General features: G+C 44.6%; 2 protein-coding genes across 5 annotated transcripts; both read left to right on the forward strand.

The window, feature by feature from the left end:
- The first annotated feature begins 11,525 nt into the window (after positions 1-11,525).
- Positions 11,526-36,677, forward strand: VDAC1 (voltage dependent anion channel 1). 4 transcript variants are annotated; one of them, XM_032627404.1, is made up of 10 exons: positions 11,580-11,666; positions 19,421-19,530; positions 21,904-21,976; positions 22,491-22,540; positions 23,218-23,370; positions 23,465-23,517; positions 28,792-29,019; positions 32,890-33,040; positions 34,718-34,775; positions 35,724-36,677. In XM_032627404.1, exons 3-10 carry the CDS (start codon positions 21,910-21,912, stop codon positions 35,813-35,815), a joined length of 852 nt encoding a protein of 283 aa, XP_032483295.1. In that variant the 5' UTR covers positions 11,580-11,666; positions 19,421-19,530; positions 21,904-21,909; the 3' UTR covers positions 35,816-36,677. The 4 variants fall into 4 exon arrangements, with proteins under 4 accessions (XP_032483292.1, XP_032483295.1, XP_032483294.1 ...); XM_032627401.1 differs by lacking the exon at positions 19,421-19,530 and having other exon boundaries at positions 11,526-11,666; XM_032627403.1 differs by lacking the exon at positions 19,421-19,530 and having other exon boundaries at positions 11,590-11,666; positions 21,907-21,976.
- A 3,549-nt stretch (positions 36,678-40,226) lies between these two features.
- On the forward strand, positions 40,227-53,254 carry C3H5orf15 (chromosome 3 C5orf15 homolog). Its single transcript, XM_032628360.1, has 3 exons — positions 40,227-40,386; positions 49,478-50,001; positions 51,761-53,254. Exons 1-3 carry the CDS (start codon positions 40,260-40,262, stop codon positions 51,890-51,892), a joined length of 783 nt encoding a protein of 260 aa, XP_032484251.1. The 5' UTR covers positions 40,227-40,259; the 3' UTR covers positions 51,893-53,254.
- The last annotated feature ends 17,237 nt before the right edge of the window (positions 53,255-70,491 follow it).

Consider the following 70,491-nt stretch of genomic DNA (forward strand, 5'->3'; position numbering starts at 1 on the left):
CATTGTAATTCATATTTATTTGCTGTCAGTCTTGCCCACTAGACAGTAAGTCCCAAGAGAGGAAGGACTATATCTGCTTATTTTAATGCTGAGTCCCCAACATGTAGAACAGTGGCCGGCCCATTGTAGGAGCTCAATACGTAGTTGTTGAATGAATGAATGAATGTTTCTTTTTTTTTTTTTTTTTTTTGTTTTTGTTTTTTTTTTTTGCGGTACGCGGGCCTCTCACTGTTGTGGCCTCTCTCGTTGCGGAGCACAGGCTCCGGACGCGCAGGCTCAGCGGCCATGGCTCACGGGCCCAGCCGCTCCGCGGCATGTGGGATCTTCCCGGACCGGGGCACGAACCCGTGTCCCCTGCATCGGCAGGCGGACTCTCAACCACTGTGCCACCAGGGAAGCCCCATGAATGTTTCTAAGAATCTTTCTTCCATAGAACTTATGAAAGTTCATCTTTACATGTTTATTTGTATGATGATCTGAGCAAAGTCTATCTTTTCCACAAGGGAAGGGACAGTGTCTGTTTCTACCAACCATTATGTTAGATCCCCAGTTCTTAGGGCAGTGTCTGGAAAACAGCAACCTGCAATGAATACTGGCTGAGTAAATGAGTAGGAGGGACAGGACAATGGCAAAAAGTGAAGCATCTTCCTAGAGAGTCACATCCCTCTCTACAGCACACAGATGTTGCATCTTGAAGAAGAGCAGTGTTAAAAAAAAATCTTCTGAATTTATTTCCTTTAACACCCCAGGGGACTGATGTTCAGAGCAGCCACACCCCGTATTTCTTCCTGTGAGGTTATGTAAGGTCACAGCCATTCTGTGAGCCTGCTGTTCCAGGATCAATTGGGGTGCTTGTGAAAAATGCAGGTGCTGGCCCCACCCTGGAAATAGTAATGGAGAAGCTTGAGAGGTGAGGCCCCGCTCCCTTCATGGTCCACCAGCCCTGCAGGTGACTCTCATGTACACCACATGTTCAGAAGCATCACCTTTCCATTGCTGTGTTCTAAGTTTGGATTTTCTTGGACTGCTTTTTCCTTTAGGCTATCTTGTGTCTCTTAAGACCTTGGTAGCTTTATTTACTTATTTCCCCAGGAAGGCTTTGTAAATAAGCAGCCTGTTCCATAATCCCTGGAAAATAAAGAGTGTTTCCTTACTTTTGCTGCGCCTGATGCTCAGGGTCATGAAGAGGTCATGTGGTCCAGTCCTCTGTGGTTGGGCAGGATGATGCTTACACCACACCAGACAGGGAGGAAGCTAAACTTGGTTCTCTCCTACTTCAGATTTACTGTGTATGGAATAATGAGGTTTGTGTTGTGGCTTAGGGAGAGGAGGGGTGAGGTCCTTGGGGGTAGGGGTGTTTTAGCACACTTAAGGAGAAGCAAGGATTTCCCCAGGCGTTAGGAGGAGCTGGGGAGGAGTGAGGGAGGGAATAAAGGGCCTAATCTTCTTATGTAAGAGTCACGGATGAACTTGTTTTGTAATACCAGGGCAGCAGGGCTGCTAAGTTTATTTTATTTTTAAATTTTATTTATTTATTTATGGCTGCGTTCAGTCTTCATTGCTGCACACAGGCTTTCCCTAGTTGTGGCGAGTGGGGGCTACTCTTCGTTGCAGTGCACGGGCTTCATTGTGGTGGCTACTCTTGTTGAGGAGCATGGGCTCTAGGCGCGCAGGCTTCAGTAGCTGTGGCACGCGGGCTTCAGTAGTTGTGGCACACAGGCTCAGTAGTTGTGGCACACGGGCTTAGTTGCTCCACGGCATGCGGGATCCTCCCAGACCAGGGCTTGAACCCGTGTCCCCTGCATTGGCAGGCGGATTCTTAACCACTGTGCCACCAGGAAAGCCCAGGGCTGCTAAGTTTAGATTTGAACCTGAAACTTCTAAACTTCCGAGAGGCATCCAAAGCTGCTGCTGTCTTGGGCTCTGCTGACTGTGGCTGGAAGTGAAACAGGAGGGAAGGAGGCAGGGCACAACCTCTGAAAGAGTGACATAGCCCGAGGACATGACATAAACTGATTAGAACCAAATGCGTCCAAGATGGCAGACAAGTCGACTTCCACTAGACCTTGAGCCTCAGTATACACTCACTGTAACACATCAGCAAGCTAAATGACGCACCCACAGGCGCTGTGACAGTTCCAAAACAGACCTTAAGGATCAAAAAGTGGTCGGTGGCCCAATTCCTGGAAATCCCCGCCCCTTCCTGAAATAGCTGGAATGCTCCTCCCACTCATTAGCCTATGAAATTACCCACCCCTATAAAAACTGACAACCCCATACCCTGGTGCCTTTTCTCACCTTCTGAGATGGCCCACACTCTGTCTGTGAAGTTGTGTCTCTCTAAACAAATCCACTTCTTACCCGTCACTTTGTCTCTCACTGAATTCTTTCTGCGATGAGACATCAAGAACCTGAGCTCCATTAAGTCCTGAAACCAGGTGTGTGATCTCAGTTGAAAGACTGTGGGTTTTGGCCGGGTTCGAGTCCCAGCTGCATGGGTTCGAGTCCCAATCTGAGTTTAGGCTAGGTTCAAGTCCTGGCATGTGTGTTTAAGTCCCAATCTGAGGTGCACGGTTCCAGAAGGACTTTGTCTGTGGCTCTGCAGTCTCCTCCTGGGCAGCTGGGGGAGCTGGTGGGCAGTAGAGAAAGGAGGGTCCTAACAAGTTTTAGGAAAGCTCCAGCATTTCCAGAGAAAACCCTGTTGGTCAGCCCGCCCTCTACAATCTCTTCTCCAGCACAGACTAGAGTAGGTCACAGAGGAGAGGGCTATGAGAGACTGGGGTGGGGACAATAGCAGGGACACTTGAGTTCCTAGCCAACTTGGTTGCTGGTTTGTTGTCTGTCTACCTGTCACTGCCCACACTGGAAAGAAAGTTCTTCCCAGCAGCCAGGAAAGAGGAGCAGAGGAAGCAACTACTCTCCAGCTCCTGGAGGAGGCCTTGGGGAATAAAAACCAGTAGGCAGTGTGCTCCCAGCCGGGGCAGATGCCTGGTGGTCTGACAGCAGACCTCAGTCAGCCAGGAGAAACCAGGAAAAGCCAGTCCTTGGGCAGTGTGTGTGTGTGTGTGTGTGTGTACACGTGTGTGTGTGTGTGTGTGTGTGTGTGTGTGTGTCAGGGCAGTGCAACATTAGAGGGAGGACAGTCAGCAGGACGACCCCCACTGCTGACACCAGTTGCAAGTTTGGGGTCTCCAAGACCATCCTTACATTCGATAATTCAGTAGAAGGACTTGCAGAACTCACTGAGGGCCGTTATGCTCACACTGATGGTTTGTTACAGGGAAAGAGTACAGATTAAGATCAGCCAAAAGGGCTTCCCTGGTGGCTCAGTGGTTAAGAATCCGCCTGCCAATGCAGGGGACACGGGTTCGAGCCCTGGCCCGGGAAGATCCCACATGCCGCAGAGCAAGTAAGCCCATGCACCACAACTACTGAGCCTGCGCTCTAGAGCTCACGTGCCACAACTACTGAGCCCGCGTGCCACAGCTACTGAAGCCTGCGCGCCTAGAGCCCATGCTCTGCAACAAGAGAAGCCACCGCACCGCAACCAAGAGTAGCCCCCGCTTGCTGTAACCAGAGAAAGCCCGCGCACAGCAGCAAAGACCCAATGCAGCCAAAAATTAAAAAAATAAATTAAAAAAAAAAAAGATCAGCCAAAAGATGAGAAGCGTGGGGCAGAGTCCAGGAGGGCTCCAAATGTGGAGCTTCCAGCCGCCCTCTCCCAGTGGACTCACAGACACTGTTAATTCCTCCAGCAACGATGTGTAACAATACACATGAACTATTGCCCACCAGGGAAGTTCACCCAAGCCTTGGTGTCCAGAGATTCACTGGGGCTCTGTAGTCGACTATCCACATAGCTGACATCAGCCTCCAGTGCCCCTGGAGGTTCAGTTGATACCGTGTGAGTCAAAGCACCTGCCCTAAATCACAGTTAGTTTATCCTGTGTGGCCAGTCCCCACCCTAAATCACACTGTTAGTTTATCCTGTGTGGCCAGCCCTTGCCCTAAGTAAAGATACTCCTATCTGGCATGACATTGCAAGGGCTCAGAGGTTTCTTTCCAGAAGCCTAGGGCAAAGCCCAGACCTTCCTTTGGGTGAGGTTAAATTCTTTACATGGGCAGATTAAACAGTACCACTCCACACCATGGCTGTGAGTCCATTCTTCCTGGAGGATTCACAACGCATGGAGCATGATTCCTAGATGTCTGGCCATTAGGACAGAAAACAGCGTTTGCCAAGGTGTGCAACCTGCAAAGAGGGGCGGTAAGGGACTCCAAGTCAGTCCTCTTTCTTTCTTTTTTTTTTAAACAATATCTTTAAAAAATATATTTATTTTAGGCTCCATTGGGTCTTCTTTGTTGCTCACGGGCTTTCTCTAGTTGCGGCGAGCAGGGACTACTCTTCATTGAGGTGAGTGGGCTACTCATTGTGGTGGCTTCTCTTGTTGCAGAGCACGGGCTCCAGGTGCATGGGCTTCATTAGTTGTGGAGCATGGGCTCAGTAGTTGTGGCTTGCAGGCCCCAGAGCGCAGGCTCAGCGGCCATGGCGCACGGGCTTACTTGCTCCGCAGCATGTGGGATCTTCCCGGACCAGGGCTCGAAACCGTGTCCCCTGAATTGGCAGCCAGATTCCTAACCCCTGCACCACCAGGGAAGCCCCAGTCCCCTTTCTTTATGCTGCGTGTCCCTCGTCATTTATTCAGTCATTTATTTACTTACCATTTACTGAATACCTGCAATGTGATCAGCACTCATTCTAGTTGGGGAGACAGATAACAAAGAGCAAAGCAGCTGTTAAGTCATTTTAAAGTGTGCTGCGTGCTGCGGAGAAAACAGGGCTGAGCTCCGAGTAAGGACGGAGGGGAGAAGGGAACCTGCCTTAGATTGTGGGCGGGGAAAGGCAGCTTTGAGGTCGTCCAACTGAAGCTGAGGCCCAGAGAATGAGAAGGCACCAGCTGTGGGAGAAAACAACAGAAGTCAATGCCTGGCAGAGAGACACATGGGCCTCAGCTGCCAGCTGACGCCTCCAAACAGATTGTGAAAAGGTGCCCAGAAGCAGAAACACAGTCCTTTTCTTGTGGCTGACACAATCTTGTTGGGACCCAAGGCTCCGTGAGCTGTGGCAGAATTTCAGCCCCACGCATCCCCTTGGCCTGTGCTTGTGCAGTGTGTAAACCACTCCACCCTACATGGCGGGCTTGGACAGACAGTGTCTGGAAGCCAGCATCCCTGGGCAGCCCTACAAGGTTGGTACCAGATATTAAACTCCATTTGACTTCACCCACCATTTAAATTAAAAAAAAACCACGTTGTGCCTCTTAGCAGAGTCCATGATGTAGAAATTGGGAAATTCTTCATCAAACCCCAGACCCTTGGGCAGTGAAGGCAAGTCATGGGGAAGAGGCAGCTCCATTTCTGCCTTTAGAGAAAAGCACATGTGTCCACTTACTGATAAGGTCTGGAAAAGGGGTTCCCTGCAATAAAAGGGGATCCCAGTTGAATTTCCGCCCCCCCCCCCACCGTTTTCTTCATCTCTCTCAGGAGCCAGCACATGCTGAGCAAAGGAGAAACTCTTGCTTCTCTTAGCTCAGAAGTCTCTGGTAGGATTCCAGCCCGGGTCAATTCTACTCACCACCCTCACAACCCACACCCATGTGCGCAGGCACACACACTGATGTCCCTTTTAGAGGACCGGACAAGTAACAGAGCCGGGCCTGGACTGAGGCCTGGGTTGGCTACACAACGATAGGAAGGTCCGTGTTCCAAACTGCAGTTGGTTTTATATAGCAGAAATCCCTGCCTCTTTTCATGATTGTTTGATTTTAATACGTTTACCACATTATTTAAAAGTTGGAAGTAGAGAATATAAAAGAAAAAAGCCACTTGGAACCTTGCCATTTATTAGGGACCACGTATTTGTGTTTCCCCACCCCAATTCCATTGTTGAACCACCAACGGGAAGGTCTTAGGATGTGGGGCCTTTGGGAGGGAATTAGAGCTAGATTAGGTTATGAGGGTAGGGCCCTCACCATGGGATTAATGCCCTTATAAAAAGGAGAGGAGACAAGGGATCTCTCTGCCTGCACACATCAAGGAAGACCATGTAACCAGGCAGAGGGCTCTCACCAAGAACCCGATCATGCTGGCACCCTGATCTCAGACTTCCAGCCTTCAGAACTGTGAGGAATAAATAGCTTTAAGCCACCTGGTCTTGTTACACATAGCAGCCCGAGCTGACAGCATTCTAACAAATCATTTTTAATATTGTCTTCCAAAGGTTCACGTATTAGTTTCCTACTGCTGTCATAACAAACTACCACAGATTGAGTGACTTAAAACAATTTAGATTTATTATTTTACATTTCTAGAGGTCAGAAGTCCAAAATCAGTCTCAGAGGTCTAAAGTTAAGGTATCAGCAGGGCTGGTCCTTTCTAAAGGTTCTAAAGGAGTATACATTTCCTTGTCTTTTCCAGCTTCTATAGGCTGCCTGCATTATGTAGCTCACGGCCCCTTCTTACATCTTCAAAGCCAGCCATGTAGCATCTTTTGGCTTCTCTCTCTCTTTCTCTCTGATCTCTTCTGTTGTTACATCACCTTCTCTCACTCTGAGGCTCTTATAAAGATCCTTGTGATTACATTGGGCCCAACTGGGCAATCCAGGTTAATTTTTCCATCTCAAGATCCTTAGCATAATCACACCTGTTAAGTTCCTTTTGAATTGGAAGTCTTGTGTGATGAGGGCAAGGACCTCTTGTGGAGGTCATTATTCTGTCTACTATTTTTAAGGTTTTTTTTTTTTTTTTTTTTAAGGTTTTTAAGCTGTGGTTGCAGTAATACTGAAATATGATTGTGTTCAATGAGCCCTGTAACAGAAATATTTCCCCAGAGGAAGTCTTTGTAACCTTCTTTCCTCAAGGTCATGAGTGCTCCATCGAGGGGATGTGCTTCTGTTTGCTCATGCTGGAAACCAGTCTGTATTGCATTCTGGGCTGCTATCCATCTTTCTGAAGCTAGCATTCCCCATACTTGGGATTGTTGCCTTAGCATAGGTTTTCAGGAACAGGTCAAAGGGAGCAGGTTTATGATTTGTATTACATATTGCCTAATTGCTATCCCGGATTGTATCACTTTACGTGATCTCTCCTAATCAACCTCATTTGGCTTTGTTAAAAATGAAAGAAAGTTCTTTTTATAGGAAATGTATTACATCCTCATTAAAGAATATCTGGGAAATATAGAAAGAGCCAAAGGAATAAAAATACCTCATAGTCCCATAAACTGAAACACAGCTTTCATTAGTATTTAATGCCATTCTTTCTAATATTTCTGTCTTTGAGTGTCTATATAAACACCACCACCACCACCACCATGGTTATGATATTGGAACTTCTTGGAACTATTTTAGTTGTAGGACACCTCATGGTTTTGGATATGGGGGAGAAAAACTTTTATTGTTCTTATCTTGGGATGGTTACCATCTTGTTTTTCAATTGATTTCTGCTCTCTGTGTCACTCAGAACCTGGAGGCCTGGTCAAGTCCTTTCCTGGATAATGAGTGACAGGGCACATTGTAGGGAGTATGGACTGGGATTCTTGACCACAAATCCTCAGTCTTGACTCCTCCTACCCAGTCTCTAGCCTGAAAAATGCTTGGAAAGTTTAAGTTTTATAACAATTCAGCTTTATAATCCAATTCATTGATGCTGGTTACAAGTAGAATATTTTTAAAGAATAATTTATATATATATGTTCCATCTTCCATCTTCCATTTCTATTTTCATGGACCTCATCTTCAAGCTCTGGTTACTTGACAAAGACAGTATTAAGAAATCATATTGGCGACTTCTCTGGCCCCCTTTCTCTCGGACCAGTGAACCTCGCCCGGGAGTGCTCCCTAATAAAGCTCACTTGAAGCCTTAAAAAAAAAAAAAAAAAAAAAAAAAAAGAAATCATATTGAGGAAGTCCTGGCCACAGCAGTCAGATAAGAAAAAGAAATAAAAGGAATCCAAATTGGAAAGGAAGAAGTAAAACTGTCACTGTGTGCAGATGACATGATACTATACATAGAAAATCCTCAAGATGCCACCAAAAAACTACTACAGCTCATCAATGAATTCAGTAAAGTTGCAGGATACAAAATTAATATACAGAAATCTCTTGCATTTCCATATACTAACAATGAACTATCAGAGAAACATCAAAAAGAATACAATACCTAGGAATAAATCTAAGAGGTAAAAGACCTATACTTGGAAAACAATAAGACACTGATTAAAGAAACTGAAGACAACATATACTTACACTGATCACCCATTCCAATATTAAAAATGAAAGTAAAATCTCTTTCCTAGATGTTGTACATTGCTCTGCTTGCACAGAGGAGAGGAACAGAGTTAGGACCTGGAAGAAAACCTAATCCAAACTGGACTAAGCAAAAAGGGAATCTTTCATTTCAGAGAGCTAGAAAGCACAGGGGGTAGTCAGAGGCAGGGCTAGATCCTGGAGCAAGATGTCTCCAGGACCTGGTTTCTGTCTCTTTTGTGGGCTGGCTTCATTTTTAGGGAAAATCTTTATTTCAACAGACCCAGGAAGTCTGGGCGGGTCTCACTGGTCCATCCCTATAACCAGGGGAGTGCAGTACTCTGATTGGTCAGGCTGAGCCAGGGTCACCCCAAGGACAGCCCTGGAGTTAGGGATGGAGTCAGCTCCATTAAAGCTTGTGTACTGAGAGGAGAAAGAGAAGGGTCATTCCCCCAAATGAAAACTTTTAGACTTGACCTGGATTTCTTAGTTTGCAAGAGAGGACCTGATTGGCCACTCTTGGGTCAGGTTTCTATCCCCAGCCCAATCAGCTGTAGCAGAAGGAGTGGAGGCAGGGCTGGCAGTGTGGCTCTTGGTGGTGTGGTAAGCCTGGTAGGACAGGCTGCCTTTGCTCAGCTCTTCCCTCAGGGCTGCGGTCGGGAGGGGTCAGCACTAGGTCCTGAGGCTTCCGTGTCCTACCTGATTTCCTTCACTGTTTTCTGAGTGCTTATTTGTATGTGTCTCATTTTAAAATCACAACAACCCTCTGAAGTTGAAGCTGAGAGGTTGTGCCTCTTGCTCAGGGTCACACAGCCGGTAAGTGACTCAAAGGGCACTCAGGTGATTAATCTGAAAGTGAAACTGTGCACCTCAGATTGGGACTCGAACCCATGCAGCTGGGACTCGAACCCGGCCAAAACCCACAGTCTTTCAACTGAGATCACACACCTGGTTTCAGGACTTAATGGAGCTCAGGTTCTTGATGTCTCATCGCAGAAAGAATTCAGTGAGAGACAAAGTGACGGGTTAGAGAGACACACACTCCACAGACAGAGTGTGGGCCATCTCAGAAGGTGAGAAAAGGCACCAGGGTATGGGGTTGTCAGTTTTTATAGGGGTGGGTAATTTCATAGGCTAATGAGTGGGAGGAGCATTCCAGCTATTTCAGGAAGGGGCGGGGATTTCCAGGAATTGGGCCACCGACCACTTTTTGATCCTTAAGGTCTGTTTTGGAACTGTCACAGCGCCTGTGGGTGTGTCATTTAGCTTGCTGATGTGTTACAGTGAGTGTATACTGAGGCTCAAGGTCTAGTGGAAGTCGACTTGTCTGCCATCTTGGACACATTTGGTTCTAATCAGTTTATGTCATGTCCTCGAGCTACGTCATTCTTTCAGAGGTTGTGCCCTGATCCCTTCCCTCCTGTTTCAAGAGTAGCACCTAGGGGAGCCCCAGAAGGGACCCAGAGAAGGTGGGGCATGGGGAACTCTCCCCAGGCTGAAGGTCAGTGAAAGGGGGGTTGACAGGGAGGTGCTGGAGGGGAGGGAGCACCTTGGACATTTGGTCCAAGTGTCACACCTGGGCTTTACTGACCTTGGGCAGGCATCTGCTCCTAGCTCGTGAGGTTTCTGAAGCTGCATCTTCTAGAAGAGCCACCTGGTCCTACCTACCTCTCTGAGGTCCTGTCCTCCCAAGTTCTTCCTCACTGCATTGGTGGGTAACTCAGTGGCTTTCCAGGAGTGGGCTGGGGCCTTTGTATGGGGGTGGGGATGGCCAGGTTGGGGAGCTCCAAGTCTCCAGTCAGTCATGGAGCAGGTCATGGGCCTGGGGAGAGTTCTGGTATTAGTCTTCTACTCTTCAGGACCTCAAGGCATCCAGGAGCTCCTCCTCACGTTTTCAGTCAGACCAGAGCCCCTACAGGGGCAGGGCACTCTGTTCACACCCGCTCCCCCACCATAAACTCCTTTCTTTCTCAACACCCCTAGGGCACTGGAATACTACTTGCCACTTTCCTCATTGAAGCTGCTGCCTCTTTCCAGCAGCCTGGCCTGATTGCCTCTTTGAACGCCCCAGTTGCTTACTCCTCTAATTCGTGCCACAACTGCTGCGAGCAGGTGTCCTGATTCTGTAGACTGGTGCCTCCTCCGAGGGGCCCTAGACGCCTCAAGCCTTGGAGAACGTTTTTTGGCCAAAGGCGAAGGATGTGCAGAATCTTCATCCAGCCTGGCATTCATTAATTCTCTAAGTCTGCTAGGGGTGGGTTGCGTAGGCCTAGGGGGGAGACTGCGCAGGCTTTAACCGAGCCCCGCGGGCAGGCAGGCCCTGTCTCAACGCGGGTTCCCGAAGGGCCCTAGGCTGGTCCGCGCGCCATAGGACCCAGCAGAGGACGTTCTTGCAAGAGGCAATTTACTTTTCTCACTTCTCAAATGCTCCGAAAATGGCTGCTAGCAGCTTCGCTATAGGGGTAAACTGTCTACTCATCTTGAGGGGTTTTCTCGGCGCGTTCCGTTCCAGGCCCCTGCAGGGATTTGCGAGCCTGGAGCTGCAAGACGGAGGGTCGGAGGCGCCGGAAACATTGTGTCTGGAGCCGGGAGCCGGTAGACGGGAGACGAGGGCCAAGGAGCAGCATTCGTGGGCGCTACTCTGTATCCGCGCCGCCTCGGGCGCCCATTCCCCTCGCCGAGTCTGTGACTACCCTCAGGGGCTCGGAGTCTGATTTAACACCCTGAGCAGGTTTTGCTGGGGAGGACCCGGGGGTCACCTCGTCCACCCAGGCCAGGCCTTGGTCCAGCCACCCGCCACATCAACTCCCGGGGGAGGGGTGTTGTCTCCCAGCTCCGAGGCCGAGCAGGAGGCCCAGGTCCCCGCGTGTCTTCTGTTAGCGCAGGGGACCTCGGCCACTGCTCAGCTAACCGGAAGACCCCTCCCTCCCCGAATGCTTCAACCTGGAGGGACCTCCGGCAAGGTCGGCCCGCGCGGGTGGCGACACGCCTGTCCCTGCGCACGCACACAACTCTGCACACGTCAGCCCCACGCTGTCCCGCCGCCCAGTGCCCGGGCGCACGCAGGCAATCACGCGTGTCCCCGCACTCGCCCGTGGGCACACGCGTCCGCCGCGGGTACCGAAGGGCCCCGAAAGGTCCGCGCGCGGATCAGGCGCTGGAAGCGAACCTGGTCGGGGCCCGGGCGGTGTCCCGGGAGGGCCCAGGGGGCGGAGCTCGCGGGGCCGGCCTCGCTGGGTCGGGGCGGGTCTGCGCCGCCGCCGTCTGTGCCGCCCCGCCCTCGGCCCCGCCGCTGGCTCTGTTCCTCACGCTGCAGCCCCCGCCGTAGCCACCGCTGAGCCCACTGCCACCGCTTCTGAGGTAGGCGCAGCGGAGAGGGGCCAGGCCTCTGACTGCGCCCCGAGTCGCGGGCCGGCCCGTGGGGAGTTGGGGGAGGAGATGGGACGGGGAGCGGGTGAGGGCGAGGGGCCCAGAGCCGGGCCGGGGCAGGGAACGGGAGCGGCCCGCCAGGGCCTGGCGGGTCAGCGACTGGCAGAGCAGGCCGCGCGGGGCGGGCGGGCGGCGAGCAGGCCCGGGCGGGGGAGCGGGTGGCCGGACATCCGGAGGCGCCTGCGGCTGGGGACCGAAAGCCCGCGGGGACCTTGGGGCGGAAGGGCACGGGCCGCCGCGTGGAGGCCCGGCCCGCCGCAGGTCTAGGTGACCTTCCTTGGAGGCGACCTCTGGCCCTCGATCCCGCCAGCGCGGGTCGGGCAGGGACCCGCCCGCCACCTAAGCTCGCCAGGCTGGGCTCATGGACCTGTGCGGGCCACGCTGTCGCCTCGGGGATGAGCTCATGTGACGACCGGGGTCCCGCGCCCCCGGCCCTGCACGCCCTGTCGGGTCCACGCCCGGAGAAGCTGGCTCCCGGCACTGTCTGCGCCTGCCAGCACCTTCCGGGCGGAATGGGAGGCTGACAGTCGACTTAGGCCGCAGGGACCAGGGCCGGAGCTGGGGGCTGGGCAGAAGGTTAGGCCTTAGAAAAAGAGGTCCCGCGGGTAGTGATGTGGCCTTCTTGGCCTAAGGAGGGATTCCTGCCTGATTCGGTTGCTCATTCATTCATCAAATGCAGCGGTGCCTGCACGAAACTGCTTCCGAGCCCTTTGGATTTGAGGCACGCAGCATTAGTGATTTGTCCAAGGTCACACAGCCGGGAAGATACTAAGCCTCTGTTTTTTCATCTGTAGAACGGGAGCAATCATACCTGTTCTTCATTGGGTTTTTGGGAAGAATAAAATGAGTTGATTAACTTCAAACATTCAGAACAGTGCCTGGTAGGGAGAAGGTCTGGGCAGAAACCTTGACACTTACCCTTGAGGCTTTTAGGGGAGGATCTAGCCCATCCCCTGCAGACTATTTTGCTCCACGTGGTGCTCTGGAAAGGGTTCAATAAAGGTGGTCTTTGTTATTTTAAACGTTATTATTAGGCATTTGTGTGCCAGGCTTTCAGTAACTTTTAGGGTAATTTAAAAAACCTTTAAGTTTACAGACAGACAGGGTCAGGCTGGAGCAGAAAGTTGAATGGGGGTTCAGACCTGGGCTAAGCCTAGGCCTGTTTCACCTGAGGCCCCCAGCCCCTGGACCAGCCTCCCGTCTCCAGAGGAGATAGGGAAATGAACACCTCCTTTGCCTAATGTGCTGTAGGCAAGGGCAGGGCAGACTGCCCAGGGTCTGCCTTCTTTCCACCCCAGCTCTGGACTGAGTTCCTACAGGGTCAGGCTTAAGCCTTATACAACTTTGTTTTCAGTGCGTGGGGTGGTGCCACCTGGCAATACTAGGTACTTGAGAATGGTCTGTGGGGGTGAATGTACTCTTGCTGACAGAAGGATAGTTTTCACCATTCCAGCATGTGGCTTATAGTAGGTGCTCATTAAGTATTTGTGGGATTATTGAATGGGTATATGTAGTGACTGCAGGCCCAGACCATAGTCCCTTGATTTTGGACATCCTTTTTGAGGGACACACATCTCATTCACTTTCAGAAAATAGCCTTGCCTAGCAGAGAGTCACAGATAAATAAAGGGCTACAAGGGTGTGTACAACCCTAGAACAGTGATAGGCAGAACTGTTGCCTAATTTGAAATAATTGCTTTGAACATGTTATCCTCATTCTGTGACTTTCCAAGTCCTTTGGGAAACTTGTTGAACTGGTGTTTCTGGGCTTGCGGGGCTGGGGGTGACACTGGTGAAGGGGATTCTCCTAAAGCCCTTGGGCCTGGTGCCTCTTCCCTCTCGGATGGTGAGGGGGTCAGTGGCTTCTACTGGAGTTGTCCTGAATAAAGTGCTTGAGCCTGGGTATGGGGGGCTGCTCTCAGTCAATTAGTTTATTTCTGCTATTCTATAGGCAGGGGCTGTTTGTAGACAAACAGAGGGGCTCAGGGGGACCATATAGTGAGGATTTGCCTTTGGGCCTCTGGCCCCACTGGACAGTAGGCACACGTCGACAACCACCTCCAAGCTGGTGGTCATGGGGAACATTCACTGCCACCTTTACTGGTAAGGTGCTCCCCAAATCCATTTTGCCCTTGATGGGATTTCTCAAAGTGTGACATCTTTGGTAAGAGAGAGGCATGTATGGCTGAGAGCCAGCCCAAGCCTGCAGGCAGCCCCCCAGGGTGCTCAGGGTCTCCCCTCTGGTTGCCACTGAGGAAAGGTGATCAAGTGGTCAGCTGGGCCTGAGCACAATCCTCCATTTCACTGCCTGCTCTCAGAGGGGTGAGGGTAAGTGAGAATCTTAGCCCTTTACCCAGAACTCTGCTGGCAAGAGTCCAGGAGAGCAGATTGAGCTCATATAACACAGCTCTGACATGAGCCATAGGGTCTAGTTACAGGCCAAGTTACTTTCTTGTTCCTCAGTTTCTCCACTCTAACTGTGATCGTCATCATTACAGTCATTCTTTATTGAGGGCCTGCCCAGCACTCTCCTGGCTGGTTGACGTATGTATTATGACGTTGAATCCACTGTCCTCCAAGCCCTGGGAGAGAGGTACGGTCGTTTCCATTTCACGGGTCAGGAGACTTGAGTACAGAGTGGTGAGGTAACCATCCCAAGGTCACACAGCTCAGCAGGAACGGGGTTGGGATTCAGGGCCTGGACTGGCTAGCTCCAGTGCTGATGCTTTCACACTGCAGTTGCCACTCCAAGGGGCCACTGTGAGGAGCTAATAGATTTGAGTGCCTTTTGAAAGGCAGAACTTGCTATTCAGAGCGGCACTGTTACCCTTTTACACTGATCACAGGGAGCATGTGCATGGCTGGGTGTAGTCTAGCTGTCAGTGGACAGCAGTCAATGGAGTTACCCTATTTGTTGTGAGGACAGTGGCACAGGGTGTTTATCAGGAGAAGGGTCAGTTTTCCGTGGGATGAGGTAGGAGGCATTCTTCCAGGACCTGGCTGGGCAATATTCAGCTAAACAATACCTCATTATGGTTGGGGAGAACTCTGGACCCTGTGGTTCAGCGTGACCTTTCGGCAACCTGCACAGCAGCTATAATTATGATAAGAAATATATAAAATGAAAATCTGTAATAAGTTCTCGCTGTGATTGTTACATGTTTACTGGGTACCAGCCACTGTACTAAGTGCTTTGTACTAGCAATCTCATTCAGTCCTCGGAATGATGCTGAGTCAGGGACTCTTCTCCTGTACTGGAATTGAAGAAAAATGAGGGGCGGATAGGTTGTGACTTGCCCAAGATCTCATAACAAGAGAGTGGTGGAGTAGGGTTGGAACTCAGGTCTGCTGGACTCCCGAGTCTACCTGCCCAAGCACCGTCTATTTTATCTCCACTGGGTCAAGCCAGGCAGCGAGCAGGAGCCCTAGGTGCACCTGGGATCCAGACCTTGGCATGCTGCCTGCCAGCCCCGGTCTTCTCCTCTTGATGGGTGGGTGGGCAGGCAGGGTGTCCCCAAGTCAGCTGCATTCTCTTGAGGCTTGTGGAAGGCTGTGCCAGTGGTGGCCCACCTCCCAGGGTGTTTTAAAATAGAAGCAATACCTGGAAAGCCCAGCTACCCTGTGTGAGACATTCATGGAGGGGGGTGGGAGGACAGATGCACTGAGAGGACAGACCTACCAGAGTCTGGAGTGGATCTGGAGGGGCAAACAAAGAATGTCCAGAATAATGGATTGTGGTTACACTGCCACTTATTGAGCCCGGGCATTGGCTTTGCCAGCATCCTGGAGATTCAACCAGGGCCCTTCTCCTGGGCTGCCACTTCTGGTGAGAAAGTGTGGGGTAGGGGTATAGGGAGGCTCCTGATGGCGTTGGCCTCACATACTGGCTTTCAGAGCAGCTCTGGCCTCCTGCGGGCGAAATTGCTTTTCCTGGTCCCCAGAGTTAGGAGTAGTTGCTTTTGCTCTAATCCCTGGCTGGTCTGATGCCCCTCTTATAGGCTGGCCCAGTTCTGCCCTGACAGACTACCTAGAATGGTGTTAGAAATAGCAGAGCCAAAGGCTTTCCTACAGTTCTTCCTTCCTAAGGGGAACCCGGGATGGTGATGGTGAAGGCGATGATTGCTGTGTTGGTTGGGGTCCTTGCAGGAGTCAGATGTACACTCCCATGGGTTAAAGAAAGCGTGATGAAAGGATCATCTGCAAAGGTATGGGCAGAGTGTGGGGGGCCTGACAAGGGGTGTGGTCCCCTTGGTCCTTTAGAACAGGAGGGGGTCCTTTGGCAGGAGCTGTGGCGTTGGGTAGAGGAAAGTCACTGCCCACCTGAGGACCAACAGGGAGGCAGCCTGGGGGATGAAAACCCCAATTGCACTCTCCCATCTTCTGCTGGTGCCCCCTGTTTGCTGAGTCCAACCCATAGCTCACTGAAAACAGTCCATAATGATCAGCTCTTGGGGCATAGAGCAGGACGGAGGAGGAAGGTGGATCTGGAGGGGGAAACAAAAAATCTCCAGATTAGGGCTTCCCTGGTGGCGCAGTGGTTGAGAGTCTGCCTGCCGATGCAGGGGACACGGGTTCGTGCCCCGGTCCAGGAAGATCCCACATGCCGCGGAGCGGCTGGGCCCCGTGAGCCATGGCCGCTGAGCTTGTGCATCCGGAGCCTGTGCTCCACAACGGGAGAGGCCACAACAGTGAGAGGCCCACGCACAACAACAACAACAACAACAAAAAAAATCTCCAGATTAATGGATTGTGGTTACACTACCATTTATTGAGTACTCACTGTGTGTCAGACATTTCTGCATGCTCTGTTTTCCTTACTTAATCCTTGCAGCAACAGTGGTAGCAAAGTGAGCAAAGTGAGACCCTAAGAGTATAAATGGCTTGTCCAGAGTCACACAGCTAGAACCTCTGCCAGGCTCATAGCCCCTTCCATTCGTCACTGTGCCCTGCTACCTGGGTACTCGGATGGGTGGAGAAATGCCATGGCAGGGTGGCTCTTGATGTTTAGGTCCTAGCCCAGTTATACCCTTGCCATTAAAAATGTTGTCTGTTGACCCACTGGGTGTTCCCTGTGTTCAGAAAACTTTTCCTCTCCACTGTTCCTGACTCAGCCGTTTGGACCCATGGCCACCCTGCTCTCTGTATCAGCCATTGCAATGGTTGTTGGCTTTCTGAGAGCACCAAGGCTCCCCTGCCTGGATCCTTCTGAGGGAGCTTCTGCAGAGAAAAGAACACGCTTCAAAGTGGGGGTGCTGGGGGATGCTTGGTGCGGGGAGCCAGCCCACTCTTCTCAGTGGCATCTGAGGGCTGCCCTGCCTGTGCGATAGGCAATGAAAGACTGAGAGGGAGGAAGGAGGCTTTTGAAAAAGTGCCTCAGGTGACTCTCATGCACACTGAAGTTAGGGAGCTCTGCCCTACTCCTACCTTCTGGGCAGGGTGGCCAAAGCCATCAGTGGTAACCTGAGGGTAGAATGTGCCCCCCACAGGCCTTACCTGTTAACCCCGCCACCTCGGTGTGATTTGAATCTGTTCTTGGAACCAGTATAGACACTTTGATGGTTTTCCCTTCTGGCACCTCTGCTGCAGTAGCCTTTTGGAATGTGACTTGTGGCATCATGAATGCAGCGTGGCTTAATTTTGAACACATTCGTTAGGTTTTTAAATTTTCTGTCCTTAGTTTAAAAAAAAATTATCAAGTACACAAACAACTTAAGTGATTAAGTAGCATCAAAAATGAAAATCCTATTTTAACTTCACTCCTTTCCTAAACCCCCTTTCCTTTCTAGAAGCAGCTCCAAGGCAGCCACAGTTTACAGGTTAGCTCATGTCCTTCCCTTTCACATGCTTTCCCATCCATTCACAAATGTGGAACATATAAAGATGCATATGTAAAATGGTTTTCCTCCAGTCACATGGGATTATACATTTTCTGTGGCTTGCTCTTTTCATTGAACTATTATCATAGGTAGTAGCTTCCTATGCCACCACGTAGAAATCCACCTCATTCTTTTTGATTACCACATGGTATTCCTTAGTTTGCAAGCACCTTAATTTTTATTCATTTGTTTCCTTATTGGTGGACATTTAGGTTGCTTCTGGGTTTTGTGTTAAAAATAACCCTGCAGTGAGCATCCTCCTGTATACATCTTTGGGTGCCTTGGGTGCCACTGTGAGTGTGTTCCTAGCAGTAGAATTGCCGCTAGAGTTACTGTGTGTTCACTTAGGCACTGCCCACCAATGGGCTCCTCAGGGGCTGTACTGTACGTAGTATTCCTACCTGGGGAGAATGGGATTGATCATTTTCCAATGCAACAGTAGATATTGTCATTTACATTTTTGAGAATCCATTGGTTGAGTGAGCTGCCCAAACATAGATGTGTCAGACTTTCTAATGTGGCTCTCTGAGGCCCTTTTAATAAAGTCCGTGCTTGGTTCTGATGTCAGAAGTGGCAGTACTCTCTTCTGAAGGCGCTTGGTTGGTCTCCTCAGCTTGAGTTCAGCTCTCCTTAGGCCATCGTGGCGGTGGGGCATGCTAGTTGTGTGTCTCCCCCATCCCTGGTGGTGCCGCAGTTTCCCTGTAGAGGGAGCTCCTGCCTACTGGTTACATTGTCATTTACTTAGTCCCTATTGTCAGATACTGTTTCCTTTCTTTTTCTACTGTAAAAATACTTTGATGCTTACTGCGCATATACTTATTAGACAGTGCTGTCAGAACACCCTGCTTCATGCTCAGCCTCTAGAAGCTGAGTTTCTTCTTTTTTTTCCCTTTTTTATTGAGGTAACATTGGTTTATAACATTGTGTTTCATGTATGCAACCTTATATTTCTACTTTTGTGTGCACTACAGTGTGCTCACCACCAAAAATTTAGTTTCCATCCATCACGATATCAATCCCTTTACCCATTCCCACCCTCTCCCCTGCTTTTCCTTTCTTGTAACCACTATTCTGTTCTCCGTATCTACGTGTTTGTTTTGGTTTGTTCATTTATTTTGTTTATTTATATTCCATATATGAGTGAAATCACAGGGAATTTGTCTTCTCCATCTGATTTATTTCATTTAGCATAATACCCTCAAGGTCCATCCGTGTTGTCACAAATGGCCAGATTTCATCTTTTTTTTTTTTAATGGCTGAGTAGTGTTCCAGTGTGTGTGTGCGTGTGTGCGCCCACATGCGTGCGCAGTATCCAGTATTATCCATTATCCATTCATTATCCATTCATTTGTTGGTGGTCTCTTAGGTTTTTTTCCATTTTTTTGCTATTGTAAATAATGCTGTGACGAGCATAGGAGTTCACATGTCTTTGCGAATTAGTGTTTTCATATTCTTTAGATAAATACCCAGAAGTGGAACTGCTGGCTCATATGATAGTTCTAGTCTTAATTTTCTGAGGAATCTCCATGCTGTTTTCCGTAGTGGCTATACCAGTTTATATTCTCACCAACAGCATATGAGGGTTCCCTTTTCTGAAGACACGTGGGGTGCATGCTGCAGAGACAGATGGGGAGTGATTTGGAGCTGATTGAGGTGGTGGGAGGGGCCAGGACCAGGGTTCAGTCTCCAGGTCAGTGCAGGCAGGGTGTTAAGTGAGAAAGCAGAATGCTGAATTCTCTCCCCATCTAGTCCTGGCCTGAGAAAGTGTGGATGGCAGTCATTGTTTTTACATTAAAATTGTTTTTGAAGCAGGTGCTGAGAACTGTGCTGGGTGCTGTTTGCAGCTGTAGGAAAGCTGGGCTTCTCAGAGAGGCAGAGCTGCTTCAGTCCTGTCAGATAAGTGCAGCAGGAGACGAGAGGTACGGAAAGAGGAAGACTCTATGAAAAGCAAAAGGGGAAGCTACAGCCACACAGCCTTTGGTGCAGGGGAGTCAGCGTCTTGCCCCCCTTGGTGGGTGTTACCTCGGGGCCAGGAGTGGGTTTGGCTCCACTCAGCTCGTGGCTCCTGTGCACTTCCCCGCCCGCTGCTGCGCTGGGGATGCAAGGAGAGCCTGGCCTTATGTGAGCTCCCTCTGCCATCCCACCTCTCCTGTCCTTGCATGGTAATCTCCTCAGTGGCCGCTTTAGGGTGATTTTTGCTGTGGGTGGAGTGTGTTTTGACAGGTGGCTTTGCTTTTCAGTTTTGGGGATTAGGGCTAAGCAGGGGCATTTGGGGAGCATTAAATGATGAGTGTTCTGACTTTTTCCTGAGGGATGGACCAGTCCAGACGTGAAAGCCACGTGTGCCACGTGTGGTGAGGCGGGTCCTGGAGCCAGGGGAGGGTACTCGGGAAGGCCCTGACCTCTGAGGTACAGGAGGTCTTAGCTGACCCGGAGATATTGCCACTGGACTGCTCTCCCTGTCACCCGGCTGGGGCTGAGTTTGTGGCCCAACTGGGAAGGGGACAGCACTGAAAAGGGGTGTTCTGTCCACTGATAACTGTTAGCAATTGGTGTGTGTGTGGAGAATGTTCTGGGCCCTTTGCTGAGATGCTTTGCACGTTTCCTTGGGGCTCTGTTACCTCAGCCTTCAGTCCAGGGTTGTTTCATTGCTTCTCCTGGGAGGGGCCCAGGCCCATCTGTGGCTGGGGCGTGTGCCTAAGGCAGAGGGTGTTTTCTGGAGGACCTGGTGGATGGTTTCCTGGTTTGTCCCTGGGGTGGGTGTGCCTATGGGGTTCATTTGGGGTGGAAGGGGAGAGGGGAGAGAGCCTTGAAAGAGCCAGTGGGAGCAGCCTGAAATGGGTCTTCCACCGTGTTCTTTATGCCCTGATCCTAATGGGGACTGAGTTGCCCATGGTTCTGGCCTGATCATGTGTGAGAAATACAATAACAACAGCAACAAAAATAGCGCGTAAACAGCTTACTGGGCTGCTCCTCTCTGCTCTGACACAGAAGGGAGCTGGGACAGAATTAGCAAAACCTCTGAAAAAAGTAAAATAGGACCAGGACCACAGTTTTATAATTTAAAATTGTGCAAGTTTATAGTTTTTTAACATTATACTCATTGGTTTTTTGGGCTCCCTGCAATGTCTTTGAAGTTGAGGCTTTGGTCAGGATGCAACTTCCAGGTGTGATATTGTTCCCCTGAGATCACTTGCACCACTTTTCATTGGGTTCCCATTTAACCAGGAATATGCCATGTGGGTGTTAATTTGTGCGAATACATTTATATGTGACTTTGGGTGAGGTGTATGCAGGTTGGTAATTTAGGTATGCTGTATTTAAAATGGATGGAACCATCCTTGGGTTAATTGAATTTCTGGCTGAGGCTAACAATTTTGGAGATGGAGAAGATGCAGAAGATGGTGCTTTCTCGCATTCCCCTCTCCTCCTGGGTGGAGCACAGAGTGTGTGCCATCTGGATTAGGGTTTTAATTCTGTGTACATAATGTATCAGTGCAGAGCCTCCCAGCAGCGCAGTGTGGTCCTTAGGGCAAGGACTATTTGAAGTTCTTGCCTTCCTTGAACAGCGAGGTGTTTAATAAATGCTTGTTGACTGACTTAGTGATGTGCATCAATCCCAAGTAGTACTTTGATAGTTGGTTTTAAAAGTCAAGTCACATTGAAGCTGAATAGATGTTTATTTGAATTAAATTTGGGGGGGATGTGGTTGCATTTCCTTCCATGTGAAGAATTGCCTAGTCAGGTAGGTAGGTTTTACTGTTTTCTCTATGAGGAATATGATACTCTAAAAGTGGGTTCCTGTAGCAAAGGTTTTGTGAAAAGTTGGGTCCATTCTGACACATAGTAGGTACTCCATAAATATTTGTTGAATGGATGAAATCAGAACTGTATAGAAAATACGTTGCCATGTATTTAATGTCCTAGCAGTTGATATTTTGTAAGAAGATATGTTTTATTGGCAAGAGTCCTGCAGTTCAGTAAAGTAGCTGGCTTATGGGACTGTGTCTTTGCCAATGAATTCATTTAGAAAATATTGACTGACTCCTACCATATTCTGGGCCTGTGCTCAGTTCTGGGGATGCCTAGGAGAAGAGGTCCAAAGTCAGGCTGGTCTGCTGTCAATAAAAACTTACTGGGTGTTTCAAGCTCTGGCCACAGATAGAAGCAGGAGATAGCACAGTCTTCTTTGTCCACACCTGGGGGAATAAGGTATGTGGAACTCAGTGCTGATGATTTTTATTGGTGGAAAACTTACCAATGTGTTTATTCTGGTGGTTCTTTTATTATAGCAGAAGATGGCTGTGCCTCCCACGTATGCTGATCTTGGCAAATCTGCCAGGGATGTCTTTACCAAGGGCTATGGTGAGTGTTGCATGGAGTGGCCTTTCAGCTCAGAAACTGGGTTGGCATGTTTGGTATTTTACCCATTACAGTTTGAGAGACTTGGGTCAGTCAGCTCTCAGAAACTTCATGTCACTATGGCTAGTGAAGCAGTTTTGGTTGTGCACCCCGTACGGGTAGGCTTGTGAATTGCTGCAGACAAGTGGACATTCTTGTTTCTTCTCCTAGGCGGGAGCAGGTCTGTGGATGCTGCTGCAGTGGAGTGCGGCTTCTAAATTTGGAGCTCGTCTTTAGGCATGTGCTCACGCTGTCATGCACCCTTTTCTCAGACTCCACTGGGAGTGCAGGTGGGGCCTGTGTCTGTTCTGCCTGCCACTGTTCCATGGCAGCCGGGCTCCACACACAGAGAGGCAGGCAGCAGTGGAGACCGGTGCCCTCTGCACCCATCTCATTTTTAAACAACCTAAGGGAGGCAGAGATGCTGCTCTTGAGTTAGTCATTTAACCTATTAACAGTTACCATGTTCTTTCTTTAGGGTTTGGCTTAATAAAACTTGATTTGAAAACAAAATCTGAGAATGGACTGGTAAGTTGTCTGCCTATATGGAGCATGGATATTTATTGTAGATCAATAAATAATCAATAACTTCCATCTGGGTGGCAAACAAAGGGACTTTTCTGATTGTGGCAGCTTGTGGTTGTCACATTCATTGCATCCTCTGTGGCATGGGTCGTCCAGGGGAGCCATGTGACTAGGTCCCCAATTCAGTAGCTGTTAATACTCATAGGAATATGGGGCAGGCCTCAATTTTATTTTTCCTCATGTTTCTTATTTCAAAATTGACCTGTGTTCCATACCACATAATTATTGAAAAAAAACCCCAAATCTTAGTAATCCCTTTTAGATTGTGAATTGTTGGAAGGAGGAAGTTTTGGGTAGAATTACTGCAATGTCAGCTTTAGCTCAAAGCTTTTTCTCTGTACGAGCCTGGAGGTAGGACAGAAGGAGAATTGCCTTCCTGTCCAGACTAAAGAGTTACAGGGGAGGAAGGAATCTTTCTCCTGATAAAGAATTCCCTGAAAGATTCCTTTAATTAGCAGACTCCATCTGTACTTCAAATATCTAACTGAATTATAGAATGAGCTTTTGCACCCACACATTCAGGGTCTCACCTCTTGCATAAAGGAAAGTACAGTGCATTTAGGGGTGGAGCAATGCAGAATGAAGTGCTGGCATGCAGGCTGTGACTCTCTTCTTTAAAGGAATTTACAAGCTCAGGTTCCGCCAACACCGAGACCACCAAAGTGACGGGTAGTCTGGAAACCAAGTACAGATGGACCGAATATGGTCTGACGTTTACGGAGAAATGGAACACTGACAACACACTAGGCACGGAGATTACCGTGGAAGATCAGGTAATGGTCACTTGTGAAAAGACACAGTTTTATTAAGTGACATCGGCTGCCTGTCTTGTGACTAAACCTGTGGGTAAATTTCTTTTCTGTTCAGCTTGCACGTGGCCTGAAGCTGACCTTCGATTCATCCTTCTCACCCAACACTGGGTAAGAATATCATCTGTTTTCTCCATAAGGACCTTTAGTGGTGTTTCATAGTAAGATTTAAGATTCATTCTGTGCTGTTTGTTATTGTTCTCCTGGCCTCCGCTGTGGAGGCTGTAGGATTTCTGGTCCAGTAATTCTCCATTCCATGTGAGTGAGGCTGCTCACAATGTAAGTGGCCAAGGCTCTAGGGCAGCAGGCAGTGTTTGGAAGCAAGGGTTGTTGGTCACTGTTGCCAGCCCCATTTTTCACGCTGGAGGGCCTCTTCCCTAGCTTCCTACTTAGGGACACTGAGAGTGTGTGGGCTGAATTGGAAGGTGGCTCCTGAGACTGCACTTTCCTGCTTTAGGCCCTCCAGTCACAGACAGATTAGGCTTGCTGGTTATTGGGCACATCAGGAGGCAAGAGGACATGTTGATCTGCCTCAGCTCCTGGTGCTTTTCAAAGTGGCTAGAGGGAATCAGTCTCTTCTAGAACACACTCTTGTTTTTTTCCATTCAGAGCAGTAGGTCTCCTAGGCCTTGGGAAGGTTGTTTTGCACACTGATGACAAGGCCAAGGGCATGTACTGAATTTCATTTCATAGTTTTTTGAGTTTTTAAAAATTGTGGGGACTTCCCTGGCAGTCAGTCCTGTGGTTAAAACTGCACGCTCCCAGTGCAGGGGGTACAGGTTCAATCCCTGGTCGGGGAAGATCCTGCATGCTGTGTGGTGTGGCCAAAAATAAAATTTGTGGTAAAATACACATAAAATTTACCATCTCAACCATCTTTAAGTCTTTGTTTTTCATGACTCTGACACTTTCAAAGATGATTGGCCAGTTATTTTGTAGAATCCTTGATTTGGATTTGTCTGATCTTTTCTCATGTTTAAACTCAGGTTATTTATTTATTTATTTTTTCAGGTTATTTATTTTTGATAGCTGTAGATAGGATGTTGTGTTCTGTCCATCTTGGTGCATGACATCAGCGGGTATATATCAATGTGCCTCATTACTGGTGACGTTACTTTGGTCGCTTGATTAAAGTGGCGTTTGCCAGATTTCTCTGTAAAGTTACTTTTTTTCTCTTTATAATTAACAAGTATCTTGTGGGGAGATGCTTTGGGACCATGCAAATATTCTAATTTTTATACTTTGACTCACAAATATTCGCATCCATTGGTGATTCTTGCCTGCAACAGCTGTGTTTGGCAAATGGTGAATTTCTTTCTTTTTTTCTTTTTAACTTTTTTTTATATGTTATTTATTTATTTTTGGCCGTGTTGGGTCTTTGTTGCTGCACGCAGGCTTTCTCTAGTTGCAACGAGTCAGGGGGCTTATTGAGGTGGCTTCTTTTGTTGCAGAGCATGGGCTCTAGGTGCGTGGGCTTCAGTAGTTGCAGCACATGGCCTTCAGTAGTTGTGGCACGCGGGCTCCGTAGTTGTGGATCACGGGCTCTAGGGTGCAGGCTCAGTAGTTGTGGTGCACAAGCTTAGTTGCTCTGTGGCATATGGGATCTTCCTGGACCAGGGCTCAAACCCGTGTCCGCTGCCTTGGCAGGCGGATTGTTAACCTCTGCGCCACCAGGGAAGTCCCCCAAATGGTGAATTTCTATTCCCATCATTCCTTCTACATTTATTAATTGGGATTTTACTGAAAGGAAGAGCTCTTTCTTCTCCACCTTTTATTTATTTGATCAGTTATCTGTATCAGTATGGATTCTTGGACATTTATTTTATTCTATGGATTGTAATCCATTACTATATTTTGTTACTCATATTGTCCCAGATATGGCCATTGGGAGCCTTCAAGTTGACATCCTGTGTGCTTTTGACAAGCCCCTGTCATTTTTTGGGAGCACTTCTTCAGAAAGTGTACTTGTTCTTCCCTAGTCCTACTATCAGCTATTTCTCTGAGGAGCCTTTGTTCCTTTTATTGAAGAATGGTGTTTAGAAACTAAGACTGTGGGTACAAGATGTACTCATTGCTACTGGGTATTTGAGGAAAGTTTTGATGACTCGGTGGAGATTGGAAATGAAAGCTGACTTTCCAAAGTGTCTGAGGGGTACAGCCTGGGAAAGTATCCTGGCTTCCTTTAAAGAGGTAAGCATATACCACATTTGGATGAAGCTGCAGACAGACCTCATCAGGGGACTGGCACCCACACTGAGTACTTACCACAGATAAAGCCAGCTTGTTAACCACAGATTAAGAGTACACCTCTCTCAGGTGCTGTCAAATTAGCACCATTATTTAAATAGCTTTAAAAAATCCCAATAATATTTGAAAGAGGAAAAGCTCCAAAGGCATAGAATGCTGCCTTAGAGCCAAGCCTGGAGAGAAACCTAGTCACTGCCCCACCAGTGCCTTTCCCTGGGGACCTGGTGCCTCTGGCCAGAATCCAGTGGGGTGGCATGTGGAGGCACTGTGTAAGTGTCTAGTGTGGCTTGTGCACACCACTGGTCAGAGGCCCTGGTACAGGTGTCACATTTTGTGTCAGCAGCAGCATTTTACCCAGTGGTTAAAAGATGCCTAATTTTTACATGTCTTGATTTCCCCTTCTTTCTAAATGTCAGCCTCTGAGCAGCTGTTTTTTTCATCAATCATCCTACCCTGCTTGGTGCCAACTGGATACTTGGTCGTAACCCAGGTTTCTTCCTCTAAAGAGCCGGCAGACCAAAATAGGTTTATTTTAAGTTTTTCTTATTGAGAGTTAGTTTGATTGTCACTCCTTTCCTTCAAAGCTTGCAAAAATGTACAGAAGCACCTTGAACAGAAGTTGTAAGTTTCATTGTCACTAGGGAAGGGTGTTAACTTTATTTTCACCTATGACCTCTGAAATTCTGACTCATTGGAACTTGGAGTGTTTAATCTTTAAATTTTTTATTATGGAAAATTTCAAACATGCAAACGAATACGGAAAAGCATATTATACCTTCATCATATTCTCATCACTCAGCTTTAATAATTATCAACCCATGGCCAATCATGTTTTATTTATACATCCATAATCAACCCCTCCCACCCTCAGATTATTTTGAAGTAAATAACAGATATCACATACTTTCATCTGTACATATTTTCATATGTATCTTTAAATAAGTTTCCTTTTAAAAAAAGCATAGCCACAGTATCATTACATTGTGAAAATTAATCATAATTTCTTAATATTGTCAAGCCTAGTCTCTTCAAATTTACATGATTTCATGAAAATTTTTTAGAGAATCAAAAATTGTCCATGCAAAATTGTAAAAATTGCTTCATATGGCTCCTAAATCTTAGTTTTTAGGTTCTTCTTCTGTTTTTTTTCCCCTTGCAGTTTGTTTGTTAAAACTAGATCATTTGTCTTCTAGAATTATATATAGAGTAAATTTTGCTGTTTGCATTCTGTGGTGTTGTTTAACTTGTTCCCCTGTCCCCCACATTTCCTGTGAATTGCTAAGTCTGGAGGCTTCATCACATTTAGATTCCGTTTTGGGGGGTGCTGAAATCTGCTTCCATAGGGAGGCACACAGAAGGCCTGGTTTTCTCTTTGTATGTTAGTGCCATTCATGATCTACTCATAAGGGGTTACAAATTGGTGATAATTCCACCTTTATCTTTCTTTCTTCATTTTTAAGCTGGAATATTTCTATAAAGAGAAACTTATCAAATCTTTGGTTATTTTGAGATATAGTTAGTATAGGAAAGGTGGGATACATGTTTGATTCCTTTCTTATTTACCCTTTTCAAAATAACAAATTGATTCTCTAGTCTCTAAAGATGACCAATGTGTGTGTGTCTTGAGTGTCATTATGAGTTCATAGATTTAAACATTTGATGTACTTCAGTCGCTGCTGATATTATTCTTGATGCTGATATTGTCTCATATTTGAAGCCCTTGGGAGCCTGTTTTTTTTTTAAAAATATATTTACATATTTAATTATTTGGCTGCGCTGGGTCTCAGTTGCAGCACGCGGGATCTTTTAGTTGCGGCATGCGGGATCTTTTAGTTGCGGCATGCAGGCTCTTAGTTGTGGCATGTGGGATCTAGTTCCCTGAACAGGGATCGAACCTGGGCCCCCTGCATTGGGAGCATGGAGTCTTAACCGCTGGGCCACCAGGGAAGTCCGTGTGGGAGCCTCTTCATCTTAGCTCTCAAGTCCTTTTGCCCCAACCTCAAAGTCTTTGATAGCTTTGATAGATGCTTCAAGCTCATCTTGCACCTTTCCTGCCCCAACCTGTAATCTGCAATTTTCTGAGGAGTGCTGGTTCCTTTTAGGAGGGAATGGTGTTTAGGGCCCCCAGTTTGGGTGCTGGGGATGAAGCTTTAATCTCAGTGTGAATGAAGCTGGGCTGGACAGGGCTGTGTGGTCCTTGAACCTTGAAGCATATCTGGTTTACTCCTGTGGTCTCTGCTGAGAATGTTTCTCGCTGTGGAAGATGTCCATTTTGCAGTTGAATGACAGAAACAATCAGGTGAAAATAGTCGAAATTTTATTTGATAGATGTGATCTTGTCTCTAATGCTGACTTTTGGTAAAAGTCATTGTGATAATATATTTGCAGGTGACATGACTCACCTGCCTTTCCTGAGAAATGCTGGGTCTTGAATAATAGTCAAGGGAGGCACTATCTGGCCGTATACGCAAATCTGGGATCAGCAGACTAGACCTGGGATCTTGTCCAGTCCACCAGGGCTTCCTGGCCCCCTGTGACTGCAGGGCCCCAGGTTCTACCTCACTATCCAGTTCTCTGAAATATATATTCATTGGGATCTCATAGATACTGAATTAAAAGCTGTCTAACTGTTGTATTTACTTAGAAGGGAATTAGTATATGTTTCTTTACTAAGTGAGCCACAAAGTAAGAAGATGACCATCTCATTAAAAGCTGCTGTTTAGATAGCTGCCTTCATGACAGATGTATCTTTTCCACAGACTTGGAAAATGGCAAAGATGCATCTGTTTCATGATTACATGGTGGTGCTCTGCATAATGCATGCCTGTGTAGGCCACTGTATTAAGCACAGGGAGAGGATAGTAAAAATTACTTAGCGCTTCTTTTTCCAGCTTTTCTTGCCTGTGTTCTCGCTTCGTTATGGTGGTGTTTCTTCATTATTCTGGATTCCAGTTGAAGAGAGGTTGTGTTCTGCCCATTGTGGCACAGAAGTTGCTTAAGGGAGATCTGGGGCCCTGGCTTTGCCTTCCTACCCTCCTATTCAAACGGGGATTATTATTTTTTTAAATTTGTGTCTCTTGGCATGCTTGTTGCAAGATGAGTGAGCTTCTGATTTCAATACAATTTCTTTTCCTCCAGGAAAAAAAATGCTAAAATCAAGACCGGGTACAAGCGGGAACATATCAACCTGGGCTGTGACGTGGATTTCGACATTGCCGGGCCTTCCATCCGGGGTGCTCTGGTGCTGGGTTACGAGGGCTGGCTGGCGGGCTACCAGATGAATTTTGAGACCGCAAAGTCTCGAGTGACCCAGAGCAACTTTGCAGTTGGCTACAAGACTGATGAGTTCCAGCTTCACACTAATGTGTAAGTGTATGTGAGTGTGTGCAGTCGGGGGATTGTTTACCACGATTTTTTCCTAAGCTTAATTTTTAATCACTGGCAAGTGAGTTTGTTGGAATCAGATGAGCCAAATGGCCTGCTAGTATTGTTCTTGTTTCCCACCTACCCGTTTCCTGAAGTGATGTAGTTTCTTACTGTTCTGTGAACAGTAAATGTTGTCCCTGGTACACACAGAATGGCTGATCACTTACAGCAAGGGCATGATGTCAGTCCACAGGAGTGTTCCTTCCCTGCAGCTTTGTGGACGTTGGAGGGCCTTTCATTTTAGTTAACACAATGGGGGTGGGGAGGTGTAGCTCTCTTTCTCTGTATACTGCCTGAGGACCAGCTTGCAGTGCTTTAATGAAATGTAGGCATGGGAGCCAAATTAGGAGTTGATTATCTCAGTTAAATACTGAGTGTCTTCTCTGCATGGCAGAACATTTAAAAGTTTATTAACTGGACAGTATCATGAAGGGAAGAGGAAATTACAGGGTAGGTTAGAGAGAGCCCTTTGTAATCAAACTTGAGGGTTGAAGCAGAGTGCTGATTTAGATTTAAGGGAAACAGATTTCATCCATGAAATCTTTGTAGACATGAAGAACTAATGCATGGTGCAAGTTGGGTACAAATTTACCAAATTTCTCTCTTTCCACTAGAGGTCACTAAAGTGACTTCTAAAATTTAGAGACAAGTAAATGGTATTTGGGTCTAAACTAGTGACATTTCTGTAATAAAAAATTTTGAGGAATTTTTATAATTAATAAATTAATATAATACATTAATATAATAAATTAATAAAATTGGAGTCTTTTAAAACTAAAAAAATCACAAGAAAACTATGGAGATGGACAGCCCAGTGGTTGGGGGAAGGGAACAGGGAGGGTATCACTTTGAAGGGGTGGCACAGGGAAGTTTGGTAGTGGGACTGTTCTGTATCCTGGATACAGGAGTCTTTGTATTAAAATTCATAGAAATGTTTACTGAAAAAGGTCAAAAATTTAAAAAAGGTAAATTTAAAAAAGGTAACATGCAAAAAAGCCATAGGAAAAATATCACATGCATAGAAGTGTTTTTTAATTGAAAATTTTGGCTGACATGGAAAGTGCTTCCTTGGTTTGGAATTGGGAACTTGCACCAGTTCCAGGAAGAGCAATGACTTTTAGGTTTTACTAACCTGAGTTTCAAGATTTTTAATAAGTGGACATGGTTTATTTTTGGAACTGGCATGGAAACAGCTGACACAGCTAATCTGGGTTGCCCTGGTCTTGCAGAGGCCCAGGTGTGTAACAGGTGTTCTGTGTGCTTCATGTAGATGGCTTTTTTGTTTTGGTTTTTGTTTTTGTTTTGGCGGTACGCGGGCCTCTCACTGTTGTGGCCTCTCCCGTTGCGGGGCACAGGCTCTGGACGTGCAGGCTCAGCGGCCATGGGTCACGGGCCCAGCCACTCCATGGCATGTGGGATCTTCCTGGACCGGGGCACGAACCCGTGTTCCCTGCATCGGCAGGTGGACTCTCAACCACTGCGCCACCAGGGAAGCCCTAGATGGCTTTTTTTAAACAAATTAATTAATTAATTAATTTTTGGCTGAGTTGGGTCTTCGTTGCTGTGCGCAGGCTTTCTCTAGTTGCGGCAAGGAAGGGCTACTTTTCATTGCGGTGCGTGGGCTTCTCATTGCAGCGGCTTCTCTTGTGGCGGAGCACGGGCTCTAGGCGCGTGGGCTTCAGTAGTTGTGGCGCGTGGGCTTCAGTAGTTGTGGCGCGTGGGCTTCAGTAGTTGTGGCACGTGGGCTCCGGTAGTTGTGGCTCACGGGCTCTAGAGCACAGGCTCAGTAGTTGTGGTGCATGGGCTTAGTTGCTCCACGGCATGTGGGATCTTCCTGGACCAGGACTCAAACCTGTGTCCCCTGCATCAGCAGGTGGATTCTTAACCACTGCGCCACCAGGAAGCCCTAGATGATTTTTGTTTGTTTGTTCGTTTGTTTTTGTTTTTTTGCGGTACGCGGGCCTCTCACTGTTGTGGCCTCTCCTGTTGCGGAGCACAGGCTCCGGACGCACAGGCTCAGCGGCCATGGCTCATGGGCCCAGCTGCTCCGCGGCATGTGAGATCTTCCCGGACCGGGGCACAGACCTGTATCCCCTGCATCGGCAGGCGGACTCTCAACCACTGCGCCACCAGGGAAGCCCCCAGATGATTTTTTTACAACGAGTTCCTTTGTGGTTTTAAGAGTTCAGTACAGGAAGGCAGTGTTGCTGGTTTTAGAATGTATTGAAAAATCTAATGTTTAAACACATTTAAGCCCAAGGAAATTTCCCCATTTGAGTTAAAATCTATTATTTTTGACAAGCTGCTGTTTTGTAGCATGCTCAAGACTTTCTGAAGAAGTCAGGATTCTCTGTGAATCGGGTGGTGTCTATGCTCTTCCTGTACTTTCTGGAAGCACAGTGTCTGTCTGGCTGAATTTCAGGGAAAACTTAAGAATTTAGAATGTATTTAATGAGCATCTACTTTAGGGAGAGTATATTAGTGAAGAGCAGAGTTTGCAATGAAACAGCAACAATTTATTCATGGGTTAGTGAGTTCTAAGCTCTTTGCTGGATTCCAAAGCGTATGGGACCTGCCTTAATAGTTTCCAGTGCTATTTCCACTGGAGACACCCAGAATGATGAGGCAGAACTTTGACATTGTATTTTTTTAAAATTTCTTTGTTTTATTTGTTTATTTTTTGCTGCGTTGGATCTTCGTTGCTGCACGCTGCCTTTCTCTAGTTGCGGTGAGCGGGGGCCACTCTTTGTTGCGGTGCGCATGCTTCTCATTGCGGTGGCTTCTCTTGTTGTGCAGCACGGGCTCTAGGTGTGTGGGCTTCAGTAGTTGTGGCACACGGGCTCAGTAGTTGTGGCTCACGGGCTCTAGAGTGCAGGCTCAGTAGTTGTGGCGCATGGGCTTAGTTGCTCCGTGGCATGTGGGATCTTCCTGGACCAAGGCTCGAACCCGTGTCCCCTGCATTGGCAAGTGGATTCTTAACCACTGCGCCACCAGGGAAGTCCCCTGACGTTGTATTTTTATGTTAAAAATGTTAGAGTGGGGAAGGGGATATTCCCAGAGGCTGCGGTCAGTACGGTGTGTTTGGAAGAGAGGAAGGAGTTTGGCTTGCTGGGTTTCATTCCATTTTTGAAAGACAGAAACATCTTGTAATGTAGCAAGTTGCTCCTTTTCAAATCTCACCAGGACCATAGATGTTGCAGCATGGGCCAATAGTATGCATAGGCCAACAAGTCTGAATAATAGGTTAAACTCTCTTGTAATTGCTGTTCCTCCTAGGGCCTGGGTCAGTTCTGGCTGTGCACCCTCAGCAGTGGATGCAGCTAAGGGTGCTAAGGGTGCTGGTGCTAAGGGTTATAAGCTGCCTTCTGAGGAACATGAGTGGCCCAGACTTTCTTGCCATTTCTGGCTTTGTTCTCTCTTTCCATTTTTATAGTAGAGCATTTATAAAAGTAATAACCTTAGCAGCAGAAGAAAGAAATCACTCAGAATCCAGAATCCCAGTGCCCTAGTTACTGCTTTTATTTTAAAGATTAATGTAGAAGCAAACTTCAAGTTCCATGCAGCCTGAGTAGTTGACTGAGCTGCCTCTGGGTGTTCCCAGTGATGGCTGAGATAGCCTTTCCCTTCCTCTGAACCTTCCTGACCCTGGTGTCTGTGCCATTCCTATCAGGCTTGCCGTAATTCGGTGCCTGTTTTGTGATCAGTTGAATCCATTTACAACATGCTTGTCCTCTGTTAGACTTGGTCAGCTCTGCCCAGCTCAGGTCGCCTTCCTGGGCTGCTTGGCATCTGTGCTGTGCTTATTTGCAGAAATGACGGGACAGAGTTTGGTGGCTCCATTTATCAGAAGGTGAATAAGAAGTTGGAGACTGCTGTTAATCTGGCCTGGACAGCAGGAAACAGTAACACTCGCTTTGGAATAGCAGCCAAGTACCAGATCGACCCTGACGCCTGCTTCTCGGTGGGTACCTGTGCAATCATGTATCTCTGAGACCTTACCCTGACCCTTAGGTTGGAATCCTTTTGGATTGATGGAATTCCATGCTTTGACTAGAGATTTTCTCACTGTGAAAGGGTTCACAATGAGTAAAACGATCATAGTAATGGTATTTACTATGGCTGCCAGGCACTGTATGGAGACCATTATATGTGGATTACTGTATTTAATTCTTATACAACCCATTTGAGATAGGTGCTTTTTTTTTTTTTTTTTAATTATCCCATCCATGTTTTCACAAATGAGGAACTGAAAGCTTAGAGTGGTTGAGTAACTTGCCCAAGGGCAGGCAGGTGGTAAGTGCTGGGGTTTGTGTTTGACCCAGACTGCCTTGCTATGGAACCTCCTTCTCTAACCAGTCCCTGGTCCATGCTGCAGACTGTAAAGGGGGTTACCTTGAACCTGAAGGTTTTAAATGTTCCTTTCCCCCTCAGTTTTCATTCTCTTGCCCAGCTCCTGTACTGCATATTAAGAAATCAGGCCCTGGCATTGGGTGGTTGGCATCTTATCTTGCAGACCCTGTAGCATAGCTAATGGACCCTTGCGTTGCTGCACAGTTTTTGCGTTAAATCTTGTTGAGCTCATCTCTGTTGTCACAGGGCACTGCCGGCTGTATCCTTTTTGGGGTGGAATGAGGAAATCTCATGTTGCAGGATGGTTTCTGGGCTGACTTGTGTAATTTACAGACAGCCTATTTTAAGTCTCCTGAAATAGGAACTGAATTTGGCTTCCTTAATGTTAGGCACTTTAAAACAAAGGAAAAGGGGCCTTATTATTTGGAGGGCATGGGCAAAATGGAACATCTAGATGGGGCACTGACTGCCTGGAGGCCTACCTTCCTGTTTTCTCCTGTGGGAGATGCTGCGTCTAAAAGCAGCATGTGAGCAGGAAGACACACACCCTGGTAGCTCTGGCTTTCGCCAGCTGTTCTCACAGCGTGAGCTTGCTCTGCTCCTGACCTCTCCTTACTTCCCCAGAAAGGGGCCAGGGAGAGGCCCAGATTTCCCTACAACTCAGGCAGAAGAATAAGGGCGAAATTATTATCGACTCAGCTGCTTTATTGATTAATTTATTAATCAGCATTCAGTAAGTGCTGACATTTAAGTGATTGTCTAGGTTATTGTTTTGCTCCAAAAATTCAGGCTTGTCAGTGCCAAATTTTTTTGATTTTTGCTTCTCTTTTTCATGAAGAAAAAATTCGAACAATGTTCTGCTGTTTAAAAAAACGCTTTAAAACCCCATCTGACATTTGGTCTGTTTTTCTTTATCCCAACAAATACAAGAAAGTCTTTTATGTCTCTGGCCATAAATGAAGGTGTCCTCACCTGTTATAACTTAAAAATACAGACCTACTATGTATAAATGGAATTGGGCACACATACTGTAAGGAATCAAATGTAAATAATAACTTTCTTTTACTTGAAAATTGTGTTGTTTCTTTGCGTTACCCTTCTGAGACCTAGTTCCTAAATTTGATATATTTCATATTGAATTTAATGAATCCTATAAACAAAGTGGTCATGAAAAAAGAGAATTTGATACTGAAGTCCAGAGTTGGTTGATTAAAAAGCTCTTATTCAGTTTGGAGACAGAAATGTGAAGTACTTAACATTTTCACTCTCTTATCTTTTCCTTGACTAGGCTAAAGTGAACAACTCCAGCCTGATAGGGTTAGGATATACTCAGACCCTAAAGCCAGGTATGTGTTCGTTGTGTGAAATTAGTTCTTTGTCTTAAAAAAGATGTGGTGCTGGTTTGCTGCTTTATGTTATTGCTTGTAAAATGACTGTGTAGTACATTGTAAATGAGTGTATATAAAGTTTTATAGTTGACTGTAAAGGAGTGCAGAGTCATTATAAAACGGTTGGCGAATAGGAGAAGTAGTAAGTAGGAGGAAAAAGGCCAAGGCTAACATGTATTACATTTTTGGTTATTTTCTTCCATTCTTTTTCCCAGTGTGTGCCTAATGCTTGATACTTATTTCCAGCAGGTTCTTTTTTTTTTTTTTTTTTCCAGCAGGTTCTTAAAACCAGCCTATAAGTCATCCCCATTGTGAAACTGGTTTGTAGGTTTCCTCTGCACAGTTAGCTAGGCTAGTCCATAGTATGTTACAGCTACAGGAAATAATACCCCCTTGGGGTTAGTTTGGTCAGACTGGGGCTTTGAACACTGGAAATCTAAGGTCACATGATGGCAGAATCAAGCTGTTCTAGAGAAAATAGCATTTAGTCGTGTGTGTGTGTGTTTGCATTTGTGTGCATGCTGTGATTGGGAGTGTAAGACCGTGGAGTCTGATTCGTGGTTGGGGTCTCATTTCAAGGGGCTTTTGCTAAAGAAGTTTTCTGCATGGATTTTGTAGCGGGGATGATGAGAGGATGAAGGAAAGTGGATTTGGGTGAGCTATGGAGTCGTCATTATTGTTGCACAAGCTCATCGTCAGCTACCCAGTCATTAGTCGGATGGCGCTGAGTAACAGGGATTCAAGGGCCTGTGGTTTTGCCCCTGCTGATCACACTCAGCTGGAACAGGTTCTGAATCTGGTGTGGTGTCACCAGTGTGCTTCAGCCATCCTCCATTTGCTAACCTTTCTTCTCTTTTCTTTCCTCCCTCTCTCCTCCCTTCCTCTCCCTGACTTCTCCCCCTGCAGGTATCAAACTGACACTGTCAGCTCTGCTGGATGGCAAGAATGTCAACGCTGGTGGCCACAAGCTTGGTCTAGGACTGGAGTTTCAAGCATAAATGAATACTGTACAATCGTTTAATTTTAAACTATTTTGCAGCATAGCTACCTTCAGAATTTAGTGTACCTTTTAATGTTGTATGTCTGGGATGCGAGTATCGCTAAATATCATGTTAGACTTCCAGGTTAAAGATGATTCAGCTTTAGGGTGTTACCCTTTCAGAGGTACAGAAGAAACCCAATTTCAAAAAAGGTCCTTTCAGCTGTAGACTTGAGGGGGAGCTTGCTGGCCCCTCTAGAGATGTCAGGTTCCTTTTTTACCTAGAAATGGCTGCAAGTGGAAGTTGATAATTTGCAGGCACTTTGTAATTTGTAAATTCGTATTGAGTAAATGAATGAAATTGTGACTTCCTGAGAATTGAACCTTGGTTTCCTACCCTGATTGAGGAGAGACTCTTTGATGGTGTATACAAACTCATCTGAAAGGGACTTTTTTAGGCAGGGACTTTTTCCACCCCAATCCATCACCTCTTTTACACCAAAAGTAGTCTGCAGGGCGTGGTAGCTGTTTCTTTTGTGCCATTTTGGGGTGGAGAAGGTGGATGTGATGAAGCCAATAATTCAGGACTTAACTGTGTTTTTTCTCATGTTGTGTTTTTTTGCCCTTGCACCAGAGTATGAAATAGCTTCTAAGAGCTCCAGCTGCAAGCTGGGAAGAGTCTCTGTGACTGTAATATCACATGGTGACAACACTCAGAATCTAAATTGAACTTCTGTTGTATTCTCGCCACTCAGTTTATTTTTTAGCAGTTTATGGGTACATTTTAGGGTCTTCCATTTTGTGTGGAATTAGTTCCTCCCCTTCAAATGCTGTAATTAACATCACTTAAAATAAAACTTGAATAAAATATTGAAACCTTATCCTTCTCTTGTTGTCTTTATTAATAGGAGTGTAAATAAACAGGACATAGCTTTGGTCTTGTTCTTTGGCCCCTTGGTGTGGCTGTGTGTGTGTGATATTTTTAGTTTTCTGTTGCTGCATAACAATTACCACAAATTTAGTGGCTTAAAACAACACTTAATTATTTCACAGGTCTGTCTGTCTGAAGTCCAAGCACCGGGTGCCTGGGCTCTCTTAAGTTTCTCACAATGCTGAAATTAGGATGTCAGCTGGACTGTGTTCTCATCTGAAGTTTGGGGTCCTCTTCCAGGCTCATATGGTTGTGGCAGAATTCAGTTACCTTTAGTTGTAAGATAGTGGTTTCTATTTCCTTGCTGGCCATCAGCTAGGGGCCACTTTCAGCAAATAGAGGCCACCTGCATTCCTTGCCATGTGGTGTCCTCCATCTTCAGAGCTGGAACAGAAAAATTTCACTGTCAAATCCTTCCCTACTTCAAATATCCTCCAGAAGAGCCCAAACACCTTTATAATTTTTTAAAAATTTGTTTTTAAAATTAAGATGTAATTGGCCTATAACATTATATTAGTTTCAGGTGTACAACATAATGATTTGATGTTTGTATATATTGTGAAATGATCACTACAATAAGCCCAGTTAACATCCATCACTGTACAGAATTGTTTTTTTCTTGGGATAAGAACTTTTTTTTTTTTGTGGTACGCAGGCCTCTCACTGTTGTGGCCTCTCCCGTTGCGGAGCACAGGCTCCGGACGTGCAGGCCCAGCGGCCACGGCTCACGGGCCTAGCTGCTCCACGGCATGTGGGATCCTCCCGGACCGGGGCACGAACCCGTGTCCCTTGCATCGGCAGGCGGACCCTCAACCACTGCGCCACCAGGGAAGCCTGGGATAAGAACTTTTAAGATCTACTCTCTTTGCAACTTTCAAATATATGATGCAGTACAATTAATTATGGTCACCATGCTGTACATTACATCCCTATAACATTTATTTTATAAGCATTCCTGTCCTTTTAAGGGCTCACCTGATTAGGTCAGGTCCACTGAGGATAATCTCCCATTAAAGTCAACTGTCCACACATCATAACCTAATCACAGGAGTGATATCCCATCATATTCACAGATACCTCCCACACTCAAGGGCAGGGGATCATATAAAGGCATGGGTCATTGGATATGGTTTCAGAATTCTGCCGTATATATTAAAAAAAATAACACGGATTTCAAATGTTTACGAAGTATCAATAGAATAGTAACAACTCTGCATATACATTATCCAGCTTCATCAAATGTAGACTTTTTTTTTTTTTTTTTTTTTTTTTTTGCGGTACGTGGGCCTCTCACTGTTGTGACCTCTCCCGTTGCGGAGCACAGGCTCCGGACGCGCAGGCTCAGCGGCCATGGCTCACGGGCCCAGCCGCTCTGTGGCATGTGGGATCTTCCTGGATCGGGGCACGAACCCGTGTCCCCTGCATTGGCAGGCAGATTCTCCACCACTGCGCCACCAGGGAAGCCCTAGATAGTTTTTTCTATTCGATGATAAGTATTTTTAGGCAGAATTCCTTTTTATGGATGTTTGGAAGTGACAATTCCCAACAGGTATCAGATTTACTTCCAGTATTTTGTGTAACTGGTCACCCCAAACCTGCTGGCCTCAGTATTTGTTAGACTGTCTTCATCAGGTTCATAAGGACCCGCAGCTATTTCAAAGTTCACTTTATTAAATGTGTCCAGAGATTTTGGTCCATAATGGTTGTTGGGTACATCCAGTCAGAAGCCAGGTGCATTTCTGGTATTTTGAAATGTACAAAGGGCCCTCTGAGGGAATATTTTCCTCCCATTTACGTATTTTCTGGTTGTTGCATGTCAGAGTATTGTGCAAAATGCCTTGAGTTCATGATATCTCACCAGTAAGAGAATTGAAATAATCTGGTATGGGGCCAAAGGAACAAAGTGGACAAAGAAGAGAGGATTGAAGGTGTGTTTATTACAGGAAAAAGGCCTGATTAAGTCTGAATCTCCCAACATGCAGAAGCTAGAACTGAGAGGCTGATTCGTTAAACTGAGTGAAGGTTTCTGTACTCACAGAGGGAAGGCTCCAGGGGAACTTGGGAAGACTTTGTACCCTGGCTACCCTGGAAGTTTTGCAATAAGTGCACCATTCAGTCTATCTGGGCTTGTGGTGGGCTTAAGGAAATGAATAGATGAATGACCTCTTAGTTTTCTTAACAACACAGAGTTTGTGTTTTTGAGCGGTTACTAGTGCCAGATAAAATGTTAAGGGAAACCAGATTGAGGAAAACACAGGCTTTTCTCTCTTCAAAGAGGCAGCTCAACTGTCTCTGGGGGATAGCATCAATCCTCTGAGGAAATCATGGAGACCAGAGTGGTGAAGCTGTGGGGTAAAATAAATGTCTTGCTTCATGCCATGCTGATTTTCCTGCAAATCAATCAAATGTAATTTTACGAGCTGAAGCCTATAGACATTAAGAAAATATTCACAGAACACACAGACCAAAGGATTGTGGCTAGGGCCCTAAGGGAACTTCCTGGAAGTTTCTAAATTTGCATTTTCATATTCTGGGGGGTTTAAGTTAACAACATTTAAAAGAAGCTTATTGTAGGAAATGTGGAAGCTGTTTGCACACCTCTTTCCTAGCCCACTTTCCCTGCTTTTCCTCCATAATACCTTTACCATTGTATATAGTATGTATTTAAACACTATAGTCTCCCTCACAGAAAAATAAATTCCACAAAAGTGTTTTGTTCAGTGCTGTATATTGAAATATGGAGAGGTACTAAGTATTAGTTGAAGTAATAAATGATTATGGGGAAATGTTAAAAATAGAACACTTAACCTAAAATTCCACCACCCACTCAACATTTATTTCCTTTGCCTTTTCTCATTTTTGGTTGCATTGGGTCTTTGCTACTGCGCACGGGCCTTCTCTAGTTGCGGCGAGCAGGGGCTATGCTCTGTTGTGGTGCTCAGGATTCTCACTGCGGTGGCTTCTCTTGTGGAGCACAGGCTCCCTGCGCGTGGGCTTCAGTATTTGTGGCTCATGGGCTCTAGAACGCAGGCTCAGTGGCTGTGGCACAAGGGTTTAGTTGCTCCGCGGCATGCGGGATACTTCCTGGGCCAGGGCTCGAACCCGTGTACCCTATATATTGGCAGGCGGATTCTTAACCACTGCGCCAGCAGTGAGGTCCCCCTTTGCCTTTGGGAGAGGGAGGGCAGTTACTTCTCTTTTGGGATCAGTCTATTACACAGATGGATATTCCTTCTAAAAATGTTCTAAAAGTTATTAGCTGATACTAGCTCATCACGTGGGAAGAAGGGGCTCGTTCTGACTCTCTTCACACCTTACACAATACATCCCTAGCTTGCAGCCGAGTTTCTGGTGCTTCCCTTTGCCCCAATTCCCGCTAACACTCTCCCTCATTTCCGGCTCCCAGAACCCCACTCCAGGCTGATACGTCATCACGTTGGGACGTAAACGCCTACGGCCGCGATGCCATACGCAGTGTCTGACGTCATGACGTAGAGCCTAGCAACCGCGCAGGCTCGCAGCCGAGACCGTTATGGCCGCCGCCACCCTGAGGAGGATGAGGAGCGCCCAGCAAGCGAAACTGCGGCCCAGGCCGGCCATCCAGGTCCCCGGAGGGCTGGCGCTGCCGCTGGTCTTGGCGCTTCTGCTTGCGTCCAGTGGTAAATGGGGCGTGGCGGTAGGGAGGTCGCGGGAAGACGGGGAGGGCCCGGGCGCGGAACGCCAAGACGGGCCCGACCAGGGAACGGGCGCTTCCGAGTGTCCGGAGCAGGTGGCGATGTCTAGAGGGGCAGGGTCTCTACAGCCCCGAAGAGGGAGAGTAGGCTGTCGGAAGGGGTCTATGGAGGTGGGGTCTCCAAGAGGCCTGAGAAGTGAGGTTGAGAGCTGCAGGGACCCAGGCAGCGAGCGTGTAGATGGGCGGGGAGGGAGGAGTGGTGGTGGTGTCTAGAGAGTCTTGAAGAATGGGTTGCCACAGAGAATGGCGGTGATGCGGTCTCCAAGATTCCTTGGAGGTGTCGATTACAAACAAAAACGCACAACTGTAAGAACTGTGAGTTTATTCAGTGTCTTACTAAAGGCTGTAGCGGGGGGAGCCAGTTTCTCAGTTCTGAGAAATTGTTCGAAGAGGTGAGGCAGGAGCCAGGTTAATGGATGAATTTTTTGCTGGGAAAAAAACATGTAGTCAAACATCAAAAGATTACTGCTCATCATAAAGAACAGACATCTGAAGATCATAATTTTAGTACTTTGTATGGGAAGACGCAAGAATCTGGGGTTATTGAAATTCTTCCTTAGGTATGCATCTTACCTGTCTAGGACCCGTGTGTCCAAAACAGAATACTTCATCCAGTTTTTCTCCATCCTTAGTTCCCCTCAGATCCACTGTAGGTGGGCAACTGCAGTGGCTAATAGCTTGATTCTTGTAGAACTGGAATGGCATGCAACGTTTTTTTGTCATTTTTTTCTTTACAGAGATGGGAGTTAGGAGGGTCTAGAAGAGAGCACAGAGGGGACAGGTGCTGAGGAGACAGCCGAGAGTAAGAGGTGTGGTGTCTAGAGAGAGTCCCAAGGTCAGGTGCGGGTGCCCAGGGGTTTAGCTGGGCCAAGGGAAGGCGGGGGCTTTCCAGAACGGGTGAGATCAGCGGTAAAGACGAAGGTGGGTAGGGGCACTGACCGGACCGAGCCGATGGAATAATTTGGAGAGCGAAAGTGAAAGGAAAAGAGCTATCTTTGAGTATTGGTGCGTCTGTGAGGACTGGGAGGTTCCGGGGCTTGGTAAAGAGCCAGAATGCTGGGGCGTTGGACTCCTGAGGGGCTTGGGAGGAGAAGAGGAGTTCTGGGACAAGGGAGATTCTTTGTAAACATGGTCCCCCTTCTCTGTGTCCTGGGTTAACCAGACAACCCTGCTTCATTTCAATGGATCTGTAGGATTTAAGTATTTATTTTTTATTGAGGTATAATTGACATATTAGTTTCAGGTGTATAGCGTAATGATTTGATGTTTGTATACACTGTGATCGCACACTAAGTCTAGTTACCATCCATCACCACACATAGTTAACATTTTTTTCTTATAATGAGAACTTGTCAGATTTACTCTCTTAGCAACTTTCAGACATGCAGTACAGTATTATTAACTATAGTCACCGTGCTGTACATTGCATCCCCATGACTTACTTATTTTATAAGTGGAAGTTTGTACCTTTTGATTCCCTTCACCTCCACCCTGCCCCCGTCCCCGCCAACCACCATTCTGTTCTCTGTATTTATGAGTTTAGCTTTTTAATTTGTTTTTATTTGTTTTGTTTTGTTTTTTAGATTCCACATGTAAATGAAACCATATATCTGTCTTTCTCTGACTGACGTATTTCACGTAGCATAATGCCCTCAAGATCCATCCATGTTGTTGCAAATGGCAAGATTCCATTCTCTTTTGTGGCTGAATGATAATCCACTGTGTATGTGTACCACAACTTCTTTATCCATTCATTGATCCATGGGCACTTAGGTTGTTTCCATATCTTGGCTATTGTAAATAGTGCTGCACGATTAAGTATTCCTTTTCTTAGAAATGTTACGTTGTGAATCAAGATATTGAAGGCTTTATTGAGAAAAGAGGAAACCTGTAGACCAGGGCCTGAGACTTAGGGGGAACAAATCCACTAATAAGAATTTATAATGATTAAGCAGTATCTTGTTTAGTAGTCCCTTTTTTATTTCAGACCAAGACATGATCCTTCTTTTTCTGCCTAAATCTTGTTTGAGTTCAGATGAAAAACAGTATAAATGGGATAGTGTTCATTTATTTGCTAACAGGGGCTGTCTAGCCATACATTCCTGTACTACAGTGCTGTGGTTACTTACTTGGGTTTCCCCAGCAGCGGTGAGGGCAGGGCACCTGGACCACCCTCCCAGAAGTGTTTGTAACTCTGTGGGAAAGGACTGTGGCCCATTTTCCCAAGGCCCTTTCATTGTTAATAAAATATAATGAGGATTTCTCTGGTTGATGCAGATACTCCTGTTCCTAAAGTTCCTAAGTAGCATGGTTGTTTTGGTCATTTAATCATCTAAGAAAAAACTGACATTTAAGCATTTATATTTCTTGCTGGAGTGCTTAAGATATACAGTTTGGGGAATATGTAGCTGGTAACTGTAGTTTCAAAAACAACTTTTTCTCTTAAGAGGTGGTTGAAAATTTTCTGATGTGTGGGTAAGCAGAGTGAGTGTGGAGTATTAAGGTGTCCTCTTGTCTTTTTTTATTTGTTAAGGCCCCATAAACATTGCTCCAACTATACTAGGACATTTCAGGGAATGGTTTTCTTTTATTAAGTTTTTGTATATATCAATTTTAAATTCAGATTATTCCCTATTGAAAATAACTTAAATGAAAACTAACATGTATGCTTTTAATAGGGAAACAGCTCCATTGTAGTACAGTGTAGCATGTGTAAAGCTTTGGGTAATATAAATGTTTTTTGTAAGCGTGCCTTATGGTAAAGTGATTTCAAAGTAATTACTCTTGTAATAAGAAAATTAAAGTCTAGCTAGAATATATTGCATTCCAAACTTCAAGTAAGCATAGGAAGTTAGAAAGTTTCCATATCAGATTTATTTAAACTTGTTCCATATTAGGTTTCTTAAAATTTCAGTGCTTGGGTATATTCTTGGCAATCTGTAAGACTTTTTACAGATGCTTTTGTTTTGGTAAAGTTTAAAGAAGTTAATGTAAGTGTTATTTTGGATCACTGGATGCTCACCGTCTGACCTAGTCTTGCCATGCCATTTCAAAAGTGCCTGCTTTCTACATTGACCATCATATTGCTCCTAGATGTTGCCTAAATTTATTTAATGTGTATTTAATTTTTAAGGCATTGTTTCCCAGAATTCAGTGTGTGAATGAATTCTCAGGGTCTTCTGCATTCTTGTTCGAGAAATATTGATATAGTTTATTTTAAGGCAGTTTTTAAAAAGGTACCAGTAGGAGAGAATTAAATTAAAAAATTTTAATTTTTAAAGTGTTAAGTTTTAACTAGAGAGGTAATATCAAATAGGAAAGGGTAGAAATGGAACATATATCAATATGTAAAAGTCTAAAGTTTATATATATATATATATATATAAACGCAAACAAATCCATAAAGTCAGAGTTATCACTTTGTTCTGAATACTCTTTATAGCTGACTGGATCAACCTCTTTCATTTGAAGGAGTGGCAGGTTGATCTAATTTACATCAAATGTTTCAGATGAAGTCCTAGTTTGTTTTCTTGTATATAACGTCCACATGTTTTTTGTTTTTTGGCTGTGTTTTGTGGCATGTGGGATCTTAGTTCCCCAACTAGGGATCGAACCCTTGACCTCTGCAGTGGAAGCGCCAAGTCTTAACCACTGACTGCTAGGGAGGTCCCAACTTCCAGATTTTTTACTCCTTGAACAATATTTATTAATTCTGCTCCTACTTGGTGCTAGGTATTGGAGTTACAGCAACAAATAGGGTGATGTTGGAGATATCCTTAGAAGAGTGGCGGAGTCTTACCTGGCTGAGAACTATGAGAAAGGCTTTTCAGAGCGTGTAGTAGGTGCAGAAACGCTACTTGGGAAGCAGTGTAGGATTTGTGGTGAGAGTTGAGCATTTTCAATAAATATTTATTGAATGCCTGCTATCTGTTAAGTAGGCAGTGGGGATAGAATAGTTAGGAAGATTAGTAGGAGATAACAGCATTGAGATAATGGGGACCAGATCATATAGGATCTTAGAGGCTATTATAAAGACTTTGAATTTCACTCTTGAGGGAAATGGAGAGCTACTAGATGGTTTTAAGCAGAGGAGTAACATCATTTTTTTTTTTTTTTTTTTTTTTGCGGTACGCGGGCCTCTCACTGTTGTGGCCTCTCCCGTTGCGGAGCAACAGGCTCCGGACGCGCAGGCTCAGTGGCCATGGCTCACGGGCCCAGCCGCTCCGCGGCATGTGGGATCCTCCCACACCGGGGCACGAACCCGCGTCCCCTGCATCGGCAGGCGGACTCTCAACCACTGCGCCACCAGGGAAGCCCGTAACATCATTTTAACTTAAGTTTTTACAGGATGACTCTGGCTGTTATGTTGAGAGTGGCCACTAGGGGTTAAGGGAGAAGCATACAGATCATTTAGAAGGCTTACCATAATAATCCAGGGGAGATTGTGGTGGCTTGGACTAGGCAGTAGCAATGGAGGGGTGAAAACTCTTCAAATTCTGCATAAATTTTGAAGGCAGAGAAACAGATTGGATGTGGGGTGTTAAAATAATGACTCCAAGCCTTTTGGCTTGAGTAACAGAAAAATGGAGTTGCCATTAACTGAGAGGGAGACTATAGATAGAACAAGTTTTTGTTTTTGTTTCTTTGTTTTTTCTTTTTGGAGTGGGAAGAAAAAATGCATTTCTTTAACCTTTTCATTCTGAAATAATTGTAGATTCACTTGCAGTTGTAAGAAATAAAATACAGAAATTCTGTGTACCCTTTACCCAGTTTTTCCCAGTGATAACATCCTGCAGAACTGTAGTATAATATCACAACCAGGATACTGATATCGATACAATCAAGATACAGAGCATTTCCATCACCATAAGGATCTTTCCTGTTGCTCTTTTATAGTTACCCTCACTTTCTTCCTATCCCTACTCCCTCCTGAAATCCTGGCAACCACTAATCTTTTTTATTTCTATAATTTTATCATTTTGTGAATATGATACATGGGATCATATGGTATGTAACTTTTTGGGATTGGCTTTTTTCACCTAGCATAATTCTCAGGAGATTCTTCTAAGTTGTTTCATTTGTCTATAGTTTGTTCCTTTTAATTGCTGAGTAATATTCCATGGTATGGATGTACTACACTTTGTTTAACCATTCATCCATTGAAGGACATCTGGGTTGTTTCCAGTTTTTGGCTATTATGAATAAGGCTGCTATAAACATTTATGTACAGATTTTTATGTGAACATGTTTTCATTTCTCTGGGATAAATGCCCAGGACTGTAACTGCTGGGTCACATGGTAGTTGCACATTTAGTTTTTTAAGAAACTGCCAAGCTGTTTTCTGGAATGGTCGTCCTATTTTACATTACCAGCAGCAACATATGAGTGATCTTGTTTCTCTGCATCCTTGCCGACATTTGGCATTGTCATTATTTTTTATTTTAGCCATTCTGATAGGTGTGCAGTGATACCTCATTGAGGTTTTTTTAAAAAAATTAATTATTGGCTGTGTTGGGTCTTCGTTGCTGTGTGCGGGCTTTCTCTAGTTGGGGTGAGCGGGGGCTACTCTTTGTTGAGGTGCACGGGCTTCTCATTGTCGTGGCTTCTCTTGTTGTGGAGCACAGGCTGTAGGTGCACAGGCTTCAGTAGTTGTGGCATGTGGGCTCAGTAGTTGTGGCTTGTGGGCTCTAGAGCTCAGGCTCAGTAGTTGTGGCACACGGGCTTAGTTGCTCCACGGCATGTGGGATCTTCCCGGGCCAGGGCTCGAACCCGTGTCCCCTGCACTGGCAGGCGGATTCTGTGACCACAGATTCGTAACCACTGTGCCACTAGGGAAGCCCTCTCACTGAGGTTTTAATTTGCATTTCCCTAATGGTTAACATCTTTTCATGTGCTTATTTGCCATCTGTATGTTCTTTTTGGTGAAATGTCTCTTTATGTCTTTTGCCCATGTTCTAATTGGATTGTTTGCTTTTTCACTTTATGTATTCTAGATACTAGGCCTTCGTTGGGTATGGGGCTTACAAATATTTCTCCCACTTTGTAGCTTGCCTTTTCATCCTCACAGGAAGGTCTTTCACTGAAAAAAGTTTTTAAGTTTCGATGGAATTGGGCTTCCCTGGTGGCGCACTGGTTACGAATCTGCCTGCTAATGCAGGGGACACGGGTTCGAGCCCTGGTCTGGGAAGACCCCACATGCCACGGAGCAAGTAAGCCCGTGTGCCACAACTACTGAGCCTGTGCTCTAGAGCCTGCGAGCCACAGCTACTGAGCCTGCGTGCCACAACTACTGAAGCCCGTGTGCCTAGAGCCCGTGCTCCACAACAGGAGAAACCACCGCAATGAGAAGCCCGCAATGAGAAGCCCTACTCTACCACAATGAAGAGTAGCCCCCACTTGCTGCAACTAGAGAAAGCCCATGTGCAGCAACGAAGACCCAAAGCAGCCAAAGATAAATAAATTAAATAAATAAATTAAAAAAAATTTGATGGAATTCAATTTATGAATTTTTCCTTTTATGTATTTTTGGTATCAGGTCAAAGAATTTGTTGTCTAGTCCTAGATTCTGAAGATTTTGTCCTAAGTCTTCTTTAAAAAATCTGTGTAGTTTTACATTTAAATTTGTGATACATTTTTAGTTAATTTTTGTAAAAGGTGTGAGACTTAGGCTGAGGTTCGTTTAGCTTGTTAAAATGGTGGATTACTTTGATTTTTGAGTATTGAGCCAGTCTTGCATCCATGGAATAAACCTTAGTGATCATGGAGTATCATTCTTTATATATTGCAGATTTCTTTCTTTTTTTTTTTTTTGGCTGCACTGCGTGGCTTGTGGGATCTCAGTTACCCATCCACGGATTGAACTTGGGCCACGGCAGCGAAAACCCTAACCACTAGGCCACCAGAGAACTTATATTAAAGTTGATTTCTTTTTAAAAAATATTTATTCATTTCTTTATTTTCGGCTGTGTTGGGTCTTTGTTGTTGCACACGGGCTTTCTCTAGTTGCGGTGCGTGGGCTTCTCGTTGTGGTGGCTTCTCTTGTTGCGGAGCATGGGCTCTAGGCACGCGGGCTCAGTAGTTGTGGCACACGGGCTTAGTTGCTCCGCGGCATGTGGGGTCTTCCTGGGCCAGGGCTCCAACCCATGTCCCCCGCATTGGTAGGTGGATTCTTAACCACTGCGCCACCAGGGAAGTCCTAAAGTTGATTTCTATTTGCTAATATTTTGTTAAGGATTTTTGCATTTCTGTTCATGAAAGATATCAGTCTATAATTTTCTTTTTCTGTAGTGGCTTTGGTTTTGGTATCAGGATAATAATATTAACTTCAAAACATGAATTGTGAAGTGTTCCCTCCTCTGCAAGTCTCTAGAAGAGATTGTATAGAATTGGTGTTAATTCTTCATTAAACATTTGGTAGAATTCTCCAGTGAAACCATCTGGGCCAGGAGATTTGATTTTGGGGAGTTTTAAAATTAAAAATTCAGTTTCCTTAATAGTTAAAGGGCTATTCAAATTATGTATTTTGTATGGGGTAAATTGTGGTACTTTGTGTTGTTAAGACTCTGGTCTGAAACTTTCTCTTTTAGTTGGCTTTTTATGACATTGCTCTGGCAGGGGAGGTGGGGATTGGTGCACATTACTGGCAGGTAGAGCTAGAAATCTAGGGTCTCCACTTGATCTGTGTTGGCACCTGAAGGGTGGTGGTGGTCCTGTTAGTTCTGGGCAGGGGTGGGAGTTTTGGCTCCCCTCATGGTCTGCACTGACATATTGTTGGGGGTGGCCTCATTACTGCTAGACCATGGTTAAAGTCTTGACTGTTCACTAGGCCTCCTCTGACATCATCCTGTTGTGGAGGGGAAGGGGCCCCTCATTACAGCTTGCTGAGGGTGGAAGTCTAGGCTCCCCATTCGGTCTTTGCTGGTGTAGGTGTGAGTGGAGCCACAGTTTTTTCTGTGTTGTTTGCTTGGAGTAGAGCAGTCACTGTCTAAAAGTTTTCTTTCTTGCTAGGCTGCCTCTCTCCTGATCTCCTGGCAAAAGAGAGCAGGCTTTTTGGGTGGCCCTTTTTGTCCACACCCGTGGTGTTTCCAGGTTGCTGGGCTCTTCAGCTCAAGTCTGGAATATGTGAGGTAAAAAGAAAATCCAGAAAAGTCACCACTGGGTTGTTTCTCATGTCCTCAGGTCTCTAACCACTCTGCCTTATTCTTTCCACTTTTCAGAGTCATCTTATGTTATTTTATATGTAATATGCAGGGTTTTAATTTGTTTTTAGTGGGAAGAATAGGAAAAAATACATCTACTCCATCTTCCTGGAAGCCAGAGTCAGAATTCATTTTGAACATGTTAATTTGAATGACAGACGTCTAAGAGGAGATATCAGGTAGGCAGCTGGACTTATGAGCCTAGAGTTCTGGTAGTACATGGAAGTTCTCTTCTGATGGCTTCATTTTTCTCAGAGAAGTTAGGAAGTGATGTTAGCCTTTAAAAATGAGGACAACAGAGAAGGTGTTAGAAGTTTGAGGACAGAGGAAATGTGAATGGTCTGCTAAGGGAGTAGAAGGGTGAACGGACTAGGAAAATACAGTATAATTGCTGACAGCATTACATGTATATCTCAATTTTGGGCATTGAATTTAAAATGAAATGAAAAAGTTAAAATGAAATAAATTGGAGTAAAAAATGAAATATTCATCAGATAACAATTGCCTTGCCAGATAGTAACAACTTAAACAGCATAAGAGACCTACTGCATTACATAGCCTGCCACTGTAAGAAAAAGAAAAGAAAGAATAGAGAGGGGTTTGACTTTAGGTCACAGTGGCAAAGTTCACACAGAGCTTGTACCCTCTGTTTTCATTTCACAGAGGTTTGACTTCAGTACCCAGACTCTACCCCAACCCCAGAACAGAAAGACAGGTGGCTGATCCTAGCTTAGTGGAAAATTTAGGTATATGTGCTTCTAGCTTGGTGGAGATAAATTTGAAGATTTCAGTTTAATATTCTTTATTTACTTATTTTAGCTCTATCACAGGCTGATTCGCCGAGCCAGACTGCACTCAAGTCACATGTTTCTACTCCAAATGTGGATGCTTTAACAAATGAAAACCAAACCAAACTTGTTTCCCAAATCAATGCCACTCTCCCTCGCACAACTAGTACAGAAAAAAGTGGAGTGGCATCTCTGTCCCCTCATCCCTCGCCTACTACTTCTCTGTCCCAAGAGGAAGCTGATAACAATGAAGATCCTAGCATAGAGGAGGAGGATCTTCTTACACTGAATAGTTCTCCGTCCACTGCCAAAGACACTCTGGACAATGGAGATTATGGAGAACCAGACTACGACTGGACTACCAGCCCCCGGGACGATGAGTCCAATGAGGCCTTGGAAGAAAACAGGAGCTATATGGAAATTGAACAGTCAGTGAGACCTTTTAAGACCCCACCCTCAAATATAGAAGAGGAAGATAGCCATTTCTTTTTCCATCTTATTATTTTTGCTTTTTGTATTGCTGTTGTTTATATTACATATCACAACAAAAGGAAGGTAAGTTTGGGATTTTTCACCCCCTCTAGTTGCCCTCTATAATCTCAGTCATATTTCTTATTAATACTTCTGCTGATTCAGAGTTTTTTCTTTTTTGGTCAGGTTTCTGTTGATGGTAAAATATCAAGATGTCTCATATCAGTTTATAAGTTTGTGGTGTATTTTAACAAATGAAAAACAGAATGCCTTACTACATGTGCTTCTGAAAAAAGAAGCCAAAATATTTTTATTGAGCAAAACCATAGCCCAGTGATTTTTTTAAAAAAAGGTTTTGTATCTTAACTTAGCATTGCTACTTCACTGGGAGTGCTTGTGGAGAGAGATTGTTAATTTAAGACTTCTAATTTATTAAGCACTGAACTTTATGACATTTTGATAACTTTTTCCCCTGGTTGTTAAAGTATTACATGTCTTTTTTAGGGACACAGAAAAGTGTAGAAAAGAAAATATAAGCTACTACCCAAAGCTGAGCATTATTAACATTTTGGTATATTTCTGGTCTGTAAATGTGTGTATAGTTCAGACATATATGTGTATGTTAACTTTTAAATGAATTTGATTATTTCGTATAGAGTTTTGTATCTTCCCTTTTACCTAACAAATCATGAGCATTTTTCATATCATTAATATTCTTTAAAAACATGATTTAATAGCTACATAATTTATTTGGCTATTTTCCTGCTGAGTATTTAGATGGTTTTCAGTTTTTGGTTCAGAAATAATATTGTGATGAACACTGCTATACTGGAATTGGTGTGTTGGACTACATGAGGCAGAGGAGGCATAAATAGGACTGGATGGATAATTTAGTGTGAAGGTTCATCTGGGCACTGTGTAGTCCCAGAGCTAAATAGTTAAGCTTTTTAAACATTCAAAGGGAGATCAAGCACAATGTCCTTTTTTTTTTTTTTTTTTTTTTTTTTGCGGTACGCAGGCCTCTCACTGTTGCCTCTCCCGTTGCAGATGGAGCACAGGCTCCGGACGCGCAGGCTCAGCGGCCGTGGCTCATGGGCCTAGCCGCTCCGCGGCATGTGGGATCTTCCCGGACCGGGGCACAAACCTGTGTCCCCTGCATCGGCAGGCGGACTCTCAACCACTGTGCCACCAGGGAAGCCCCACAATGTCCTTTTTAATACTTATTGGCCAGGAATTCTCAGTCTTGACTTTGTTGTAACTTGCTTTGTTATTCCTGGCAGCCACCTTCCCCTTTGGGACCTTGATTTTCTCACTTGCGAAATGATAGAACTGGACCAGAGAATTTCACAATGCCTTCCAGCTTTGAGAATCAGTGATTCTAATATTTTGCTTGTTGTTTTGACTCAGAAAACAAGCAAACAAACCCTTTGGTTATTTGTGGTTTAGTGGTCTGTCACTAGCTCTGTAAATATTTGTAGGTGGACAAAATTTTGAATGCCAGTGATATTTTATTCCAGTGTTTAGTGTTGGACCATCTCTATTATAAATACCTAAGGGACTTGTTAAACAGGTAGGTTCCTCGACTCCACTGCAATCTACTAACTCATCTCTGAAGAGAGACGCCAGGAATCAGTCTTTAATGGGCATTCCTATGCACATTAAAAATTAAAAAGCACTGTCTCACCTTGTTTACAAGATGGAAAACAAAATAGCCCTTTTGTTGTTGACATTTTACTTCTGTATTTGGGAACCTAGGAGAGAGATACTTCACTTGTTATAAAAATCTTTTAGCATGTCCTCTATTTTCTTTTTTGCATATCTGATTTATTTTGTTTTATTCCAGATTTTCCTTCTGGTTCAAAGCAGGAAATGGCGTGATGGTCTTTGTTCGAAAACAGTGGAATATCATCGTCTAGACCAGAATGTTAATGAGGCAATGCCTTCTCTGAAGATTACCAATGATTATATATTTTAAAGCACTGTGATTTGCGTTAGCTTATTACGTAATTTTATTTGCTTGACTTTTTATATGATATTGTGCAGATGTTCACCATTGGCAGTTAGTACTTAAATGAGAGGTGGGCCTCTCTTTATTTTGCCTTGGTGCTTTGGAAGTTAAGTTTCATGAACAAGGAGTATATAATTTTTTTATCTACATTTTTAGAGTTGAATTCAATCAGGTGTCCAAAATGTGGAGCTAAGCATTACCTGTTTTTATTGTTTTAGATTTCTTTATTGTTCTTTTTCTGGAAGTGTTAGTGATGCTACTTTTAAAAGATCCCAAACTTACAATTAAATTCTAACACATCTGATACTGCTGACTCAGATTCTCTTTCTGCCATCCAAATACTGTTTCTTAAGCACACATTTCTTTGTGCTGTCAAACTGTATCTATGTATGTAAGGATGTATGTAATAATGCTTTATATATAAGTAACATTTTTTTCTTCCAGGAAAATTGCTTTGGATATTTTTGGATAATTTATACATAATTTATTATTGCTCATTCTGACCACAATTTTAAGTAACACATTAATAAATTTGTCTAGAAATTCTGCAGTAGAGACTCTGCAGTTTGCAGTGGACATAAATAAAATGTTATAGAGAGCATTTTTTGGTTTGAATTACTGAATTAAATTTAGAGGTAGAAATTGTCATAAAATTTAAAATACGTGGATAATTGCTTTTACTTAGCAACTGATTGTAGCATGGGTTTCTCCAAGCTTTCAGGCTAGGGGCAGAGTTTAAAATTATACCATATTTGTTCACTTGTTTATTTTTTTATAGTAAGTTTGAGTAAATTTTCGGGGCCATGTCACTTAAATAATATTGTATCTAAGTCTTTCAAATTAAAATTATACCTGAATGAAGTTTGTATACATGAAGGATATATGTGTATGCTGACTCTTTCTCCCCCTGTATTTGTTTTGTTTTCTTGTTCTTTTTTAATAGAAACTGGAAATGATTTACTGTATTTAATTTTAGCCTGTCTTTCTATCATAAGGAGTTGATCAATATGTAAATATGTGATTTGAAACCTGGTTGACTTCTTACAAGTGTCACGACAACTTTTTAGAAAACATAACCCCTAATATATGTTAAACACCACTCACAAAGCCCAGATGAGCCAGTGGGCATGTGGTTTGTGTAGAGGTGGAAGAGGCAGGGCAGTCCATTGTTGCTCTTGGGTGGACAATTTACTGTTATAATAAGGAAGGGAAGCAGAGTGGAAATACACCTGAACTGTTTTACTGCAGTAATTTTTTTCATATCTGAAATTGTATTATTTAATATTTTGAATAAGATTTTAAAAAATAAATGGCAAAGGTATAAATCCATGATTTTATAAGTGTGTTTCATTTTAATGATGGCATGGGGTCCTTCATTTGGGTGGTGATAGATGGGTCGTGCTGTGTCTGGGAGGAAGGTAAGCTGATTAGCTTGCTTTTATTCCTTTTAGCAATAGGACTGTGCTTCTATGAATTCCACGTACATTTCTAGATCTTACTTTAGGTCTAGTTTACTGTTACGTACTGAAGTTTATTGAAAACTGTAGCAAAGTAGGATTGCAAAGAAAAGTAAAGCAGCTAAATCAATGCGCACTTGTAGCATCCTAGCTTCCCTGTTGTCTCCCTGTGAAGGCCCCCCGATCCTCGAGGATCATCCCGCTTAGTGGATCTGGGGTTCTTGGGTGCTTCCGGATGGCACAGTCTTTGCTACCCATGTTCCAGTGCTGCAATCAAGTAGCCTCTGACTTGGAGCATCAGACTGTACATTGATTTAAAATGCTGCCAGTGTCTTACAGAGGCACCCAAGCCACTGGTCTATAAATGTGTATATAATTCACACATATGTGTATGTTAACAATTTTTAAATGAATTTGACCTCTATGGCGTTTTGTATCTTGCTTTTTACCTAACAGATCCTATCATTAATATTCTTTAAAAACATTTAATAGCTACATAATTTATTTAGCTATTTTCCTCTTGAATGTTTAGATGGTTTCCAACTTTTGGTTCAGAAATAATATTGTGGTGAACATTTCTGTACTGGAATTGGTTTGTTGGGTTAAATGAGGCAAAGGCGTAAATAGGATTGAATGGCACAGATAAGACCCACATTTGAGTCTTACAGCACTAATATATCCTACTTACACGTGGTATTGTCTGCTGCCTTCTTTCAGTGTCAGTTTCTGGAGAGACCAGGAGCACCGCACCAAATGTTGGTACTAACGGCAAAATAGAAAACACTTTAGTTCCTCTTTCTGTATCTTATCTGAAAAAGAATGTGTTGAAAGTTGTGAGGCAGACAGAAACAGACATTTAGAATTTGTGCAGGCAGGCATGTCTTGGCTGGGGTTTTGATTTTAGATGTGAACTCAAGAGGGTGAGTGCAAGCTCTTTGGTAGAATGTGTGCAGGAGGCGGCCCTCGCTATGGTTTGCTCCACAGAGTGTGAGCTTGAGAACTGAGACTGGCCCTTACTCAACTCTAGCCCCTTACTCAGCACTGCCTGACACCTGCTAGGCCCCTTGAAATCATTCGATGACATACTTGTGAAATTAGATGAGAAAACAGGCCCTGCACTGGCTCATGTAGTCAGCCTAGAGTCTAATACTACTAACATCTGGGACCTAGCACTGCAGGCAGTGGGGGAGAACCAAGATGTAGTGTGTGAGCTTTATCTGAATATCCACATTCCTACATGAGGCTAAAGCCCACATTAATTGTGTGAGATATCACCTCTTCATTGAAATCCCAGGCTCTGATCAAAGCAGCTGCTGCCCGTGAAGGTGAAGGGGATGGAGAAGGTTACTGCAGGCACAGCTGCCAGTGTTCTGGTTCTCTCTTTACCTCTCTGGCTGACTTTGCATTTTGTCTTTCGCCTTTTGCCCTCTCTCAGTCCTATCTGGTGGTGCAACAGTTTGCCTCCTTTTCAGCAGTAAGCTGAAAACGGTGTGGGAACTTCCCAGCAGAAATTCAAGAGGTTAAAAGTATCTTGTGAGGGCCAGACGTCTTCCAAGGGAGCTGAAAAGGGGGCTGTCCTGAGGTTTGATGTCAGTCTGTAGCTAGATTCTGTTCACCTGTTGTTTTACTTACTTGACATTTACTTACTTGAGGGGAAGTTGCTAGGATAGATTGTGGAAATGGAGCTGGGGCCATTTCCGACTCCCCTCTCAAGGGCCCTGTGTGGTGGTGACCTGCTGTCTAGGCTGCTGAAGTGACTCCAGGGAGCCTGATTTTGGACCCATAAGCAGCAGCTTTTACCCACCTCTCTTCCAGCTCCCTCTTATGGAGTCCCAGACTCCTCTGCCACTATTGATGAGGTTTCAGATTTAAAAGCCCCTGCTCCTTAGGAAGCCTTTCTCTACCTAACACACTAATATTTCTGCTCTGAAACCCTATGGATCTTTCTCTCAAAACCCCAAAACTCCCTCATTTCTCTGCTGGGAAACCTAGAGATGCCGTGTTCTGGGAATCCTTTACTTCTTGCGTGCCCTTCTAATAGGGCCCTTTGTGCTTCTCTCCCAGGCTACCCTTCGGAATGTGGATTGGATAGCACTCCCGGGACCCTTCCAAAGGAGGCAGTGCCTTGCAGTGGGTTAGAGCTCTGATGGGCCCTGTGTCAGACAGTTCTGGGTTGGATTCTCACCCTAGGCCTGACCCCTAGACTCAGAGTCCCTCACATGCCATTTTGCAACCTCCAGGGAGAGGCCAAACACATTTCCTGATCCCCTGGGAGTGAGGAAGGGTCCGGGATCTCCAGGGCTAACTTGAACGTCCCTGGACTTTGCTGAGTCTAAGGACGTCCTGGCCCACGTTGCACCTACCTGTTCTTCTAGGAAGACAGACCTGGGGAGAAATGGAGAGGAAGGAGGAGTGTGGGATGAGGTCAAGGCTGGATGACTTTGGTCTGAGCTCTGTGTTTGTATTAGCCTCCTACTTTATAAAATGGGCAACTGGTTAGCTTCCGGGTTTGTCAGGAAGAAAAAATGGATTTTTGTTTGTGAAAGGACTTTGTGTATGGGGAGGAGTTTCCAACACATCACTGATGACAGAAGAGCCAGCTTGAACCTTGGGCCCACGAAGGAGCTGCTAGAAGCTGCCCACAGTCCTGGGATTGTCTGCCCAGCTCCCCCAGGGCTCGCTGGAACCATGCAGCTTGTCAGAGCTGGGTTTATACCCTGTCATCTAGGCTTGTACAACCTGCTAGGGAACAGATGGGGCTTCCTTGGAGCCTCCCAACCCCATTCCCTCTTCCCATCCTCATCCTTTCCCTGAAGCAAGGCTAAAGGGTCCTTCCCATCATGCCCTGGGCTGTTCCCAAGAACTTTGTCTAAAGGCAGTGAGACCCAGGACCCCAGGGAGGGTTGCTTTTAGGCTCCTCAGTGTGCCCGAGCTAAGGGAGCCTGCAGCTCTGCCGGGGGTGAGGGTTGGGAGGCGTGCAAGGACAGAGGCAGGGCTTGGGAGCCGAGGTTCACCCTCAGGTGTCCACTTTCTGCCATTACCACAGCATTGCACTGAAAGCCAAACACCTGGGCTCCTTTCACTCCGGCTCTCTGCTGTGAGCTGGGGGTGCCAGTAGGTCAGGGCAGACACTGTCTCTGTCCCCATGGTGCCCTCTGTCAGGCAGAGAAGAAAAGGAATTAAGCAGTCACAGTGAAGTGTGATGAATGTTATACGCCAGAAACCAGATTGCGCCTTTTTTAAAAAAAGTTTTTGACCATGCTGCTTGGCTTGTGGGATCTTAGTTCCCTGACTGGGGATTGAACCCTGGCCCATGGCAGTGAAATCACAGAGTTCCCAACTACTGGACTGCCGGGGAATTCCCTCACCTTTGTTTCTTCATGGTCAAGGTAATTTTTTTTTTGCGGTACGTGGGCCTCTCACCGCCGCGGCGTCTCCCGCCGCGGAGCACAGGCTCCGGACCCGTAGGCCCAGCGGCCATGGCCCACGGGCCCAGCCGCTCCGCGGCACGCGGGATCCTCCTGGACCGGGGCACGAACCCGCGCCCCCCGCAGCAGCAGGTGGACCCTCAACCACTGCGCCACCAGGGAAGCCCTCCAGGTGCTTCTTTATTCACCTTTCAGAGGTAACCATTTTCTGATTTCTTTCACCGTAGATTAGCTCTGCCTGTTCTACAACTTCATACAGGTGGAGGAAAGAGTATGTATTCTCTTGTGTCTGACTTCTTTTGATTAGCACAATGTTTTTACTTTTGGCTTTTGTTTTTAAATTCACCCATATTGTTGCATCGTCAGCAGTTTATTACTTTTTATTGCTGAGTAGTGGTCATTGGACTAATAGCCCATGATTTATTTATTCATTCTTCTATTGATGGACATTTGTATTTTTTCTAGATATAGTCATACACATATATCTGGATTTAATATATATTATCATATTAAATATATTTTAGTAATTTAATAATGTTAAATAATTAATATATAATATTAAACTTTTAATTTTGAGATAATTACAGATTAATATGCAATTATAAGAAATAATATAAAGATCCTGTGTATCTTTTACCCAATTTCCCTTGATAACATTTTATAAAACTAGTACAAGAATGATACACTGTCACAGCCAAGGTACTATCTTGATACAGTCAAGATACAGAGCATTTCCATCACCACAAGGGTCTCACTTGTTGCCCTTTTATGGCCACTCCCACTTCCCTCCCACCCTCGAACTCTCTTTCATCCCTGGCAACCACTAAGCTCTTCTCCATTTCTGTTATTTTGTCATTCCAAGAATGTTGTATAAATAGAATCATATAGCATATAACGTTTTGGGGTTGGCTGTTGCATTCAGCATGATCATCTGGAAATTCATCTAGGTCATTGCGAGTAGCAATAGTTCCTTCCTTTTTATTGCCCAGTAGTATTCCATGGTGTGGGTGTACCCCGTATTTTTTAACCATTCACCTGTTCAAGGACGTCTGGGTTGTTTCCAGTTTTTGACCATTATGAATAAAGCTGCTTATAAACATTTATATACAGATTTTTGTGTAAGTATAAGTTTTCATTTCTCTGGGATAAATGCCCAGGACTGTAGTTGCTGGGTTATATGGTAGTTGCATATTTAGTTTTTTAAGCAAGTGCTAAAGAGTTTTCCCGAGTGATTGTCTCATTTTGCATTCCTACCAGCAACAAACGAATGATCCAGTTTCTCTGCATTCCAACCAACATTTGGTGTTGTCACTATTTTTTTACTTAGGCATTCTGATAGGTGTGTAGTGATGCCGTATTATGGTTTTAATTTGTATTTCCTTAATAGATAATGATATAGAATATCTTTTCATGTGCTTGTCATCTGTATATTCTTTTTGGTGAAATGTCTCTTTATGTAACTGGAATGTTTGCTTTTGGCTTAAAAAATTTTTTTTTTATTGTGGTAAAATATAACTTTAAAATTTATCATTTATTTTTAAGTATATAATTCAGTGGCATTAATTACATTCATACCATTGTGCAACCATCACCACTGTTTCCAAAACTTTTTCATCACCCCAACAGAAACTCTGCAATCATTAAGCAATAGAAACCCCCCTAAACCTTGGTAACCTCTAATCTACTTTCTGTCTCCATGAATTTGCCTATTCTAGATATCTTACATAAATGGAATCATATACTATTTATTCTTTAGTATCTGGCTTATTTCACTTAGTATAATGTTTTCATGTTGTAGCTTGTATTAGAACTTCATTCCGTTTAATGGATGAGTAATATTCCATTATGTGTATATACTACATTTTGTTTATCTGTTCATTTGTTAATGGTCACTTAGGTTGTTTCTACCTTTTTTTTTTTTTAAATGTCGAGCCTTCTTTTTAATTTATTTATTTTTATTTTTGGCTGTGTTGGGTCTTCGTTTCTGTGCGAGGGCTTTCTCTAGTTGTGGCAAGCAGGGGCCACTCTTCATCGCGGTGCGCGGGCCTCTCACTGTCGTGGCCTCTCTTGTTGCGGAGCACAGGCTCCAGACGCGCAGGCTCAGTAGTTGTGGCTCACGGGCCCAGTTGCTCCGCGGCACGTGGGATCCTCCCAGACCAGGGCTCGAAACCGTGTCCCCTGCATTAGCAGGCAGATTCTCAACCACTGCGCCACCAGGGAAGCCCCGTTTCTACCTTTTGACTATTGTGTGTTGCTGCAATTAACACTGGCATACAAATATCTGAGTCCTTGTTTTCAGTTCTTGTGGGTTTATACCTAGGAGTGAAATTGCTGTGTCATATCATAATGCTATGTTTAGCTTTTTGAGGAACTACCACACTACCACGGCAGCTGCAACGTTTTTACATTCCCGCTAACAATGTAGGAGGGTTTTAAATCCACATGTTTGCTAACACTTGTTATTTTCATTCATTCATTTATTTATATGTATCCTAATATGTATAAAGTGGTATCTTATTGTAGTTTCCATTTGCATTTCCCCGATGACTAAAAATGTTGATATATTTTCATATGTTTATTGGCTATTTGTATATCTCTTTGTCCTTTTTTTGATTGGGTTGTTTGTCTTTTTGTTGTTAAGTTTTAGGAGTTCTTTGTGTATTTTGGATCTTAATCCCTTATCAGATATATGATTTGCAAATATTTTCTCCCATTTTATGTTCTTTGATGCATAATAGATTTTAATTTTGATAAGGTTCAATTTATTTATCTGTTTTTTCTTTTCTTGCTTATGTTTTTGACTTTGTGAGTAAGGATTCATTGCCATATCCAAGGTCATGAAACATTGTTTTCTTGTAAGAGTTAATGGTTTTAGCTCTTACATTTAAGTCTTGATCCATTTGGAGTTAGTTTTTGTTTTGTTTTTTTTGGCCACACGGCCTGTGGTTCTTAGTTCCCCAACGAGGGATGGAACCCGGGCCCCTGGCAGTGGAAGTGCAGAGTCCTAACCACTGGACCACCAGGGAATTCCCCATTTAAAGTTAGTTTTAACATCTTGTGAGGTAAGGTTACAACTTCATTCTTTAGTGCATGTGGAAATCCAGTTGTCTTAGGACCATTTGTTTTCTCTTTTCCAGCACCATTTGTTGAAAACACTGTTCTTTCTCCACTGAATAGGCTTAGCGTCCTTGTCAAGAATAGTATCTATAGATATATGGGTTATTTTCTGGACTCTCTGTTCTATTCCATTGGTCTATATGTCTATCCTTATGCTAGTACTACACTGTTTTGATTTCTGTAGCTTTGTAATAAGTTTTGAAATCAGAAAGTACAAGTCCTCTGAATTTTGTTTTGGTGGTTTTGGGCCCCTTGCAGTTCCATAGGAATTTGAGCATCAGCTTTTCTATTTCTTCAAAAACGTCTGTTGGAATTTTGATAGGGGTTGAATTGAATCTGTAGATCTCTTTGAGTAGTATAGACATTTTAATAATATTAAGTCTTCCTACCTATGAACATAGAGTGTCTTTCCATTTATTTAGGTCTTTTAAAAATTTGTCAGCAATGTTTAAAGTTTTCAGCGTATAAGACTTTTACCTCATTAGTTAAATTCATTACTAGGCATTTTATTCTGTTAGATGCTATTGTGAATGAATTTGCTTTCTTAATTTCATTTTTGGATTGTTCACTGCTGGTGTATAGAAACAAATAGATTTTTGTGTTTTGATCTTGTACCCTGCAACTTTCCTGAACTTGCTTATTAGTTTTAGCAGCTTTCTGTGGATTCTTCAGGATTTTCAATATATAGGATAATGTCATCTGCAAATATAGTTTTACTTCTTCCTTTCCAATTTGGATGATTTTTATTTCTTTTTCTTGTTTAATTGCTCTGGCTAAAACTTCCAGTACAATGTTGAATAGCAACGGTGAAAGTGGGTATTCTAGTTTTATTCCTCATCAGTCTTTTACCACTGAGTATAATTTTAGCTGTGTATTTTTTTGTAAGTGCTCTTTATCATGTCAAGTAAGTTCCCTCTTATTCCTAGTTTTCTGGGTGTTTTTTTAAATGAAGAAAAGTTCTTTCATTTTGTCAAATACCTTTTCTGCGTCAATTAATATGATCTTTCCCCCCTTTTTCTATTAATGTGATATGTTACAGTGATTGGTTTTCTTACGTTGAACCACCCTTGCATTGGTTCCACTCAGTCATGAAGTATAATCCTTTTACTAGGCTGTTGGATTTGGTTTGCTAGTATTTTTTCAGTACGCGGGCCTCCCACTGTTGTGGCCTCTCGCGGTTGTGGCCTCTCCCGTTGTGGAGCACAGGCTCCGGATGCGCAGGCTCAGCGGCCATGGCTCACAGGCCCAGCTGCTCCGTGGCATGTGGGATCTTCCCAGACCCGGCCATGAACCCGTATCCCCTGCACCGGCAGATGGACTCTCAACCACTGCGCCACCAGGGAAGCCCTGCTAGTATTTTAAAATCTATATCCATAGGGATATTGGTCTATATTTGTTTTCTTCTGAGGTTTTTATCTGGCTTTAGTATCATGGTAAGGCTGGCCTCATAGAATGAGAGGAAGTGTTCCCTCCTCTTCTATTTTTTGGAAGAGTTTGAGAAGGGTTGGTGTTAATTCTTGTTTAAATGTGTGGTAGAATTCACCAGTGAAGCCATCTGGTCCTGACCTTTTCTGTCAGAAGGTTTTGTTTACTGATTCAATCTCATTACTTGTTATAAGTCTGTAGAAAATTTCTATTTTATCTCGAATCATTTAGGTAATTTGTGTGTTCCTACAAATTTGTCAATTTCATCTAGGTTATCCAATTTGTTGGCATACAATTGTTCATGGTATTCTTTTATAATCCTTTTTATCTCTGTAAGGTCAGTAGTGATATCTCCACTTTAATTTCTGATTTTAATTATGTGTATTTTCTGTCTTTTTCCCTTGTCAGTCTAACTAAAAGTTTGTCAATTTTGTGATCTTTTCTAAAAACTAACTTTTGGTTTCATTGATTCTATTATTTTTCTATTCTCTATTTTATTTATCTCTTTTCTAATCTTTATTTTCTTTATTCTGCTAGCTTTGGGCTACTTTGTTCTTCTTTATTCTAGTTCCTCAAGGAATAAAGTTATTGATTTTAGGTTCTTTCCCTGTTTTTATTATTATAGGCATTTACATTTATAACTTTCTGAGCACTGCTTTCTCTGCATCTCATAAGTTTTGATATGTTGTCATTTCCATTCATCCTTGCTTTCTTGTTTGATCATTGATTAAGAGTATGTTGAATTTTCTGGTATCTCTTCTGAATTATTTATTTTTAGCTTAATCCCATGGTGGTTGGAAAATATACTTTTAAAGATTTCAGTGTTAAAATATTTATTGAGACTTGTTTTGTGGCCTAATATTTGGTCTATGCTGGAGAATGTTCAATGTGGATTTGAGAGGAAAGTATATGCTGTTGTTGGGTAGTGTTCTATGTATGTCTGTTATGTCTAGTTGATTTACAGTGCTGTTCATGTGTTCTGTTTTCTTGTTGATCTTCTGTCTGATTGCCTACCTATTATCAAAAGAGGTGTATTGAAGTCTCTAGCTATTATTATAGAACTGTCTAGTTCTTCCTTCAGTTCTGTTTATGTTTGCTTTATATATTTTGAGGCTCTATTGTTGGTTTATATATGTCTATAATTGTTATATCTTCTTGATGGCCTTTTTCTCAATATATAATGACTTTTTTTTTTTGGTCTCTTTCAAAAATTTTTGGTTTAAAGTCTGTTTTGTCTGATTTACTATAGACATCCCAACTCTCTTTTGGTTACACTTTGTATGGAATTTCTTTTTATGTCTTTTCACTTTCAACACATTGGTATCTTTGGATCTAATGTGAATCTCGGGACTTCCCTGGTGGTCCAGTGGTTAAGACTCCATGTTCCCAATGCAGGCGGCCAGGGTTTGATCCCTGGTCAGGGAACTAGATCTCTCATGTCACAACTAAGAGTCCACATGCCGCAACTAAAAAAATCCCACATGCTGCAACTAAAGATTCCCCCATGCCGTGACGAAAGATCCCACATGCCGCAACTAAGACCCAGCACAGCCAAATAAATAAATAAATATTTTAAAAAAGTGAATCTCTTGTGTATATAGCATGTAGTTGGATCATGCTTTTAAATCCATTCTACCAATCTCTGCCTTTTCACTTGGAGATGTTAATCCATTACATTTAAAATAATTATTGATAAGGAAGGACTTACTTCTCTGCCATTTTACTATTTGTTGTCTGTATGTAATTTTAGCTATGATATGTCTTGGTGTGGATCTATTTGGGTTAATCTTGTTTGAGATCCTTTGTTCTTCCTGTACCTGGATATCTCTTTCCTTTTTCAGGTTTGGGAAGGTTTCAGCCATAATTTCATCAAATACATTTTTGACCCCTTTTTTTCTTTCTGGGACCCCTATAATGAGAATGTTGGTACACTTGATGTTGTCCCAGAGGTCCCTTAAACTGTTCTCATCTTTAAAAATTTGTTTCCCTTTTTGCTGTTCTGATAGGGTGATTTCCATTATTCTATCTTCCAGATCATGTATGCATTCTTCTGTATCACCTAGTCTACTGTTAATTCCTTTTAGTGTGTTTTTCATTTCTGTTACTGTATTTTTTTGGTTCTGATTGTCTTTTAAAAAATTTTTTTTTTTAGTTCCTCGTTAAAATTCTCACTGTGAAAAAAAAAAAAAAAAAAATTCTCACTGTGTTTATCTGTTATCTTTCCTAATTCAGTTAGCACTCTTGTTACTAATTCTTTGAACTACTTATCTAGTAAATTATTTATCTTTGTTTCATTATTTGTTTTTTCAGGGTTCTTTTTTCATGTTCTTTCATGTTCTTTTATTTGAAACAAATTCCTCTGTCTTGTCATTTTGCTTAACTTTCTATCTATTAAATTAGGTGAAACAGTTACCTATCCTGGTCTTGAAGGGTGTCCTTGTGTGGGAATATCTCTATACAGTCTGTGTGTGCCCAGTGGCTTTGCTGGGAGAGTGGGTCTGACATGAGTATGAGTCATGTTTTCCCCTAGGGTGTGCTGGCAGCTATCACTGAGGGGGGCCTGGAGATGGAGGGGCTAGAGCCAGCCAGGTGTGAGGCAGGGCTCCTCCTCTGCTCACTGACCATCACCACCCTATTGGGGGTGGGGTCGGGTCCCAAGTTTCTGGAGTGGAAACCCTGAGGCTCAGGTCCATGCTGTCTTGGTCCCCTCTAAATGTGTGCTTCCCCACCTCCCAGCACTGGTAGCTTTGTCCCAGAGAGGAGCAGTGCTGGAGCAAGAGGGGCTGGAGTGGGTATTTGGCATGGGTTGGGGTGCAGGCTGGGGTGGTCCCATCGTCAGTCAGAGCTCCAGGCCACTCCTGATTGGCTGCCTCCGTGAACACCAGCAATGGCTGCCCTCACCCTGTTCAGATGCTGTGTTGGGTCTGAGCTGGCTCTGTCCTCCACAGCTGCTCACTCTCTCTTTGGCTGTGGTAGCCTTCCCCTTAGTGTGGAGCTGTGCCTTGGAGCCAGTGGGCTGGAACAGGTGCTTAGCTTGGGCTGGGGTGCACACTTAGGTGACTGCGGGACATCGGCCAGAGTCCAGGGCAGTTTCTTCTGCCTTGTTTCGAGGGTAAGCAAGTGTGTGCACTTTTCATGAGTGGAGTCTAGATTTCCTACAGCCCCCCTGTCATTCCCACTGGTTTTCAAATCAGCTAGGGGGACTCGTTCTCCCAGTGTTGAACCCCAGAACTGAGGTGCCCAATATGTAGTTGGAACGCTTACTCCCCAGGGAGGATCTATGAGCCTATGTAACCTCCTTTCTCTTCTGTGTCCCCTCCCAGGGGTGCAGATCTTGGACTGCTTGCTTCTCTTCCCTTCTTATCCGATTCCGTGTAGATCTTTCTTACAGTCTTGGTTGTATAAGAGTCTTTCGGCCAGTCTCCAGTTTGTTTTTCAGTGAGAATTGCTCCATTTGTAGACTTTTTTTTTTTTTGGGTGAAGGGACGTACAGCATTTGTTGATTGCAGGGCCCGGCGAGAATTATGGGCAGCTATGCTCAAAAGGTCTGAAATGTGGATGTGTTCATGTGGGAAGCTGAGCTCCACATCCTCCTACTTTGCCATCTTGATCTCCTCCCATTTTCTGTATGTCTTATACTTTTTTTGGGGGTCCCTCATTCCTCTGTTACTGCCTTATTTTGTGTTTAGTTAATTTTTTATAGTGAACCACTTTGATTCTGTTCCCATTTCCTTTTGTATATATTCTATAGATATTTTCTTTGTCATTACTATGGGTTTTACATTTAACATTCTAAATTTATAACAATCCATTTAAAAACTCTGCTCTTAAACATTTCCATCCTCCTCCCTTTAAGTTGTTGTTGTCACACACATCTTTTTTCATTGTGTGCCTAGTAACATAGATTTATAATTATTTTTTAGGTATCGATCTTTTAAATCCTGTAGGAAATAAAAAGTGGAGTTATAAGCCAAAAATATAATACTTGTTTTTATATTTGCCCATGTCTTTATCTTATCAGAGATCTTTATTTCTTCACGTGGCTTTGTGTTACTGTCTAGTGTCCTTTCATTTCCATCTGAGGGACTCCCTTCGACATTTTTGTAGGACAGGTTGGATAGTACTGAACTCCCTCAGCTTTTAACAAGTCTGGGAATGTCTTAGTTTATCTCTCATTTTTTTTTTTTTTTATCTCTCATTTTTGAGGGACAGTTTTGCTGGACTTAGAATTATTGGTTGACAGTTTTTTCTTTCAGCCCTTTAAGCATGTCATCCCACTGTCATCTGGCTTCCGTGGTCTCTGATGAGAAATTGATTGTTACTCTTATTGAGGGTCTCTTGTACGAGATGAGTTGCTTCTCTCTTACTGCTTTCAAGATTCTCTCTGTTTTTTGACAGTTTGACTATAGTGTGTCTCATTGTGGATCACTTTGAGTTTATCCTGCTTGGAGTTGAGCTTCTTGGATATTTGGATTTGTAGATTTATGTTTCCTGTCACATTTGGGAAGTTTTTGGCTATCACTTTTCTTCAAATATTCCTTCTGCCCTTTTCTCTCTCCTCCTTCTGGGATTCCCACAATCCGTACGTTGGTCTGCTTGATGGTGTACCACAGGTCTCTTAGACTGTGGTCATTTCACTTTTCTCTTTCTGCCCTTTAGACTTGATAATTTCAGTGGTCCTGTCTTCAAGTTTGCTGATTTTATTTCTGCCTGTCCAAATATGCTGTTGAACCTCTCTAGTGAATTTCAGTTATTGTCCCTTTCAGCTCAATAATTTCTGGATATCTCAGCTGAGTGTCAGGAGTGTTAATGTGGTGTTATCCTGTGTTAATGAGATATCTTCACTCAGGCAGGATGGTAACATCAGTTTCCCTCAGCACTCTTTCTCTCAACCCAATAGCAGCTACTATCTGTCAAGCCTTAGGTGGCCTCTTTCTACACATGTATAGCCTAGCCATCAGCCACAGATTTACAAGGAACCCCTACACTGACCTCTTGGGCTCCTTACCTGCACATCTCGCTTTTTTTTCAATGACCTACCTCTCAGATTATAGCTGCTTTAGCTGCTCTGAACTCTGATCTCTGCCTCTTCAGCTCAGTAGGTAGTCCTGTCCTGCTCTATTTGGACTCCAGCTCTTTGAAACATGATTGGGAAATAAATGAACGAACTAAAAACAAACAAATAAATATTCCAGCTTTATTGTTGTTTATGGTGGGAGGGCTAGACTGTACTAGCTACTCCATCATAGAGGCAGCAGTTCCCCTCTTTCTGGATGAAATGGATTATGTGTTGGCAAAGACGTCAGGCAGAACTAGCTACTGTCTCTGATGCCGTGTTTGTCAGGTCTCTCTGAGCAATAGGACCATCACTTGTTAGGCTCTGCAAGTGAATAGATATGATGTTTTGTGTCCCCCCCCATCCTTAGTGTACTTCAAGTGAAGGGACTTCTACTACATGAGCGTCGATGGCAAGATTCTCTTGGACCCTGGAAGTCATTCACCTTATTGTTGCCAACAAATAAAGAGTGTGTTCATTTTCCATTAAAAACTCAGTTCTGCCTGCATTAGCCTGCTCTTTTGCAGCAAGGAGGTTAATGTTGCTCTGTTGCCTGGTGGAGGGTGGACGGGAGCACAACACCTTCAAGGTCTATTTGGCTTCTTTGCTGCTGTAAGTCATTAACATGTGGACCAGACTCTAGGCCTTGGGCCTGCAGGCTGAAAGCCATGTGGTAAACCACGTTCCAGCAGAGGAGGACACACAAGGGATGTCTTTCAGAGCATTAGGAAGGAGGCACTGCCAAGTCAAACACAAAAACACAGGAGTTACTCTGAGACATGCTATGCCTATAAAGGAATATAAAGTTTGGCGTCTCACCCTGCTCCAGGAGCCCACAGGCAGCTCATTCATTCAATAGACATTTGATGACTGCCTGTACTGAGCCAGGCCCTGGGTTGGGTTCCAGGGATACAGGGTAAGGGGAAGATTCATCAAGGATATGATGCTTAAGTTGGCTCCTGGGGTCAAATCTTGGTTCCAAAGAAAACTGAGGGAAAAAATTGCAATCAGCTCATCTTTCCATATTTCTATTTGAATAGAAGAACATACAAACTGAATTTATTTTCTAGAAAGGGATCCAGAGATTTCATTTTGGAGGCTGGGACACTGCTTTGAGGGGGACCTCTGGCCTTCTCTAACTCACCCACACACTCTTAGAATAGGCCCTCTCTAGAGCCCCTACCTAGTTGTGTTTCCATAGCTGAAGGCATGAATGAGCTCTGGCCTTTCTGGAGGGTTGAGGACTCTTTCTGATCTCACTCCTTTTCCTCTCTTCTCCAAGAAATAGCTGTCTGAGCTTTAGGTGGCCCACTCCACAGGTAGGATTAGGTGTGGAACTTTGGACTCCATCCCTGGGCTACTCCTGGGACTGGACCCTCTCTTCTTGACCTCCTGGCACCCTCAGTCTGTAGGTGGGTTTCTGGTAGGTAGAAAAGGGGAATTTCTATTTTAGGTGCCATGAGCCTCACTCTGGAGTAAGGAGACTGCTGGCCAGGGTGAAAATTTGTGGGTCTGTGTGTTTTTTGAATAAGTGAAAACTACCACCCTCAAAAAAAGTCTTGGCATTTTCTCTGTAAATTCAGTTTCTGTTGAAGGGAGGTTTCTGCAGGATCTAATGGTACCAAGACTCCAGAGACTTCCTAGGTTTCCAAAGATGATTTCTGGGCTTCCTTTTTGTTAGTTTTACAAATACATCTCTGCCTTCTTTCCTCAGTCTCGTTCTTGTGGGCCCTCTGGCTTAAGGGGCCTGGAGCCATAGAATAAGGGAAGGTAGGCAGGGGTTTTTTGCCTGCTGGGTGTAGTTTTGAGGTTCTCTTGGCCACACTGGTGGATGAAGCTTCCAGTTTGGGGTTAGACACTGCCCAGGGCCGTATGCCTGGACAATGCCCTTACCATCCCCTGTCCTGGTTTCCCCATCTTCTCTCTCTGCCCCTCCCACCAGGTTGCACAGCCCTTTTTCCCTTTTGCCCACTGTCATGGGCATGATGGTAGTGCTCACATACACTGTGCCCCTCTATGGAGAGGCTTAGATTTTTGAGGAAACACAGATTTTTTGTGTGTGTGAGGGAGGAAAAGTCTATGATATTGTGGTTAGAATTAATTGTGATGGAAATTTATTGATTTAAAAATAAAACAATTAGGTCTGGAAAAGATAGTTTAGATGAGGTTCTCTAGGTGGAAATCTGTGGACTATGTGGTATGCTCTGTTTGTGGTTGGAATGGGGTTGACTTAGGAGGCTGGAGCCTGCCCTTCTGTGCAGAAGGAAGCTAGTCAGCACCACCACTAGGGGGCGACAGAAACCACAGCTGCCACATTCCTGGGTGATGGATCTAACACCGGCTTGTTCTCCTCTCTCTGGAGAGTAGGTATGAATGCTAGACAAGAAAGGGGACACTGTTCTACAACCTGCTCTATTGTACAAAGCAAGTAAGCTGTTTGGGAACACTAACCAAGGTCACCAGGGTGTAATGGGACCAAGGCTTAGAAATGGTGCTTTGGACTCTCCAGGAATGTACCCGAAGGGGAGGAGGGTCGGGGGCAGGGAGACAAGGGAGAGTTCACAATTTTGACTCAGGCAAAACAAAAACAAAAACAACAAATAGATAAATAAATGAATAGGGAAAATATATGGAGCTGAGAGTAGTATTGGCCAAATGGATCCAAAGCTTTCTGATAGACCAGACTTCGAGGATCAGGTTTTCATGGTGCATGAACTGCTCTGAGCCTTAATGGGTTTGATTCCTCCCTTCTCGCTCTCCCTGCACAGTGAGAGGCGGCTTTTCTATAATTGGCCCTTGAAACATTACTACAATCGCTTTGTGGCCTCCTTCAGCTTATTTTTAATTACAAGCTCTATTGCATTGTTAAATTATTAACTCTGACAATTACTTATCTTAGCATTTTCTTATCTTGATGGAAATGAAAATAGCAAGGTCATGTTAGCTCACTTGTGGTTTTGGTCTGCTACCGCGAAAATTGAGCTGGATCAGCTCAGCAAATGTTTGCAGAGCGGCGAACCGAGTTTGCAGAGGGTCTGCTAGTGGAATGGTGCTGAGGGGGCTCTGCACCCACAGGTGCTTATTCTGGCTGGTTAGGGCCGGGCTGTCCCTGGAAGTGGGACCTGCTGTTGCAAGTGATGGTGTCGCAGGCGTGTGCAGCTTCTTCTGTAACCTTGAGGAAGGGTCCTGCTTGCAGGGCTCACACATGCAGAAGCTCTCAGTCCATTGATTGAGACAGCCAAGGCAAGGTCGGGAAGGGGAGCACGTCCCACTGCCTCTCCTGATGTGTCCCAGCTCTGCTCTGGCTCACGGTCCCCCTTCTGCTTTTCTAAGTCCCACTCATCTGAAGCCCTTTCTGGACCCCTTCTTCCCTACCCCTCTCAGCCCACACTGACCTCCCAAAGTGCTCACTGTATGACACACTGGCAACAATGACAGCAACTAAACAGCCACAGTAACAATGACTAACATGTATTGAGTGCATACTGTATCCCTGGTGCCTTGCCCGCAGTGGACTCTTGGCAAATGTCTCCAAATGCTGGCCATGGCAGGCCTCCTTGTCATGCTGCCTTCTGTCCAGCAGGGGGTAGTGTGACTACACCATAAAGGGGACCCTCCTTTACCTGCGTTCTCAGGAGAAGCGAAGCTTCAGAGTTTCTGTGGATCCAGAGTGCTTCTGGCTTTCACAGTGGGTCCAAAGGCTCCGACAGACAGTGAGGGTAAAAGGCTGCACAACGGTCACCGCTTGTTCCCCCCAGCCTCGGGCACTTGGGGTCCATCAGTCCTAACATCAAGTCATTCTATGTTCAATCCCTGGCTCTACAGACTTCATGGAGAGCAAAGGGCAGGCACAAACTTGGAGAAATGGTTTTGGCCTCAGTCGACAGCGCTGATTCCATGGCAGGTACTTGGCACCTTGCTTCCTTAGGGATACACAGATGGTTCCCAAATCAGACAGCCTCTTGGTAGGAACTAGAGATCGGGGGAGCGCAGATCCCCAGATGTGTTATACACATTAATGGATGGTACCGCTTTTGGGAGACCACTTGGCCCCATGAGGCAGTGGTTTCAGTGGGCAAATGT

This window comes from Phocoena sinus, chromosome 3 (assembly GCF_008692025.1).
Source record: "Phocoena sinus isolate mPhoSin1 chromosome 3, mPhoSin1.pri, whole genome shotgun sequence".
NCBI lineage: Eukaryota > Metazoa > Chordata > Mammalia > Artiodactyla > Phocoenidae > Phocoena > Phocoena sinus.

What these genes read in the sequence shown, in the direction of transcription:
- VDAC1 (XM_032627401.1), top strand. Translation starts at nt 21,910, where the DNA reads ATGGCTGTGCCTCCCACGTATGCTGATCTTGGCAAATCTGCCAGGGAT. An exon ending in TCCTTCTCACCCAACACTGG is followed by an intron (nt 23,518 to 28,791) that starts GTAAGAATATCA and finishes CTTTTCCTCCAG; the next exon opens with GAAAAAAAATGCTAAAATCA. An exon ending in ACCCTGACGCCTGCTTCTCG is followed by an intron (nt 33,041 to 34,717) that starts GTGGGTACCTGT and finishes TTCCTTGACTAG; the next exon opens with GCTAAAGTGAACAACTCCAG.
- C3H5orf15 (XM_032628360.1), top strand. Translation starts at nt 40,260, where the DNA reads ATGGCCGCCGCCACCCTGAGGAGGATGAGGAGCGCCCAGCAAGCGAAA. An exon ending in GCTTCTGCTTGCGTCCAGTG is followed by an intron (nt 40,387 to 49,477) that starts GTAAATGGGGCG and finishes TACTTATTTTAG; the next exon opens with CTCTATCACAGGCTGATTCG. An exon ending in CATATCACAACAAAAGGAAG is followed by an intron (nt 50,002 to 51,760) that starts GTAAGTTTGGGA and finishes GTTTTATTCCAG; the next exon opens with ATTTTCCTTCTGGTTCAAAG.